Here is a 72,089-nt window from a genome sequence, read left to right on the forward strand (position 1 = left end):
ACTCTTCCAACTGGCATAAATCTCTCTGTAGACTTTGAAAATCTACTTCATTATCCACAACACCACCTATCTTAGTATCATCTGCATACTTACTAATCCAATTTACCACACCATCATCCAGATCATTGATGTACATGACAAACAACAGTGGACCCAACACAGATCCCTGTGGCACCCCACTAGTCACTGGCCTCCAACCTGACAAACAACCATCCACCATTACTCTCTGGCATCTCCCATTCAGCCACTGTTGAATCCATCTTGCTACTCCACCATTAATACCCAACCATTGAACCTTCTTAACCAACCTTCCATGAGGAACCTTGTCAAAGGCCTTACTGAAGTCCATATATACAACATCCACTGCTTTACCCTCATCAATTTCCCGAGTAACCTCTTCAAAAAATTCAAGAAGGTTAGTCAAACATGACCTTCCAGGCACAAATCCATGTTGACTGTTCCTAATCAGACCCTGTTTATCCAGATGCTTATATATATTATCTCTAAGTATCCTTTCCATTAATTTGCCCACCACTGACGTCAAACTAACAGGTCTATAATTGCTAGGTTTACTCTTAGACCCCTTTTTAAACAATGGAACAACATGCGCAGTACGCCAATCCTCCGGCACTATTCCCGTTTCTAATGACATTTGAAATATTTCTGTCATAGCCCCTGCTATTTCTACACTAACTTCCCTCAATGTCCTAGGGAATATCCTGTCCGGACCTGGAGACTTATCCACTTTTATATTTATCAAAAGTGTCAGTACTTCCTCTTCTTTGAATCTCATAGTTTCCATAGCTACTCTACTTGTTTCCCTTACCTCACATAATTCAATATCCTTCTCCTTGGTGAATACCGAAGAAAATAAATTGTTCAATATCTCCCCCATCTCTTTTGGCTCTGCAGATAGCTGTCCACTCTGACTCTCTAATGGACCAATTGTATCCCTCGTAATCCTTTTGCTATTAATATAGCTGTAGAAACCCTTTGGGTTTACTTTCACCTTACTTGCCAAAGCAACCTCATATCTTCTTTTAGCTTTTCTAATTTCTTTCTTAAGATTCTTTTTACATTCTTTATACTCCTCAAGCACCTCATTTACTCCATGCTGCCTATAATTATTGTAGATCTCCCTCTTTTTCCTAACCAAGTGTCCAATTTCCCTTGAAAACCATGGCTCTTTCCGATTTTTACTATTTCCTTTCAACCGAACAGGGACATAAAGATTCTGTACTCTTAAAATGTCACCTTTAAATGTACTCCATTTCTCTTCCACATCTTTCCCATAAAACAAAATGTCCCAATTTACTCCTTTTAAATCCTTTCGCATCTCCTCAAAGTTAGCCTTTCTCCAATCAAAAATCTCAACCCTAGGTCCTAGAACCCCTCTCCATAATTATATTGAAACTAATGGTATTGTGATAACTGGTCCCGAACTGTTCCCCAACGCATACCTCTGCCACCTGACCCGTCTCATTTCCTAACAGGAGGTCCAGCACCGCCCCTTCTCTAGTAGGTACTTCTATGTATTGCTGCAAAAAACTATCCTGCACACATTTTACAAACTCCAACCCATCCAGCCCATTTACAGAATGTGTTTCCCAGTCTATGTGTGGAAAATTGAAATCTCCCACAATCACTACCTTGTGCTTACTACTAATATCTGCAATCTCCTTACATATTTGCTCTTCCAATTCTCGCTCCCCGTTTGGCGGTCTATAATACACCCCTATAAGTGTTGCTACCCCTTTCCCATTTCTCAGTTCCACCCAAATAGCCTCCCTAGACGAGCCCTCTAATCTATCCTGCCAAAGCACTGCTGTAATATCTTCCCTGATGAGCAATGCAACACCTCCACCTCTTGCCCCTCCAATTCTATCACACCTGAAGCAACGAAATCCTGGAATATTTAGTTTCCAATCACAGCCCTCCTGCAACCATGTTTCACTGATCGCCAGAAATCTTATAGAAATATAAAATTCTTAAAGGATTGGACAGGCTGGATGCAGGAAAAATGTTCCCGATGTTGCAGGAGTCCAGATCCAGGGGTCACAGTTTAAGAATAAGGGGTATGCCATTTAAGATTGAGATGAGGAAAAACCTTTTCACCCAGAGTTGAGAATCTGTGGAATTCACCATCACAGAAGGCAGTGGAGGCCAATTCACTGGATGTATTCAAGAGTTAGATATAGCTCTTAGGGCTAATGGAATCAAGGGATATGGGGAGAAAGCAGGGTGGGGTACTGGTTTTGGAGGATCAGCACTGATCATATTGAATGACCGTGCTGGCTGGAAGGGCCAAATGGCCTACACCTGCACCTATTTTCTATGTTTAGAGATGCAGCGCGGAAACAGGCCTTTCGGCCCACAGAGTCAGCGCCGACCAGCGATCACCCCCACATTAACGCTATCGTACTCACACGAGGGACAATTTGCACATACACCAAGCCAATTAACCTACATACCTGTACATCTTTGACGTGTGGGCGGAAATCGAAGATCGCGGAAAAAAACGGTTACGGGGAGAACATACAGACTCCATACAGATAAGCACCAGTAGTCAGGATTGAACTCGGACCTCTGGAGCATCAAGTGCTGTAAGGCAGCAGATTTACCGTTGCGCCATAGTCCCACCATGTTTCTATGTTTCCAAAACACACTGGGGACAATTTAGTTTTATACCAAGCCAATTAACCTACAAACTGTACGTCTTTGGACTGTGGGAAGAAACCGGAGATCTCGGAGAAAACCCACGCAGGTCATGGGAGAACGTACAAACTCAGTACAAACAAGCACCCGCAGTCACGATCAAACCCGGGTCTCTGGATCTGTGAGGCAGCAACTACCACTGCGCCGGTGTGCCGCTCCTATTAAACAACAACTTTCACAAAACTTTGCTCACCTGGCCTTGTCTTTTCCCTCCATCAGCCAGATGTTGGCTCTCCTCCTCAGCTGTAAACTTGGCTTGCAATACCCACATCCTAAGAGAGGTGAAAGACAACAGAGAAATTATCATCAAACCAGTAGATAAGGGGAAGAACATAGTTGTCATGGACAAACAACAATACGTATTCGAGACACACAGACTATGACGTAAAACAGAGCACTACACTAAGTTGACAAAGCCCATCTATAAGGAACCATTAATGGAAATTGAAGACATTTTAAAATGCCTCAAAAAATCATGGCACATTTATATGTTTAGTTTAGAGATAGACAATAGACAATAGGTGGAGGAGTAGGCCATTCGGCCCTTCAAGCCAGCACCGCCATTCAATACGTTCATGGCCACCCTGCTTTGTGTCATCTGCAAAATTGCTAGTGTTACTTTTAAACCCTTCATCTAAATTAACCTATATTGTAAATAGCTGCGGTCCCAGCACAGAGCCTTGCGGTCCCCCACTAGTCACTGCCTGCCATTCTGAAAGGGAACCGTTTATACTGTCTTTGTTTCCTGTCTGCCAACGTATTTTCTATCTATGTCAGTACCCTATCCCCAATACCATGTATTTTGTCCACTATTCTCCTATGTGGGACCTTATCAAATGCTTTCTGAAAGTCCAGGTACTCCACATCCACTGACTCTCCCGTGTCCATTTTCAGAGTTACAAGATTAGTTAAGCATGATTTCCCCTTCGTAAATCCATGCTGACTCGGACTGATCCTGTTACTGCTATCCAAATGTGCCGCAATTTCATATTTTATAATTGACTCCAGCATCTTCCCCACCACCGATGTCACGCTAACTGCTCTATAATTCATTTTTTTCTCTCCCACCTTTCTTTAAAAAATGGGATGACATTAGCTACCCTCCAATCCACAGGAACTGATTCTGAATCTACAGAACATTGGAAAATGATCACCAATGTGTACACGATTTCTAGAGCCACTTCCTTAAGTACCCTGGGATGCAGACCATCAGGCCCTGGAGATTTATCAGCCTCTCAGTTTATTCAAAACCTTATGGTCACTACCTCCTAATGGCTCCTTTTCCTTGCATTTCCTTATCAAATCCAGTTCATTAAACAGTGCGAAACAGGCCAGTGCCGACCTGCGATCACTAACACTATCCTACACACACAAGGGACAATTAACATTTATACCAAGCCAATTAGCATGCAAACCTGTACGTTTTATAGTGTGGGAGGAAACCGGAACCTCCCGGAGTAAATCCACGCAGGTCACAGGGAGAATGTACAAATTCCACATTGTCAGAAACAATTAAAAGTACCTGAGAATACCTCACATATCACTGTACCTTAATTGGTACACGTGACAATAAAAGACCTTTGAAACCTTTGAACCACGGGTGAGAAAATTCTACATTCTCCCAAAATACCCAATCACCCGGACAGGTGGACAGAACCTGGGGAAATACGTCCAGGAAGGCCCATTGTGTCTGACTGTGGTAGTGAATCCTATCGGGTAGCAGAATATATCAACTCCTTTCTTAATCCACTGGCAGAGCAGCACATCCACTTCAGACCACGTCACACTCCATGACTGTGTCACCTGATGCCGTACACTTACATGGACATCGAAGGCCCGTTCACAAACAGAACAGACAGGAACATACAACAGTTAAACATGTCTCAGAGCAAAATGCTGACCCTGAAAGACTAGACGAGGCTTTGGTCTAGAAGTGGCCCAGGCGATCAATGTCTTTTCACAGAGAACTGGATGACATTTGGGAATGTCACATTCAGAAACAGAGTCAGAGGAATTCATTCGCATCTTTCACACACACCACCAAGGTTAAAACCACCACAAACAAACGAAAATATTGACTTTCTGGACACCACTGGTTTCAACTTTGCGTTAGAAAATGGTGGCCACAAAATAGCTCCCAAAGTCTTTTAAAGACCAACATTGTTGTGCACCACAGGCCACTGTCCAAACCACAATTTCAGTGATATTTAAAGTCATGTAGAAACTAGGAACTGCAGTCTATGCAATTAAACATCAACATAAACAGTGCCACACTTCATACTCTTCACCACACTTCATAACAGGCAGAAGCCTAATGGGGCTTTTTCACGGGGCGAGTTGACGCAAGATGTCACCAGAGTGAAGTGGTCGTGGTCCAGCACGAGTTTCGCACGATATAACGGGGGGTAGATAAAGAGTTCCCACGGTACTCGGCATTTCTGTTATTTGTGCGAGTGACTTGTCCGTCTCCCGAGCTTTCCCGTTAATCTTGAATGAACATCGTGAACTGTAGTGTTGTTAATCACGTGGCACAAATGATGTTACTTTGTTTTCACACACTATATTGTTTTTTTTCACACACTATATTCCTCCCTTGGTTGAATTGGCTCATTTGGAGACATGCCTATACTAAGTATTTTCGAGTACAGGGTGGTGGTTATTTTCATTGACGCGCTGTATGCAGCAGCCCACTATGTGCATCGAGAACGCTTGCGTGAAGGCAGAAGGGTGAGATTAATTAAAAAGAGAATTAAGAGGAAGTCTCACTGGGTGAAGCCCATCTTTCAACGGAGACCTCAATTTGGACAATATGATCAGCTGCTTAATGTGCTGTGCGAAGAGGATAAATGTGCATTCACAAACTTTGTCAGAATTTCACCCGAGCTCTTTAATGAGCTGGGGTTTTTTTTAGACAAATGTTGTTTGGTGTGATGCACCTTCTCTCAATATGTGCAAAGATGACTATCGACCAGTAGCACTAACGCCGGTGGTGATGAAGTGCTTTGAGAGGTTGATCATGGAGCAAATCAACTCCTACATCGACAAAAACCTGGACCCACTGCAGTTCGCGTACCGCCACAACAGATCAACGGTGGATGCGATCTCGCTGGCCCTCCACTCCGCACTGGACCACTTGGACAACAAAAACTCATATGTCAGGCTGTTATTCATTGATTACAGCTCGGCATTTAACACAATCATCCCCTCCAAACTGGTTACCAAACTCGCAGAACTGGGTCTCTGCGCATCCCTCTGCAACTGGATCCTCGACTTCCTCGTCCACAGACCACAGTCTGTTCGTATTGGTGGAAATGTGTCAGCCTCAATAACAATCAGCACGGGAGCACCTCAAGGCTGCGTGCTCAGCCCCCTGCTGTACTCACTCTATACCCATGACTGCGTAGCGAACCACAGTGCGAACTCCATCATCAAGTTCGCTGACGACACCACTATTGTGGGGCGTATCACTGATGGGGATGAGTCAGAGTACAGAAGAGAGATCGAGCAACTGTCCATATGGTGCCAGCGCAATAACCTGGCCCTCAACACCAGCAAAACCAAGGAACTGATTGTGGACTTTGGAAGGAGTAGGAGGGGGACCCACAGCCCCATTTATATCAACGGGTCGATGGTTGAAAGGGTCAAGAACTTCAAATTCCTGGGGGTGCACATCTCTGAAGATCTTTCCTGGTCCGAGAACACTAACGCAATTATCAAAAAGCTCATCAGCGCCTCTACTTCCTGAGAAGATTACGGAGAGTCGGATTGTCAAGGAAGACTCTCTCTAACTTCTACAGGTGCACAGTCGAGAGCATGCTGACCGGTTGCATCGTGGCTTGGTTCGGAAATTTGAGCGCCCTGGAGAGGAAAAGACTACAAAAAGTAGTAAACACTGCCCAGTCCATCATCGGCTCTGACCTTCCTTCCATCGAGGGGATTTATCGCAGTCGCTGCCTCAAAAAGGCTGGCAGTATCATCAAAGACCCACACCATCCTGGCCACACACTCATCTCCCTGCTAACTTCAGGTAGAAGGTACAGGAGCCTGAAGACTGCAACAACCAGGTTCAGGAATAGCTACTTCCCCTCAGCCATCAGGCTATTAAACCTGGCTCGGACAAAACTCTGATTATTAGCAACCACTTTCTGTTATTTGCACTACCAGTTTATTTATTCATGTGTGTATATATTTATATCATGGTATATGGACACATTTATCTGTTTTGTAGTAAATGCCTACTATTTTCTGTGTGCTTAAGCAAAGCAAGAATTTCATTGTCCTATACAGGGACACATGACAATAAACTCACTTGAACTTGAACTTGAAGTCGTCTTTTTATTTTGTCAAATAGGAATAAAGACTGTGTCTCACATTGACCGTGATGGTTGTCTTATTTTATTATCTACTGAGAGGTGAAACTTTCAAACGTTTAACCAGTCAGTAGACAGACAATAAATAGTAACAATCGAGCCATAAATGGTGTATACAAGGTGAAGGGAACAACGCTGTGTGCAAGATAATGTTTAAAATCATGCGAGGAATCGATCGGGTAGATGCACAGTCTCTTGCCCAGAGTAGGCGAATCGAGGACCAGATTACATAGGTTTAAGGTGAAGGGGAAATGATTTAATATGGATCTGATTAAATACTGTCAGTAGTAAACCCGATCAAAAACAACACCAGGACGTCTATTAAACACCAGAGATCCCAGTAAACACCCAGCCGAGACTTATTACAGGTCTAGTGGAAAGACACAAAGCGCTGGAGCAACTCAGCGGGTCAGGCAGCATCGCTAGACAACATGGATAGATGATGTTTCGGGTCGGGACTCTTCTTCAGCGCTGAGTTACTCCCGCATATTGTGTCTTTCCAATGCAGATTAGCGTCTGCGATTCTTTGCTCCTGCATTACGGGGTCTATCTCGATTCCCGATAAAGTCTAAAACCCATCCTCCAGAGTTCTCAGCCCAGGGCACCCATAAACAAGCCCTTAACTCCACACTGGGGACAGAGGCTGAGAGGTGTACAAAACCATGAGACGAGCAGGCAGGGAAATAGACAGAGTCCAGGGTAATATATGTCCTTTGCCCACAGAGGGGATTCGAGGGCCAGAGGGCATAGGTTCAAGGTGAGGGGGGAAGATCTAATAGGAATCTGAGTGAGGGGTAACATTTTCGCACAAAGGGTGGTGGGTGTATGGAACAAGCTGCCAGAGGAGGTAGTTGAGGCTGGGTCCATCCCTACATTTAAGAAACATTTAGACAGGTACATGGATAAGACAGATTGGGAGGGATATGGACCAGACGCAGGCAGATGGGACTAGTTTCGATGGGACATGTTGGCCGGTATGGGCAAGTTGAGCCGAAGGGCCGGTTTCCACACTGTAACTCGATAAAGCCAGTGAGTATACGATCTAAGATAGTCCGAGGGTCTCAAATGAGGTAGGTAGTAGTTCAGGAATGCTCTGTGGTTGGTGTTAGGATGGTTCAGTTACATAAGTGCTCAAATGTAGGCACCGTTTTCGCAGTGGAAGCTCCGAGACTGTGCAGCGGGCGATTGTCGTGTTGGCTGGGACTCCTGTTATCCATGCAGGGGGTTGACCTCAGTCTGAAGAAGGCTCTCGACCCGAAACGCCACCCGTTCCTTCTCTCCAGAGTTGCTGCCTGTCCGGCTGAGTTGCTCCAAGCAACTGGTGTCTATCTTCAAAGGACTGACCACCGGGCTGGATGTCGGGGCTGGCGTGTTGCGTTTCACAGACCAAACTGTCCAATTAATGGTAACAGATGGGCACTGAGGGAAGTCCCCCCCCCCTCTCTGTTTATCTGCCCTTTCTTTAACGTTTGTGCCTCTATGCAAGTATCTCGCGAGCCATCCCAGACTGCCCATTTCTGCTCCCCCTCGTCTTTAATAACCACATTTCCCTAACAATTACTATCTTTGTTAGTTATAGGAGCAAAATTAGGCCATTCGGTCCATTAAGTCCACTCCGCCATTCAATCGCGGCTGATCTATCTCTCCCTCTCAACCACATTCTCTTGCCTTCTCCCCATAACCTCCTGACAGCCGCACTAATCAGGAATGTATCTATCTCTGCCCCTATTCTTCACCCTTTTGACAGTAGTTTTGTTTTATTGGAGACGCGGGAGACAGCGGATGCTGGAATACTGAGCAAAACACGAAATGCTGGAGGAACTCGGTGCATTTGTGTTTAAGAAGGAACTGCAGATGCTGGAAAATCGAAGGTACACAATAATGCTGGAGAAACTCAGCGGGTGCAGCAGCATCTATGGAGCGAAGGAAGTAGGCAACGTTTCGGGCCGAAACGTTGCCTATTTCCTTCGTTCCATAGATGCTGCTGCACCCACTGAGTTTCTCCAGCATTTGTGTGTGTGGGTGGGAGTAGGGGGGAGGGGGGGGGGGGGGAGAGATAAGGCAGTCTGAAGAAAGGGTCGCCTGTCCATTTCCCTCCGTAGAATATATCAACTCCTTTCTTAATCCACTGGCAGAGCAGCACATCCACTTCAGACCACGTCACACTCCATGACTGTGCCACCTGATGCCGTACACTTACATGGACATCGAAGGCCCGTCCACAAACAGAACAGACTGGAACATACAACAGTTAAACATGTCTCAGAGTAAAATGCTGACCCTGAAAGACTAGACGAGGCTTTGGTCTAGAAGTGGCCCAGGCGATCAATGTCTTTTCACAGAGAACTGGATGACATTTGGCAATGTCACATTCAGAAACAGAGTCAGAGGAATTCATTCGCATCTTTCACACACACCACCAAGGTTAAAACCACCACAAACAAACAAAAATATTGACTTTCTGGACACCACTGGTTTCAACTTCGCGTTAGAAAATGGTGGCCACAAACTAGCTCCCAAAGTCTTTTTACAGACCAACATTATTGTGCACCACAGCCCACTGTCCAAAACACACTTTCAGTGATACTTAAAGTCACGTAGAAACTAGGAACTGCAGTCTATGCAATTAAACATCAACATAAACAGTGCCACACTTCATACTCTTCACCACACTTCATAACAGGCAGAAGCCTAAGAATACATGGACAGGATGCCAGAGTAATATTCCAGGGAAAAATCAATACAGACCTGTCAGCAAACACATCCTGCAGCATCAGACCCAGTCTCTCGTGACCTTGGGCTTGGAAACATACACGGACAGGTCACCCCTTCAGAGGAAGAGGAACCAGACTGAAGCATTGCGAACGTATGGGCAGGATCTTGAGGTGACCCTAAATTACAATGCAGAACTTTGACAGGATGATCTACAATCTCCAGTGAAAACCTATTTTTTGGGCACTAGCCTACATTTACAACCAGGTATGTAGGAAGGAACTGTAGATGCTGGTTTAAGACGAAGATAAACACAAAAAGTTGGAGTAATTCAGCGGGTCAGGCAGCATCTTTGGAGAAAAGGGATAGGTGAAGCTTCTTCAGTCCAGGTGCTGATTTCATCAACTCTCCCTCCCCCGACACACACAGCTCAAACATTGCCTTCCCGAGACAAACCCTGACATCTGAGAACAGACCTACCCCTTCCCCAAGCTCCAGCTCACTTCAGACCCCAGATCCATATCCACAGCCCCCATCATTTCACTCCCAGCTACTCACGATTCATTCTAACATCCCCGATATACCTGTTACTTATGGGCTCCAGCACTCTCCTGATCCCATCCCATCTCCAGTCCCACGCGGGCCTCCACCAGCGACTCCACCAACCCTCGCCTCTCCACAGCCCATCAACGGACCAGAGATGTCGCCTCACCTGAATTCCAGGCTCAGCACTGTGAATGGAAATCTTGAATCAACGCTGTAAGATTGCTCAGTAAAGGTAAAATGGTTGGCCAGGTCGACTGAAATAAAGAGCATAAGATGGCTGCTGACCAGGCTTGCTGGAACTTAGGCTGCAGGTTTCAGGAAGGGAATACACAATGTCTTGCAGTTACTGCATAGTCATGAATAGGGGATCACCCGCCCCATCTGACAAGATTGAGGAATACACAATCCCCCTCGCCAGGAAGACTAAGGAATGTACTGGTCTGAGATCTAGTGTGGTTCCTCTAACATCTCCTTATATGTACATACCTGTTTTCCTGTATTTTGCGTACGTGTCGGTTCTTTGATTGGGGAATGTGGGAGGTGCTAAACAGTGGCATTAACATATAAAAAGCATTGCAATTAAGGGCAGAGAGCTTGACTCTTTGCCGGGTTGTAACCTGTGTGAAGACTCCTGCTCAATAAACGTACGTTTAAAGCAACCCTGGTGCCTGGTCGATTATTGTCGAAACAACCGATGTGAGAGAAAAACGTGAATCAACAGCACCAGGCCCACAGCTTATATGCTGCAGACTCAAACACACCAAATGGTCGGACTCTCCTGGGTCCTACTGCTGCCCACCCCGCCCAAGGGGCACCTCAGTAATAATTCAACTGGGTCTTCCCCATCCCCTTCTTTTCACCAGGTTACTCCAACCACCTCCCACCCATACACTAGACCTCACGCCCCCCTCTCTTCACTGAACCCTCACCATCCCCCACAGCATCTCGCCTCTACCTTTGTACACTCCCCCGCCCTCCTCTAAACCGAACCCGCACCCTTATTGTGTCTTCACCATCCTCCCTGACATCCACCTTTCCGATAAAGAACGGTCTGCCCTCAACAGAGGTTACAGTGGTTATGAGGGATTTCAATATGCAGGTACACTGGGGAAATCAAGCTGGTACTGAATACCAAGAGACGGAATGTATCCAACGGCCACAACATGACTTCTTGGAGCAGCTCAGTCGAGCCCACTAGGGAAAAGGCAATTCTGGATTTTGTGTTGTGCAATGAACCAAATTTGATTACAGATACTTCCAGTAACAAAAAAACCCGCGAACGGAAGCGCGGACGCTTTTCTTCATCAGCTAGTGGCCCGAGGAAATCCCTCTCCGACAATCAATACAAACCTGCATTTTAATCCCGCCCCCACCCCCAAAGCCTCCGGAATCACCTGCACAGAGAGTGGCAGATCTACAGCGCCGCTGATGGTAGGTTGTGAAACGTCGCTAGTTAATTGGCCTCTATAGGGTGATTTCACGAAAGGTCACTGGATCATAGATCTTCACCCACGTGACCGCAAAATCCAACTGGGGTACAAGCGTTACTTCCAGTACATGTTATTGATGCTGAAAACGCGTACTTTCAAACCCGTTAAAAACCGCGGAAACGGCCCGTTTTTGTGCTGTAAATAACTGTGCCAGTCGGGGTGACCATGAGACACAGTTATTTTACTTTAGAGTCCAGAAGTTAAAGAAAAAGGAAGGTAAAGACAAGAGGGAGCTGAAGGGGCAACAACAGCCGAAGTGCTTAGCAAACATTGGCCGTGGAGATATAAAGATAGAAAATATCGGGAATTATCGCGTTTGCTCACTGCATTTCATCAAAAGTAAGGTATTATGTTTTATCTTTATTAATTTGTTATATAAAATGTTTTAAAAGTGAAAAATCCATCATTAAAATTGCAAAATCTTCCATGGTTCTCAGGTGGGTTTTAACATGCAAAAAGAAAATGCTTCTGAAGCTACATTTACCATTTAAATAATCGTAAACCATAAATGCGTTTTGAAATGAATTTTACTCAGATGCAAGCTAAGGAATGGGATAATTGTCAGCTGTTAATTGGACAAAATCAGGACATTTTATTATTATTATCCAATTAACAGCTGACAATCCATGTACCTGTCTAACTGTTTCTTAAATGTTGGGATAGTCAAATTTCCCATTCACCTTAAACCTATGGGATTAAGGAATAATCATCTTAATCTGGCAAATTTCCAAACAGGTGGTTTAAAGAATTAGTGAACATCATACTCAGCTATTTTCCCCATCTTTAGGAAATGGATTTCCACCTTCTCCACCTGTGGCATTCCTGAAACGGCTGTGAATAGCTGTGTCTAGTTCCAGTTTTTCATTCTTTGCTGGGACAACATGCTGGAGGGACTCTGCTCGACAGACACTGCATCTTATCCGTATCAATCTGTTGCTCCCTCCCTGCCTCTGTCCTGCTTTCTCTGAGCTATCTGCTTGTGGCGAGCAGTTGTGGTCACCGTGAGTGGAGGGGAAGGGGAGAGTGTTGAGGGGGAGAGGAAGAGGCAGTTCTGGTCATTGTTTTGAGGATGGAGGGAGGGGGAGATTGGCGAGGGTGTGGGCAGGGCAGGAACCACACGGCTGGGTAGCAAGCAGTTATGAAAGTGTAGTGAGGGGCGGGGGAAGCATAGTTCTTGGTCACCCTACTGTGTAGTAGAGGGGAGCAGAGGAGGGGATGAGGGACGGGAAGTGGGTGTGAGGTGAGGGGGGTAACTGTGGGCAGCCCGGGTACAGGGGCCGTTCCGGCGGGAAACGAAACGTCCGTCGATGATCCGCTCCCGCGCATCCCAAATATCGCGAGAAGTGACGTCGTGTCTCGTGGGAATGGCGCCGGTTCAAGTGTGAAGCCGGACTGGCCCCCGTCACGTGCCGGGGGAGCAGCTCGGCGTTTGGGGGGGGGGGGGGTGAGCCTGCACTGTCCGCACCTGGCTCGCTGCATCTCACACACACTGTCTGCGAGGCTGCTGCTGCCTCAGCTGTAATGTTGCACCAGTGCCTCTGGACAAGTGTTTGGGCAGCAAAACCCGTCCCTCACGCTTGCTTCAGAGGAACGGAGTTGTGGCTCCTCTCACTGTTTAAGGAGTGAGGTTCAAGCCAGTGATGGAAGTGCAGACACAGATACGCTCTGAGTGTGGGCTTGATGCTGCACAGAATGCAGCCGCTCTCAAACAGTCCCTGTAGCAACGTGAGGCCGATGGGCTTTGGTCAAATGTCAGTGGCCACATCCCAGTAGTTTAAAATCTTTGACCCAATTTTCATATGTGACCACTGCTCTGATTTATAAGTGGTCACTGTTGTGTGTGAAACTAATTTAATGCTGAATGGTTGAATCGGTAGACATCCGTCTCAGAGAATCCCCACAACACACAGCTGTTAGGCAAAACTACCTTCATTATTTAAAGTAAAAATCCATCTCTCAGTATCTTTAACCTTTCCAATGTTCCTGCTCCTCCTCAAATGAATCAAATATCCTTTTTGGAAAATAAAAACTTAACCACGTGGTATTGAGTTTCAAATACAGCTGAAGAAATGTAACTAATCAGCTACTGTTGTGACCTTTGAACCGTGTCACTCAGTGGCTGAAGCTGGTTGATGTAAAAGTCAAGAGAAACATTTTAATGAACACCCTCTCGGTAGAATCTCCCAACTCAAAGTACATTGAGTTTATATTGGCTTTAAACACAGAGGCAAGAATAAACAATGAACGGGATCCCACTACTGGCCACATCTTCCCATCTCCACCCCTTTCTGCTTTCCACAGAGACCGTTCCCTCTGAAACTCCCTGGTCAACTCATCCCTTCCCACCCAAACCACCCCTTCCCAGGTACTTTCCCCTGCAACTACAGGAGTTGCAACACCTGTCCCTTTACCTCCCCCCTCGACTCCATCCGAGGACCCAAACAGTCTTCCATTCCCAATCTGACCTTTCTGCCTTGGGCCTCCACAATTGTCAGAGTGAGGCCCAGTGCAAATTGGAGGAACGTCATATTTCGCTTGACTAGTTTACACCCCAACGGTATGAACATTGACTTCTCTAACTTCAGATAGCCCTTGCTGTCCCTCTCCATCCCCTCCCCTTCCCAGTTCTCCCACCACTTACTGTCTCCGAATACATCCTCTCTTTGTCCCGCCCTCTCCCCTGATATCAGTCTGAAGAAGTTCTCGACCCAAAACGTCACCTATTACCTCTCTCCAGAGATGCTGCCTGACCCGCTGAGTTACTCCAGCATTTTGTGTCTCCCTTCGATTTAACCCAGCATCTGCAGTTCTTTTCTACACAAGCAATGAATTATCGTTTCAAGTGCTAAAATGATCTACTGAGATTTAACGTTTTGAGTGCAGACAAGTAAACTTTGCAGAATCACAATGGGGACATACTGTAGATGCAAAGACACCTCTGATTAAGGATCTCGTCTGAAATGCCACCCTTTCCTTCCCTACAGAGATGCTGACTGTCCAGCTGAGTTACTCCAGCTTTTTGTGTCTATCCTTGGTTTAAAACAGCATCTGCAGTTCCTTCTTACAACATTACTGTTGTGAGGGCTGACACAGAGGGTTACTCAGAGTACACAAATACCCCAATTATTGACAGGCATACAAATATCCCCATGGCCATGTGTGTCGGAAGGAACTGCAGATGCTGGTTTATACCAATGATACCCTCGGGGTTCTGACCCGAGACGTCACCTATTCCTTTCCTCCAGAGTTGCTGCCTGACCTGCTGGGTTACTCCAGCATTTTGTTTCTAGCCCCATGACCATTCTTGATGTGCCAAGTGACAAATCAGTCTGGTCTGGATATTCCTTCATCTCTATTACAGCAGTGTAAAATATCTTCAGCTGAAGATTTGGGGTTTGTTGTAGGTCAATAAACACCCAATTGTCTCAGTAGACACCCTGCCTGTTTGCAAAGCTGTCCTTTAAATTCCAAAACGATTATAGTTTACAATGTACGTGAGCACAAAAATTCTGAATTTTGGTTCTTGTTTAGAATTAATGGCTGCTGCTCCAACATAAACTTACAACGTGTGAGGATTGGGATTAATGAATAGGGAGATATCATCCTGGGCTACAAACAACTGTTTAAGAAAGAACTGCAGATGCAGGAAAATTGAAGATCAACAAAAATGCTGGCGAAACACAGCGGGTGAGGCAACATCTATGGAGCGATGGAAATAGGCAACGTTTCAGGTCGAGATCCCTCTTCAGACTGATGTGAGGGTGTGGGGAGGGGCGGGAGGATGAAAGGAAGAGGCGGAGACAATTGGCTGAGGGAGAGCTGAGAAAGGGAGAAGAAAACTGACCTGAAAAAATAGAGAGAGTACAGAGGAGATTTACTAGAATGTTGCCTGGGTTTCAACAACTAAGTTACAGAGAAAGGTTGAATAAGTTAGGTCTTTATTCTCTGGAGCGCAGAAGGTTAAGGGGGGACTTGATAGAGGTCTTTAAAATGATGAGATGGATAGACACAGTTGACGTGGACAAGCTTTTCCCATTGAGAGTAGGGAAGATTCAAACAAGAGGACATGACTTCAGAATTAAGGGACAGAAGTTTAGGGGTAACATGAGGGGGAACTTCTTTACTCAGAGAGTGGTAGCTGTGTGGAATGAGCTTCCAGTGGAAGTGGTGGAGGCAGGTTCGTTGGTATAATTTAAAAATAAATTGGATAGGCATATGGATGAGAAGGGAATGGAGGGTTATGGTATGAGTGCAGGCAGGTGGGACTAAGGGAAAATAATTGTTCGGCACGGACTTGTAGGGCCGAGATGGCCTGTTTCCGTGCTGTAATTGTTATATGGTTATATGGTTATATGGTTAAAGCAGGGACTACCTAAAATTAGAGAAGTGAAGGTTCATACTGCTGTGGTGTAAACTACCCAAGCGGAATATGAGGTGCTGGCCGTGGAGGAGGCCCAGGCCAGAAAGGTCGGATTCGGAATGGGAGGGGGAGTTGAAGTGCTGAGCCACCGGGAGATCAAGTAGGTTAATGCGAAACGAGTGGAGGTGTTGGGCGAAGCGATCGCCAAGCCTATGCTTGGTTTCACCGATGCAGAGCAGCTGACATCTAGGGTAGCGGATGCAATAGATGAGGTTGGAGGAGGTGCAGGTGAACCTCTGCAGGTGAACCTCCGCTTTAACCTACCTGATCCACTGGAGGCTCAGCACTTCAACTCCCCCTCCCATTCCAAATCCAACCTTTCTGCCCTGGGCCTCCTTCATGGCCAGGGTGAGGACCACCGTAAATTGGAGGAGCCAGGGCCGGCCTTAGGAGGTGCGGGGCCCAATTGGGAACAATTTTAATATAAATATAAATATATAATTATAAATGAGTCATATTCAGGCGTGTGCCGTGAGTAATTACTCAGGATAGGCAGTCAGTCGGCGTTTAAAAAATCTTAAAACGCGCATGCACAGATTGTTCTCTCCGTAAAACTAAAAATAAAGAAAGTAACAATTCAATTTGCCCAAGGCTTCCAAATCGACTTCTTTCTGAATTATTGAATGGTGGGGGGTAGAGGGTGGCAGCAGGTGGAGAGTTGGTGGGAAAAACAGGAGCACACCGGGACAAGTTGAATCAGTTGTGATCATATTGAATGACAATACTAATTCAAAGGACCAATTGGAGGGAGAGTTCATTTCGCAGCATGTGGAGAGTCTGGCCAGGGGTAAAGTTGCGGAGAGGGAGCAGTGTTGAGAAGGAGGGGGTTGGGGATCATGCCAGTAACCCACTCACTCACCGCTGCCACGGGGCTCCGGGCGCGGAGCCTCCGCATTGTGGCCGGAGAGGGAAACAGCTCGGTGCTTATGAGCGGCCGCCAGGACCTCAGCCTCTTCTGCTGGCCCGCTCACGTCTGGCAGCGCTCTCCATCTGAACAGTGAGGGGACCAGCTCAAGCGCAAAGATCGTAGAGCGGAGTGGGTCAGTGGGTGATGGATACCAGGACAGTGGGCAGTGGAGCTTACTCCTGTGTCAGTGCGAACAAGCAGCAATTGAGGTTACTTGCACTGCCATATGGAGTAAGCTTCACCGCCTGCTGTCCTGTTATTCATCGCCCGCTGACCCGCTCTTGAGCTGGATGCTGGCATGATCCCCGACCCCCTTCTTCTCAATGCTCCTGCCCTCCCCGCAACTTTACCCCTGGCCAGACTCCCCACACGCTGTGAAAGGAACTCTAACCCCCAGCGGCGCTGTCCTTTCACAGCCGCTTCCCATCAGCTGCTAGCAATGAGGGATAGACTTGGCTATCCCTCAATACAGCAACATCGTTCTTGATCTATCTTTCTTGGCTAACAACCTAACCATTGGCCCCTTGTGGTAACTTTTATTTAACTCTGAAATTGAAGATAGACTGCTGGAGTAACTCAGCAGGACAGGCAGTGCAGCGACTCTGGAGAGAAGACCCTTCTTTAAACTGAACTGAACTCTCGTCGGTGAGAGTAGTTGTGATTGTCTGAAGCAGGGTCTGGACCAGAAATGCAATCCTCTCCCCAGAGCCGCTGCCCATCCCGCTGTGCCACCACAGCCTCCCGTGTCCACCTTCAACTCCAGAGCCAAACAAAAAACACAGAGTGCTGGAGGAACTCAGTGGGCCAGGCGACACCCGCGGAGGGAATAGAACAGGAGCCGCCATGGGCCAGGACTCCCCCCCCGAACAGAAAGGAACCGCAGATGCAGCCGTCACCGCAAAACGTCAAATGATTCTGGGACTGCAGGGGTGACAGGGTGAGAGAGAGGGAGTGAGAGAGTGAGAGAGAGATGAGTTGGGGAGCGGGAGCGAGAGAGAGCGCGCGAGAGAGAGAGAAGGAGGGAGAGAGCAAAAGACACAACGTGGGTCCGTAGGTGAATGAATTTACCTGCACACCAAGAAGAAGCCAGTGCTCGCGGTCCGGAGCCCTCAATCATGAAGTGAGTTTTCAGAAATTCTCAATGTGTCATCAATACATCGATCTACATTCCTCAGTAAATGTAATTGTGTTTTGACCAAGTATTAATGACGCCGCGTTCCTTTGAATAAAATTCACTGGAGTCAAGTAAATTTTATTGAGGAAAGTGGATCGATGCATTGATGACCCATTGTATAACTACGTGTTAACTACTGGCTGTTAACAAATGCGAACAGTGGCAGTTAACACATCGTTCTTGCCTGATGGCCGGTGCAGTGGTTTATCTTTATCTCTTGGTTCTGACTGTCTACCCTATCTATGAGTCTCATCATTTTATATACTTCTATCAAGTCTTCCCTCAACCTCTGACATTTCAGAGAAGACAATCCAAATCTATCCAACCTCTCCCTGTATGTGAAACCTTCTAATCCAGGCAGCATTCTGGTAAACCTGCTCTGTACCCTATCCAAAGCCTACATAGCTTTCCCATAATGGGACGACCAGAACTGCATGTAATACACCAAATGCGGCCTCACCCAAAACCTCCAGATCTGCGTCATGACGTCTAGACACTTATATTCAATGCCCCTTGTAATGAAGGCAAACAGACCATCTGTCTTCATTTACACCCAATTTTTTTGTGCTGCCACCTTCAGTGAGTTCTGATGCCTCCCAGGAGGCCACAGAGAAGCCTCGTGGGTCGGTGGAGCCTCACGGGTCGACCCGTTGTCGTTGGTCGTCGAGGGCACCGGTGGCCGAGGAATGGCCTCGGAGCTGGAGGATACTCCGCCGGAAACAAAGGAGGACCCGGCGTGGAGGAGCCGCCGTGAGGGGGGTGAGAGAACAAAAGAGGACCTTGCTCAGGATACTTTGCAACTTAGTCAGCGCCCAAATGTGTAGCGACTATTTGCATACTGTAAAGAGTTCTAGTCACACACCGTAGCTTTACTACTTCTTTATTCATACTACACACACAGACTGCTTCTCATAGCTGTTCGTGGTCTGTCACCGAAGCTAGAGAGAGAGAGAGAGAGAGGTGGGGAGGTTACAATTATACTAGTGATATGGGGAGTGGTTCAGTAGTGATGAAGTCATTATGTTAAAGGCACATGCACAACCCTCTACATCCTTCCCCTTGGAAACGAAACAAAACAGCGATGACAGGGCGACCACGACTCATGCGCTAGTGGCAATTTAACAACAGTGTTTAAGCATAGTCCCCATAACGGTCAGGGGGCCTGACCACGCGCCCGGAGCGGGTACGCAACTCGCCACTTTCCTTCTCCGCAGGAACAACAGGAGACGTGACTGGGGGGGGGAGTACGAACCGGAGATCCGGGGGGGGGAAGAGGAGGAGGAGACCGAGGGGGCGAAACGGGAGCAGCGGCAGGTGGACGAGGCTGCTGAATCGGGCTAGAGGCAGGAGGTGGAGGGTGATACAGCTGAGAAGGCAGGGTGTGAGGCATCCGAGAAGGGGCCGGAGGAGCCGAAGCCACGGGAGGTGCAAAAGGGGCAGAAGGTGGAGGAGGAGGCTCATTGACCAGACGAAGGTGCTGACGGGACCGGCGATAGACGGTGCCATCATGGTCAACCAGGTAGGAACGTGGCGAGCTAGCAGACTCGACAACCACGGCCAGACGAGAGTGGCCGGAGGGGGATTGCATACGTACCACCTGGCCAGGGAACAGGCGTGGGAGGGGGCGGCAGGACTTGTCGTAGGAGCGCTTCTGGACCTCGTGCTTGTGGGCAATGCGCTCCTGGACAGCCTTAGGCTGCTGGACAGTGGGCACGAGCGACCGCTGGGAAACCGGGATTGGAGGCCGTGTAGAGCGGGACATTAGCCGCTGTGCAGGCGAGCCCAGGGCAGGGTCACGGGAGATATTACGGAGATTGAGGAGGGCCAGGCAGAAATCGGAGCCGGATAGCCGGCAGTGTTCCAGCAAGTCTTTGGCGCTGCGGACAGCACGTTCGGCTAGGCCGTTGCTCTGCGGGTATTCGGGGCTGCTCGTGAAATGTCTGAAGTTCCAGGTGGCAGCAAAATCCCGAAACTCAGCGCTGGAAAATTGGCTGCCATTGTCAGATTGCAGACTCGCCGGGGAGCCAAAGGTGGCAAAGTGACGGCGCAGCCTGCTGATGACCGCGGCGGATGTCAGTGAATGCAGCTGGTCCACTTCGAACCAGCTGGAGTACGAGTCCACCAGAACCAGGAAATGTTTGCCACGCCACTCAAAAATATTGGTGGCCACCGCCGTCCAGGGCAGTGTGGGGGCCGGTTGCTGCAGGAGCAGCTGGCGTTGTTGATGTGGGGACCGACTATTGCAGGTAGAGCAGGCAGAGACCCTCTCCCTGATGTCGTTGGCCATGCCTGGCCAGTAGAATTGGCTCTGGGCCTGGGACAGAGTTGCTTCGGCCCCGGGGTGACCGCTGTGGGCTGCGTTGAAGTAGTGGTCCCGCAGCGCAGCAGGCACCACAACCTTGTGGCCCTTCACCACCACCCCGTCGTGCAGCACCAGTTCGTCGCGGACCAGGAAGTAGGGCACGGCGCCGGACGGCAGGGACGAGCGACGGTCAGGCCAGCCACCCCGGATGACGTTGGCAAGTTGTTGTAGGGCAGGATCCATGGCAGTGTGCTTGACCAGGGACTGCATCTGCTGTGAGGGTACAATATTGACATTAAGCACCATCAGGTCCGACGACTCATACGGGTGGCGGGTGGTGGAAGTCAGCGGCGCGCGGGACAGTGTGTCGGCCACAAACATTTCTTTGCCCTTGCGGTACACAATACGGAACGTGAAGCGCTGAAGCTGCAGCATCATTCGCTGCAGACGGGACGAGGCGACGTGGATGGGTTTGTTTAAGATAGTGACCGGAGGTTGGTGGTCGGTCTCGACCGTGAAGGTGTTGCCGAGAATGTAGTCTTTAAACTTGGAACAGGCAAACACCACGGCGAGCAACTCCTTTTCAATTTGAGCGTAACGCTGCTCAGCGGGGGTCATGGTGCGGGACGCGTAAGAAACGGGCAGCTGCTGGTCATCGTGGAGCTGCAGGCAAGCGGCACCAAGACCGAACTTGGAAGCGTCGCAGGTCAGGACAATAGGACGTTTCAGGTCGAAGAACTTGAGCGTAGGGGTACTGACCAGCCTGGACTTCAGGATTTCGAAAGCCCTCTGATGTTTGGGGAACCAAGCCCAGGCAATGTCTTTTTTGGTCAGCTCCCGCAGGGGCGCGCTCAGCTCGCTGATGTCGGGGATGAACTTCCCGAGATAATTGACCATGCCCAGGAAGCGCTGCAGGCTGGGCACGTCGGAGGGTGCAGACATCCCGGAGACCGCAGCCGTCTTCTGCGGGTCCGGCTTCAGCCCCGCAGCCGTGAAGATGTGGCCTACATTGGTGACCTCCGGGACACGGAAACGACACTTCTTCGGGTTGAGCTTCAGGTTGATCTCGCGGGCCCGATCCAGGACCTGGCAGAGGTGACGGTCGTGCTCGGAAATGCCCTTGCCGTAGACCAGAATGTCATCGACGATGATGGCACAAGGCAGACCGGCAAACAGCTGCTCCATCGTTCGCTGGATGACCTCGCTGGCAGAGTTGATCCCGAACGGCATGCGGGGGAACCGGAACCGGCCGAAGGGCGTGCTGAAGGTAGTCAGGAAGGAGGAACGTTCATCCAACGGTATCTGCCAGAAGGAGCTCTTGGCGTCGATCTGGTTCGAATCCCACTTCTGGCACCATGTAAAGAGTCTAGTCACACACCGTATCTTTACTACTTCTTTATTCATACTACACACACAGACTGCTTCTCATAGCTGTTCGTGGTCTGTCACCGAAGCTAGAGAGAGAGAGAGAGAGAGGTGGGGAGGTTACAATTATACTAGTGATATGGGGAGTGGTTCAGTAGTGATGAAGTCATTATGTTAAAGGCACATGCAAAAGCACAAAATGCACAAGCAAAGAATTTCACCGTGATTTGTCACATGTGACAAAGTATTCATTCATTTATTATGAACTAGGACTGCAAGTTCCCTCTGCACATCCATGCTGTTTAGGGTCTTCCCATTAACTGTATACCTTCCCCTTACATTCAACATCCCAAAGCACAACACCTGGATCAGGATCGAACCCGGGTCACTGGCGCTGTAAGCCAGTAGCTCTTCCTCTATGCCACCGTGCCGCTCATAAAATGCCACCCATGTAGCTCAACCAAATAACCCCTGTTCCCACACCTAGTCTAACAAAGGATATTTGCGTGTGGGTTGCGGAAGAGGTGTGAGATTATTGAGTGTGTGTGCACACTGTGAGTGTGCTGACGGGACCTCACCTTGGACCAGAAGTGTGGCAGCTTTTCCAGCTTATCCCCCAACTCTCTCTCCCAATGCTGAGGTGGCCCCCATTTAGTTTAGTTTGGAGATGTGGTTTAGAAACATCTTTGGCCCACCATGTCCTTGTTAATCATCCATTCACACTGGTTCTATGTTATCCCACTTCCTCAACAACTCCCTGCACTCTAAGGGCTATGTACAGAGGCCACTAAACAAAGAAACCCGCATATCTTTGGGATGTGGGGGGAAACTGGCGCACCTAGAAGAAACCCACTTGATCACAGTGAGAACATGCAAACTCCACACAGAGAGCACCCGAAGTCGGCATGATACCTGGGCCTCTGGCTCCACCAGCTACACCATTATGCCACCCATGCTTCTTACATCCGCAGAGCGACCAACCCTTCCCATTGTCCGTCCACCCTGGGACCCCGAATGTCTCAGTTCTGATTCTCCAATCATCTCTCGCCACCATTTCACCAAATCCTGCCCACCATCAGACCATCCAGTCCTGGGGACGTGCCTCTCTTGAGCTGGTGGAGGGCATCAGGCAGCTCCTCCAACATTAGGAGAGCATTTCGGTGTTCGGTTGACTGGCGGTAGGCCCTCACGCAGGACCAACCATGTACCCTCGCTGGACGCATCCGAACGTGATCACATGACAGGACCGGACTGAGGCACCGATTCTCTCCGTTACTGTGAGAGAGGAGCCATTGTCCACAAGCTGACTCTGGGCTCCATGGAACATAGAACAGAAAAGCACAGGAACAAGTCTGTGCCTTTGGTGATGCCAACACCAAATCTTACCTGCCTGTACATGATCCATATCCCTCCATTCCTTGCATATCCATGTGCCCATCCAAAAGTCCCTTAAATGCCACTAATGTGTCTGCCTCTTCCCCAGAGAGAAGAAGGGTGAAGCGTGGTCCCAATCATACAGCGTGTGGACTCAACAACCTCACTCAGTGACTCAGGACCACTCAGGCTGCAAGTCCCTCAGCGCTTCCTTCTGCTCTTTTTATTTTTACAAGATGAGGTTTATTACAACTATAACATTCGGGTTTTTTCCCAAAATTAAACTTTATTCAGAATAAAAATCCACAAACTACTACCACACCAACCTGCACATGGACCTGCTCCGAGGATCCAGGGTACTAATGTTTTGGGAAAAGTCTGCTTTGGTATACTGAGATTGATGGCGGGAGTGTGCAGTACTAAGAGGGAAAAGGTCCTGATTCCGATACCCATGCAGGTTGGGTGCTTAAAGCAGAATTCAAAACTGGCTTATTCACAGAAGATAGAGGGTTGTGGTGGAAAGAAGAAATTCTGACTGGAGGTCTGTGACCAGTGGAGTTCTGCAGGGATCTGTGCTGGGACCTCTGCTGTTTGATTCATATAAATGACGGACATAAATTTAGATGGGATGGTGAGTAAGTTTGCGGACAACACGGAAATTGGAGGAGTTGCAGAGAGTGAGGAAGGTTGTCAGAAGATGCAGTGGGATATAGATCAGTTGCAGAAATGGGCAGAGAAAAGGCAGATGGAGTTAAACCCGAGCAAGTGTGAGGTATTGTTCAACATCCACTTTGGGATGTTGAACGCTAAGGGATAGAATACAGTTAATGGCAAGATCCTTCATGGCAAAGATGTGCAGAGGGATCTTGGAGTCCAAGTTCATAACTCACTGAAGGTGACAGCACAAATAGATAGAGTGGTAAAGAAAGTAGATGGTCTTTTTGCCTTCATTACAAGAGTCATTGAATATGTGAGTTTGGAAGTCATGATCAATCAATCAATCAACCTTTATTGTCATCTTGCAAGCAACAGTTGTACAGTGCAAAATGAAAAGAAGTTTCCCAGGGAATACCGGAGCATCGCACATGAAATTTAAAACATTTCACACATAATAACACTAAAAACAATCCAGTCCCTGATGAAACAGTATATATAGTTAAAAGCAGGTAAAACAACAACGTTAAAATACAGTAAAACCAATCATAAAAATGTCCGGGGCAGCTGATTTGAGTGGCCAGTGCCAGTTATTAAAGTGGCCAGTGCCAGTTATTAAAGTGTCCGTGCCAAGCCGCAGAATCAGGTGACTGTGAGTACAGAGTGACTGTTTAGCAGCCTCACAGCCTGTGGCAGGAAGCTGTTTAGCAGTCTTGTAGTCCGGGCTTTGATGTTGCGATATCTCTTGCCGGATGGCAGGAGATCCAGGTGTGTGTGGAGGGGGTGCAGTTTGCCCTTAGCAATGCAGATATATATGTTTTTGGTGAGGCCACATTTGGAGTATTGTGTGCAGTTTTGGTCCCCCATTATGGGAAAGCTGTGTAGGGATTGGAGAGGGTGCAGAGGAGGTTTACCAGAATGCGTTGGAGGGCTTCTGCTACCGGGAGAGGTTGGATAGACTTGGATTGTCTTCTCTGAAAAGATAAGATAAACTTTTCATTCGAGACTAGCTCAGTGCTTGATTTAACCTGGTGTTTTCACCTATAAGAACAGCTAGGTTTATAAACGTATCTAACCTGTATGTATATTAGGGTAGAATCGCAGGCTTTTTGAAGATATATGTGCATGCTCGAATGAGCTGACAGGAACTTCAACTTCGGGAAGGGAGAAAGCGAGAGAGAGAGAGGGAGAGAGAGAGAGAGAGAGAGAGACTTCACTGAGGTCCGTGATGAACGCGTGTGCCAGGACCTTCGAGTTCTCCAGACCAGCCGTCGCGGACAGCAGACAATGATGTACAGAAGCGTGAGGGTTGTGCTTTTATTGGTGCTCTACTAGATTTTACTGTAGTAAAGATTGTTGTTTGTAACCCAGAATGTTATTTCCCTATTCATTAATCCCAATCCTCAAGACCTGTTTTTAATGCATCACAGGTTGTAAGTTTATGTTGGAGCAGTAGCCATTAATTCCAAACAAGAACCAAAATTCACAATTTTTGTTCTCATGTAGATTGGAAACCATAATTATTATTTTGGAATTTAAAGGACAACTTTGCAAACAGCAGCGTGTCTACTGAGATAATTGGGTGTTTATTGACCTACAGCAAACCAGAAATCTTCATCTGAAGATATTTCACACTGCTTTAATAGAGATTAAGGAATATCGAGACCAGACTGATTTGTCACATGGCAGATCAAGTGTATGGGTGGGAGGTGGTTGTAGTAACCTGGTGAAAAGAAGGGGATGGGAAAGACCCGGTGGAATCATTACTGAGGTGTCCCGTGGGAGGGGTGGGCAGCAGTAGGACCCAGGAGAGTCCGACCATTTGGTGTGTTTGAGTCTGCAGCATATAAGCTGAAAGTGTGTTTTGGACAGTGGCCTGTGGTGCACAACAATGTTGGTCTGTAAAAAGACTTTGGGAGCTAGTTTGTGGCTATCATTTTCTAACGCAAAGTTGAAACCAGTGGTGTCCAGAAAGTCAATATTTTTGTTTGTTTGTGGTGGTTTTAACCTTGGTGGTGTGTGTGAAAGATGCAAATGAATTCCTCTGACTCTGTTTCTGAATGTGACATTCCCAAATGTCATCCAGTTCTCTGTGAAAAGACATTGATCGCCTGGGCAACTTCTAGACCAAAGCCTCGTCTAGTCTTTCAGGGTCAGTATTTTACTCTGAGATATGTTTATCTGTTGTATGTTCCTGTCTGTTCTGTCTGTGGACGAGCCTTCGATGTCCATGTAAGTGTACGGCATCAGGTGGCACACTCAGGGAGTGTGACGTGTTCTGAAGTGGAGGTGCTGCTCTGCCAGTGGATTAAGAAAGGAGTTGATGTATTCTGCTACCCGATAGGATTCACTACCACAGTCAGACACAATGGGCCTTCCTGGACGTATTTCCCCAGGTTCTGCCCACCTGTCCGGGTGTTTGAGTATTTTGGGAGAATATAGAATTTTCACGCCCGTGGTTCAAAGGTTTCAAAGGTCTTTTATTGTCACGTGTACCAATTAAGGTACAGTGATATGTGAAGTATTCTCTGGTATTTAATTGTTTCTGACAATGTGGAGTTTGTACGTTCTCCCTGTGACCTGCGTGGATTTACTCCGGGAGGTTCCGGTTTCCTCCCACACTATAAAGACGTACAGGTTTGCATGCTAATTGGCTTGGTATAAATGTTAATTGTCCCTTGTGTGTGTAGGATAGTGTTAGTATGCGGGGATCGCAGGTCGGCACTGGCCTGTTTCGCACTGTATAATGAACTGGATTTGATAAGGAAACTCGAGGAAAAGGAGCCATTAGGAGGTAGTGACCATAATATGATAAGTTTTAATCTACAATTTGAGAGGGAGAAGGGAATATCGGAAATGTCAGGATTACAATAGAACAAAGGGAACTATGGAGTAGTGAGGGAGGAGCTGGCCAAAGTTGACTGGAAAGATACCCTAGCAGGGATGACAGTGGAACAACAATGGCTGGTATTTTGGGGACTAATACAGAAGGTGCAGGATCAATTAATTCTAAAGAGGAAGAAATATTCCAAGGGGAGTAAGGGGCGACCATAGCTGACAAGGTAGTCAGTGACAGTATAAAAATAAAAGAGAAATATAACATAGCAATGATGAGCAGGAAGCCAGAGGATTGAGAAACTTTTAAAGAGCAACAGAAGATAACTAAAAAGGCAATACGTGGAGAAAAGATGAGGTACGAAGGTAAGCTAGCCAAGAATATAAAGGAGGATAGTGAAAGTTTATTTGGGTATGTGAAGAGGAAAACATTAGTTAAGACTAAAGTTGGACCCTTGAAGACTGAAACAGGTGAATTTATATGGGGAATAAGGAAATGTCAGATGAGTTGAATAGGTACTTTGGATCCATCTTCACTAAGGAAGACACAAACAATCTCCTGATGTACTAGTGGCCAGAGGATCTAGGGTAACGGAGGAACTGAAGGAAATTCACATCAGGCAGGAAATAGTGTTGAATAAACTGAGAGGCTGATAGATCTCCAGGGCCTGATGGTCTGCATAACAGGGTACTTAAGGAAGTGGTTCTAGAAATCGTGTACACATTGGTGATCATTTTCCAATGTTCTATAGATTCAGGATCAGTTCCTGTGGACTGGAGGGTAGCTAATGTCAACCCATCCCGCATCCTGACATCCCGGGAGAGAGAAAACTGAATTTTAGAGCAGTTAGCGTGACATCGGTGGTGGGGAAGATGCTGGAGTCAATTATAAAAGATGAAATTGCGGCACATTTTGATAGCAGTAACAGGATCGGTCTGAGTCAGCATGGATTTATGAAGGGGAAATCATGCTTAACTAATCTTCTGGAATTTTTTTGAGGATGTAACTCTGAAAATCGACACGGGAGAGCCAGTGGATGTGGTGTACCTGGACTTTCAGAAATCATTGGGTAAGATCTCACATAGGAGAATAGTGGGTAACATTAGAGCTCATGGTATTGGGGGTAGGGTACTGACATAGATAGAAAATTGGTTGGCAGACAGGAAACAAAGACAGGATAAACGGTTCCCTTTCAGAATGGCAGGCAGTGACTAGTGGGGGACCGCAAGGCTCGGTGCTGGGACCGCAGCTATTTACAATATAGGTTAATGATTTAGATGAAGGGTTTAAAAGTGACACTAGCAAATTTGCAGATGACACAAAGCTGGGTGGCCATGAACGTATTGAATGGTGGTGCTGGCTTAAAGGGCCGAATGGCCTACTCCTGTACATATTGTCTATTGTCTATCCCTAAACTAAACATATAAATACGCCATGATTTTTTGAGGCATTTTAAAATGTCTTCAATTTCCATTAGTGTTTCCTTATAGATGGGCTTTGTCAACTTAGTGTAGTGCTCTGTTTTACTTCATAGTCTGTGTGTCTCGAATAAGTATTGTTGTTTGTCCAAGACAACTCTGTTCTTCCCCTTATCTGCTGGTTTGATGATAAGTTCTCTGTTGTCTTTCACCTCTCTTAGGATGTGGGTATTGCAAGCCAAGTTTACATCTGAGGAGGAGAGCCAATATCTGGTTGATGGAGGGAAAAGACAAGGCCAGGTGAGCAAAGTTTTGTGAAAGTTGTTGTTAAATAGGTGCGGCACACTGGCGCAGCGGTAGTTGCTGCCTCACAGAGCCAGAGACCCGGGTTTGATCCTGACTGCGGGTGCTTGTTTTTTACTGAGTTTGTATGTTCTCCAGTGACCTAATTCCGACAGCCGAGTAACCTCAATTGGTCCCTTGATGCATGGTGACGCATGGTCGGAATTTAAGGATTTGCGGGATGCGGCTGACATGAATTAGGCCAGGAGCGGGAGGAGAGAGGTTTTCAGACGGGGAGCACTGCCAGAGGTGAGCGGGGGCCGGCAGAAGGCACTGAGGTGGCGGCCGGTTCCGCTGTCCATTCCCGAGCAACTCCTCACCCCGGCCACAATTCAGTGGCTCCGTGCCCGGAGTGTCGCAAGTGGGTTACTGGCATGATCCCCGACCCTCACCTTCTCAACACTCCTGCCCTCCCCGCAACTTTACTCCTGGCCAGACTGCCCCACAGGCTGTCAAAGGAACTCCATTCTTCTCTCTTTGTTTCCTAAGATACTCTTAAGATAATGGCAATCCATATTTGAAAGACCCGCCAAGAAACGTGCGCTGCGCATGCGCAGTAGGCTCCTGCGCATGCGTATTACTGCAAAGGCAAAATTTCAGCTGCCTTCAGCCCCGCTTGTCATTGACGATTTGAAGCGGCGCCGACGGCACGTGGGCTGCACAGACCTTCGCGTGTTGCAAGTACTGTAGATGACAGGCAAGGAGAATTATGCCTACCGGAGAGATCGATTTCCTAGATTGGCATAATCCTCTCATGCATTTACTATTTATATTTAATAATTACCATTTTATAATTTTAGTCAGGGTAGGCAGTGCCAGCTTGCCTACCCTGACGGCACGTGCCTGTTGTGGACGAGGTTAGAGGTTACATGACTCATAAAGGCGGGCCGACTGCGTATGGGCGGCGCACGGCGTTGCATGTTTACGGACGCTGACACACAGTGACGTAACCATGCGTCACCACTTGATACAGCGTGCGACGCTAATGTTTCAGCGTGCATAGCCAATGCGTCTGTGTACGCGATACGTCACGAAGGTGGTGCGTGAAGATTTTGTTACACTACGAAATCCTGGAACGCCACGCGATACCATTCGCCAACGCATGCGATTCCACGCCTTACCATGCACAATGCGTGCGTCACCCACGCGTCACGACGCATCGACCTATTTTACATATGATGCTTAAATGAGGCGCAAATAACAGCCAAGTGGGACAGACCCCTAAATTCCAGTGAATATAAGCCAGGATAGCATTGGTGTGGGGGGGGATCGCTGGTCAGCGCAGACTTGGTAGGCCGAAGGGCCTGTTTCCGCGCTGTATCTCTAAACTAAGCTAAACAGGATGGCTAGTGGTCAGTTTACAAGTTGCTCTGAGAAGCCCCTCGCCTTACACATCCACAATAATTCATTGTAGGTTGATATTCATTGTTTGGCTTGCATTTCGCTGTAAACTGGAAGTGTACTTGCCACATTATGTGGTATTTCCATTTTATGTGACTTTCAAAATGTTGATAGAAATAAAGTCTTTAGAAAGAGAGAGAAAATAATCCAGTCACAAAGTACTCTGAAAACAACAATTGGTGTGCTTGCCAGCTTTTGTAGCTGAAGGATGAGGTGCAGCCATTCACACCTGTATTTGTGAGATGCAGGCTCTGTCTGCACAGTGCCTCAGATAGTCTGGGTTGGTGGGGGCGCTGCAAGCCGGCGCCTTGCCAGCAGCGTGTCAGTTTTTTTCAACTTTTTTATTTTGTTAGTGTGGGGGGTGGTGTGGGGGGGGGGGGGGGGGGTGGGGAAAACCGCTTTGGTCGCCTCCTCCACAGAGAGGCAACTTTTTCCAGGTCGCCTCCCCCGTGACCTAACAACAAGGATCGGTGCGGCCTTTCCTGGAGACGCGCCCGGGGCTTCAGCGGCGGGCGCAGCGTGGACTCTCGGCGTGGAGTGGGCGAGCCCTCGCTGGGGCTCGCCAGAGGGTAGCGCTCCGTTTTGCTGGACCGGGGCAGCCGGCAGCCTGAAGCCGCGGTCTGCACAGCTCCAGCTGGCGTGGCGTCTACAGCCCAGGATCTCACGTTGGGGACCCGGGAGAGGAAGAAGTTTCCACTCTTTGACTGCCGGCCCACGGCCTACTTTTACCGCGCGCGAGGCATGGACTTACCATCGGGAGCGGGGTTCCTCGCTGGGGATCCCTGGATGGGAGCTTCGACTTCGACTGCTGCCCTGCAGTCTGCGGTGCTTCTGGCTGCGGCGCAAACTCTAAATCACCGACCGCTGGCCTGCGGCCTACACCAATCTGAAGCCGCGGTCTCCGGTGGGGGAGGCACCGATTCAGGACTTACCTTGACTTTTATCATCTGGATGCCCGCAGCGGCGATTACGGAGGGTTGAGGTCCCGACCATGGGGGAAAATGGAGGAGGACTGGCCAAATTTTGTGCCTTCCACCACAGTGATGAATGCTGTGGTGGATGTTTGTGTTAAAATGTTATTGTGTTTTTGTGTGTTCTTTCTCATTGTACCGCTGCTGGCAAATTCATTTCACTTGCACTTTATGTGCAATGTGACGAATAAAACTGATTGATTGATTGATAGTTCATTCCCTTTGCACTCAATTTGTACTATTCTCTGAGTTTTATAGTTGATGCTGTTATCAGACGACACAATGGACTCTGCCAAGTTAAGGGTGCAATCCCATTCACCCAACCTATCTCATTGTAACTGATACAAATGAGTGTTGAATATTAGAGTTGTGTGTGTGTGCAATGGAGTTATAAATGGGTTTTCTTTCATTGATTTCAGCAATTGATATTTTAAATGAAAAGGGGGAGGTACAGCTTGCATTTCGAACCACAAATGCAACTGAAACTTGCAGGAATGAGAAATGTATAATAAACAAATCTTCAGCAAATTGTTCAAAATCACAATTACCGGCTCTGCGAATGAAGTCGCCACAATCGGGGTGATGTCGGTCGGTCAGAAGAGAGAGAGTGAGCTGCACGTGAACCACAGCGAGCACCACACCGCTGAGGTATGACTGACTGACTCTGACTGGGGCAGGGGTGAATTTAGCACCTTCACATGAGCAGCTCCAGGGAGTGATTGCTTCTTCAATGTGGACCTGCCCCCTGACAAAACTCTTGCCCACACGCTTTAGGACCGGGGGGGGGGGGGGGGGAGGTGGGGGTCCGCCGCATTGCACTGTTGGCTGTGTATTGGTAAGTCATCTGTCTCTCTGCGGGGGTGGGATGACTGGCTCTGAAGGGTGGGTGGACTTGCGCCATCGCGCCTGGAGAGGTCGGGAAGTAGGTGGGTGGCGCCAGAGGTAATGACAAGGCCGTCCGCTTTGGTGGATTTGTCACGAGCCAAGTTTACGGTTGAGAAGGAGAGGCAGCAAGCGGCTGGTTGGCTGGTGGAGGGGAAAGTCAAGGCCAGGTGAGCAACTTGTGACTTTGTGCATCTGAGTTTCAGCTTCAGCCGAGCGTGATGTTTTGCAGGTGCGACACACTCTACTTGGGTCTCTGTGAGGGCAAACACTGAGGGGGTGGGTGATGGCTCCTTGATCTCCAAACCCTCAGCCTGACCATCACCTGGTGCTTGCTCAGGGGAGATGTGCCTCAGTCAAAGGCTGTGATCACATTTCCAATGTTAATCGGCATAGCAGGATATTTATACACTAAGGTGATGACTTTTGATAATGTGAAGTAGATCAATGTGATGGTGGGAGGGATTATAAAACCCGGAAGTGTGGGTGTGGCTCATTCTCTGCAAGATTGGGGGGAAGAGGTCATAACTCTGTCTGAGCTGTGAATCAACTGAACACACTGAATGTCTACTGAACTGTGAGTGTGGTGTTTTATGGTGGTTTCACCTTGCTTGAAATGGTATGAAAATGCATTTCAATGCAGTCAATGGGCAGCGTCGTCGGGGGCGGGACATAGAAACTGACACAGACACAGACAGACGGCGTTGGAGGAGGTCGTGTCTAGTGTCTGCTCTGCTCAGCTCAGCTCTGCTCAGCTCAGCCATACTCTACCCTACCCCACCCTACCCTGCCCTCATCTACCATCATCTACGATTATCTACCATCATCTACGATCATCTACTATATTATACTATACTCTAGGTGCGGCGAGGACAGGCGGCGACCAGAAGGGGAGTGGTTGAAGTGGCCACGCTCCCGCTCCTTGTTCCAGGAGCCGCGCGGAAGCTTCTGCCGCTCGGACCCCGCAGGGACCATCACTCGGTGAGTCTGAATGTCTGTCATGTCGGTCCCTGGCCCCGCACAGGTGACCTCTCTTCCCGGTGCCGGGGTCCCTGCGGACGGGGGTGGCTCCCAGCCTCACCCCCTTGACTGCCTCCCCTAATCAGAGGGCGGTGGAGGCAGGTTCTCTGGATGCTTTCAAGAGAGAGCTAGATAGAGCTCATAAAAATAGCAAAGTCAGGGGATATGGGGAGAAGGCAGGAACGGGGTACTGATTGGCGATGATTAGCCATAATCACATTAAAGGGCCAAATGGCCTAGTCCTGCTCCTGTTGTCTAAACACTGACCCACGGCAGCGCTGTCAGAGCCCAGTGGTGCTTCACCCCTGAATTAACTAACCGCACACTTTAAAGAGGTATTGTACAAGAAGCGAATAATAGTCAGTATTTAAAGGATTAAGGTGTATTATCGCTGTGAGGATTTGCTGCTTCTTCTCTGGCACTTTAACTTTGGATCACTAGTTAACGTTTATTATTGTCAATATGATCCACCGCTGAGTTTGTGGATCATAGACTGCGTGTCCCGTTCAAGGAGAGGCTAACGGCTGCTGTTTTGGAAAACTGCAGTATGGAACCTTCACGCTCTATTGAAGGTCCTGTGTTAATCCCGGGCTTTAGCCTCTGTCTACCTTCTTTTTGTATCTGTGCGTTAACTGGTGCCGGTATCTCGGCCCTCCGTGACCATGATGAATTGATGAATTTGCAGTGTCGTGGCCCTGAAGCTGTAGAGGTTTTCAAACCATATCAATCCTGTGCTATGGTCGGCGTCTTGCTGCAAACCTCGTTATCTCTGATATCTATCTATTATAATATTACTCAAACTATCATTTTGTTTATTTGAATGCGTGCGCGCGTGATTCCAAAACTCCGCCAAAACGGTACACGATAGCGCTACAATTTTTGGTCCACCGTTGTCCGAGGGAGTCCGTTAGCCAAGTTTCGTTTAGATAGATGTTATTATTTACAATTTATTGACATGTGAAACTTTACAAAAACTACTTTTAAAGCACACTTTCTCTTGCCCTGTCAGTCAATGACATCACGATGGAATCCCAAATCTCATTTACTTAAAATTCAAAATAAAATCTGTTTTATTCAATTTCACCCCTTTTCATTCACAATAATATCACACAGGGAATCCGAATCTCATTTACATAAAAAATCATGGGGGGGGGGTGGTGGGATAGGGTGTAGGTCAGGAGTGGGGGTGCAGTGAGGGAGAGGGGTTATGGAGGGAGGAAGGGACAGAGAGAGGGAGAGGTGATTGAGGGAGGAGGAGGGGGAAAGAAGAGGGAAGGTGAAGATGCCTGGTTGGGGACGAGCCCTGGGGCTGTAGCCGGGCCCGGGCTTTGGGCGCTGGGAAGTTGACACAGACACAGACTGGGCCCTGAGTGCAGATGATGATGCCCATTTTTGATGATTGCCGCCCGCAAAATGTTCTGTCCATCATCAAATCCTAAGAGGCCAGGGCAATGGTGAGCTGGAAGGAATAGTGTTCTGAAACGAAGCTCTGCCGTGTGTATTTCTCTGAACGGTGGCGCAGTGGTAGAGTTGCTGCCTTACAGTACCAGAGACCCGGGTTCCATCCCGACTATGGGCGCTGTTCAGTATGGAGTTTGTGCGTTCTCCCCGTGACCGCGTGGATTTTCTCCGAGTATTTGATTTCCTCCCACATGCCAAAGTCGAGTAGGTTTGTAGGTTAATTGGCTTGGTATACATGTAAATTGACCCTAGCCTGTGTAGCCTGTGGCTTGTGTTGCCTGAGATGTTATCTGCTGTTTGGGCCCAGCCTGGCATGTTGAGTGGAGGCAGTGTTGGCCCTGCAGCAGGTGCTGACTGGTGCCAGGCGATTGAAAAGCAAAAACGTGCAGATACTGGAAGTCTAAAATGAAAATGGGAGAGGCGTTGTAGGCTTTGCAGGTCTGACCCCATTAATGTGTCAGGTCACTGACCCTTCATTGAAAGAGTCATAAAACAGAGAAACGGGCCCTTCAGCCCTACTCCTCATCCATGCCGACAAAGGAGCCTCCCTGGGCTGCTCCCATTTGCCTGTGGTTGGGCCATATCCCTCTAAACCTTTCCAATCCGTATCCCTCACCAAACGTCTTTTAAACACAGTAAATCACTTCCTCTGGCAGTTTGTTCCATGTCCCCTCCACTCTCTGTTGGAATGGTTGCCCCTCAGGTTGCCCTTAACATCATTCTCCGGTCACCTATGCCTCTGTTCCCTAGTTGTAGATTCCCCGACAATAGGTGCAGGAGTAGGCCATTCGGCCCTTCAAGCCAGCACTGCCATTCAACATGATCATAAGATAAGATAAGATAAGATAACCTTTATTGTCATTCAGACCGAAGTCTGAACGAAATTATAATATTACAATCAGTACCCAGTTCCTGCCTTCTCCCCATATTCCCTAACTCCGCTATCATCAAGAGTCCTATCTAGCTCTCTCTTGAAAGTATCCAGAGAACTGGCCTCCGCCGCCCTCGCAGGCAGAGAATTCCACAGACTCGCAACTCTGTGTGAAAAAGTGTTTCCTCATCTCTGTTCTAAATTGCTTAGCCCTTATTCTTAAACTGTGGCCCCTGGTCCCGACTCCCCGAATATCGGGAATATGTTTCCTTCCTCTAGTATGTCCAAACTAATAATAATCCTATATGTTTCCATAAAATGCCCTCTCATCCTTCTAAATCCCCGAGTATACAAGCCCACCCGCTCCATTCTCTCAGCATATGTGGACCTACGTTGCACTCCCTCAATAGTAAGAATGTCCTTCCTCAAATTTGGAGACCAAAACTGCACACAAGACTCCAGGTGTGGTCTCACTAGGGCCCTGTACATCTGCAGAAGGACCTCTTTGCTCCTATACTCAACTCTTCTTGTTATAAAGGTCAACATGCCATTCACTTTCTTCACTGCCTGCTGTACCTGCATTGACTGATGAACAAGGATTCCCAGATCCTGTTGTACTTCCCCTTTTCCAAACTTGACACCTATTAGATAATAATCTGCCTTCCTGTTTTTACTACCAGAGTGGATAACCTCACATTTATCCACATTAAACTGGATGTGCCATGCATCTGCCCACTCACGCATCCTCTCCAAGTCACCATGCATTCTCATAGCATCCTCCTCACAGTTCACACTGCCACCCAGCTTTGTGTCATCTGCAAATTTGCCAATGTTACGTAATCCCTTTATCTAAATCATTGATATATATTGTAAATAGCTGCGGTACCAGCACCGAGCCTTGCGGTAACCCCACTAGTCACAGCCTGCCATTCTGAAAGGGATCTGTTAATCCCTACTCTTTGTTTCCTATCTGCCAATCAATTTACTATCTATGTCAGCACACTATCCCCAATACCAGGGAGGGTGTGTAGGATGACAGCAATGTGTACCCCTCCCTCTCTGGGCCAGCGGGCAGGGTGCCAGTGCAGGGTTGCCCCTCACACTATCTTTCTCTCTGCACACAGTTAGAGCAGAAGACTCGCAGTGCCGTGTTCGGGCTGAGGTTCGGGGCTGTGGTGCTACGGTGAGGATGTACCGCCGCAGTCCCCATCTGGCCACCAATGGTTATTACCAGCACGACGACACCTCCGGCAGCAGCAGTGGCTCCGCCAAAACCGGCGCTCCCTCTTACAAGGAGACTCCTGTCAGGTACGTCTCTCTAACTCTCTCTTGTCTTGTTCCCCCCCCGCTCCCTCTCGTTCTTTCCTCTCGAAGCTATGCGCTTTTCTAACAGTAAAGATGCAGCCTCCAACCTAGTACCTCACTCGGGAAGCTATGTATCACAACTCCAACTCCCCCCCCCCTTTTCCTCTCCTCCCTCAGCACTGCCGCCCAACTCCCAATCCCCTGCATTAACTGAACATTTCCCTGCAGGAAAAAGTTCTGGACAAAAACTCAAGGAAAGTTCCAACAGCCTCTTCTTTCCTGCTTGGAATCTCAGGCGGAGGATGATAGGATGCGTATATCTTCCATAGGCCAAGGACAGGGTTGCCGTGCCAATAAGTTGTTGATGAAGCCATTCGGTTGATGGGCTCATGAGGGATGTTGGAGGGAACATGAACAGGGCTGCCTGACCCGTTGAGTTACTCCAGCACTTTGTGACATTTTTTATAAACAGCATCTGTAGTTCCATGAGGTGAGGAAGTGGGAGACAGAGAAAGTCAAGATATTCATTCCCCCTGTGAAACAAACTTCTTCCCCCCCCCCCCATTCCCAGCTCTGACAAACGATTCTCTCCATCCCTCCCCTACCCAAGTCGCACCAGCTTCTCATTCTCACTTAGCAAACGGCAAACAATGGCCTGTTTCCTTTATCATGGTTAAGTTTTTGCATAACTTTCATTCATTTGTTCCATATTTCACTACATCCCCGTCTCTATCTCTCATTTCCCTTTCCCCTGCCTCTCAGTCTGAAGTAGCGTCTCGACCCGAAACATCACCTGTTCATTCTCTCCAGAGATGCTGCCTGCCCCGCTAAGTTACAGCCGCTTTTTGTGTCTATCCCGTATAAACCTGTATCTGCAGTTCCTTCATACACCTACCTGTGAGATTTCTGCTGCCATCTTTTAGTTTAGTTTGTTGGTCACGTGTAGCGAGGTCCATAAAAAACATTTGTTGCGAGCTAACCAGTCTGCGGAAAGACTATATGCGAATACAATCGAGCCATTCACAGTGTACATGATAAGGTGAATAGCGTTCAGTGCCAGATAAAGCCAGTAGATTCCGATCAAAGATATTCCGATGGTCTCCAATAAGGTGGCTAGTAGTTCAGGACTGCTCTTTAGATATTAGTAGGATGGTTCAGTTGCCTGATGACAGCTGGGAAGAAACTATCCCTTGAATCTGGAGGTGTGCGTTTCCACACTTCTACACCTTTTGCCCAATGGGTAAGGGAAGAAGGAGGAGTGGCCATGGTGACAGGTGCTTGAATGTGCTGGTGGCCTTGCCAAGGCAGCATGGGGTGTAGCGTTGTCTCGGCAAGGCCACCACCATAATCAAGGACAAGTCACAACTTCTGTTTGTTATTGGGCCCAGGCAGCTGTTGTCAGTTTTAAGATGCCTGCTCTCGGCAGTTCATGGTGCAGTATTATGCTAATGGTGGACAAGTGTATTGTGCCCTGATTCCATCTTTCTATTCTATTCCATATTTCTCCATCGCCTTGATACCGTTGTCTCAGACTGGATCATCACCCAGGTTGATCCTTGGAATAAGTCTTAAGCAGAACATTTTTGATTCTAGTTTGGGGAATGGATTTAGGAAGGTAGCAGGATTGTCAGGAGGGAAAGGTGTTCAGTGGTGGTGAGAAGCGAATGCTAACTCCCTAATAACTGTCGGACAGAGTGAGACCCTGATTGGGTAGAAAGAAACTGCAGATGCTGGTCGATACTGAGATACAAAGTGCTGGAGTAACTCAGCGGGTCAGGCAGCATTTCTGGGGAATAAGGATGGAACCTGTCTTCAGACTGAAAGTAGGGGGGACGGAATGAGAGGTAGAAAAAACCAGAACAAGCTGGGGCCGGCAACAGATGACCAAGGAAGGGTGGAGCCCACAATGGCCCATTGTTGGCTGGGGAAGAGGTGATAACGACAGGGATACAAGGATGCGAACAGTGGAACAAGTAGGATGCCCAGTGTGGGGGAGAGAGTGAATGCAGGAGTTACTTGAAATTGGAGAAATCAATGTTCATACCACTGGGGGGGGGTAAGTTGCCCAAGTGAAATGTGAGGTGCTGTTCCTCCAATATGTGTGTGGCCTCACTCTGACAGTGGAGGAGGCCAAGGACAGAAAGGTCAGTGTGGGAATGGGAAGTGGAGATGCCATGACACGTGACTCCTGTATGGTCGTAAGTAGTCGCCCGAAAAGTCATACCTTTTTTTGGTCGCCGCTGGAATATCAACATGTTGAAAATTTTCAGCGACCTGCTGCGACAGTGACGGGTGCCGGCAGTTGCCAAAATTATCGCACATGTGGGACAAGCCCTTAAAGGGCCTGTCCCACTTGGGCGACCTAATTCGTGAGTTCTGGCGAGTTTGCCCTCGACTCACACTCGCGGCATGGTCGACACGAGGTTGTAGGAGGTCTTCGTAACTCTCCTTCATGCTCGAGAGTGATCTCCGCGCACTCGAGGCCTCAGCTAGGTCGCGGCGGTTTTTTCAATGTGTTAAAAAATGCCCGTGAGTAAAAAAAGGTCACCATGGAAATAAATCGATACTTTTCTTTCTCGTAGGTTTAGTAGTAGATCGTAGTAGGTCGGCATGCTAGTCATAGGTAATCGAGGATAGTCGAACGTAGTTGTAGATCATGTTTGACAAGGTCATGTTTGACTCATCTTTTTGATTTTTTTGAAGAGGTTACTAGGGAAATTGATGAGGGTAAAGCAGTGGATGTTGTCTACATGGACTTTAGTAAGGCCTTTGACAAGGTTCCTCATGGAAGGTTGGTTAAGAAGGTTCAATTGTTGGGTATAAATGCAGGAGTAGCAAGATGGATTCAACAGTGGCTGAATGGGAGATGCCAGAGAGTAATGGTGGATGGCTGTTTGTCAGGTTGGAGGCAGGTGACTAGTGGGGTGCCTCAGAGATCTGTGTTGGGGCCACTGTTGTTTGTCATGTACATCAATGATCTGGATGAAGGTGTGGTAAATTGGATTAATAAGTATGCAGATGATACTAAGATAGGTGGTGTTGTGGATAATGAAGTAGATTTCCAAAGTCTACAGAGAGATTTAAGCCATTTGGAAGAATGTGCTGAAAGATGGCAGATGGAGTTTAATGCTGATAAGTGTGAGGTGCTACATCTTGGCAGGACAAATCAAAATAGGACGTACATGGTAAATGGTAGCGAATTGAGGAATGCAGTTGAACAGAGGGATCTAGGAATAACTGTGCATAGGTCCCTGAAGGTGGAATCTCATGTAGATAGGGTGGTAAAGAAAGCTTTTGGTATGCTAGCCTTTATAAATCAGAGCATTGAGTATAGAAGTTGGGATGTAATGTTAAAATTGTACAAGGCATTGGTGAGACCAATTCTGGAGTATGGTGTACAATTTTGGTCGCCCAATTATAGGAAGGATGTCAACAAAATAGAGAGAGTGCAGAGGAGATTTACTAGAATGTTGCCTGGGTTTCAGCAACTAAGTTACAGAGAAAGGTTGAATAAGTTAGGTCTATATTCTCTGGAGCGCAGAAGGTTAAGGGGGGACTTGATAGAGGTCTTTAAAATGATGAGAGGAATAGACAGAGTTGACGTGGACAAGCTTTTCCCATTGAGAGTAGGGAAGATTCAAACAAGAGGACATGGCTTCAAAATTAAGGGACAGAAGTTTAGGGGTAACATAGAAACATAGAAATTAGGTGCAGGAGTAGGCCATTCGGCCCTTCGAGCCTGCACCGCCATTCAATATGATCATGGCTGATCATTCCAACTCAGTATCCCGTACCTGCCCTCTCTCCATACCCTCTGATCCCCTTAGCCACAAGGGCCACATCTAACTCCCTTTTAAATATAGCCAATGAACTGGCCTCGACTACCCTCTGTGGCAGAGAGTTCCAGAGATTCACCACTCTATGTGTGAAAAAAGTTCTTCTCGGTTTTAAAGGATTTCCCCCTTATCCTTAAGCTGTGACCCCTTGTCCTGGACTTCCCCAACATCGGGAGCAATCTTCCTGCATCTAGCCTGTCCAACCCCTTAAGAATTTTGTAAGTTTCTATAAGATCCCCTCTCAATCTCCTAAATTCTAGAGAGTATAAACCAAGTCTATCCAGTCTTTCTTCATAAGACAGTCCTGACATCCCAGGAATCAGTCTGGTGAACCTTCTCTGCACTCCCTCTATGGCAATAATGTCCTTCCTCAGATTTGGAGACCAAAACTGTACGCAATACCCCAGGTGTGGTCTCACCAAGACCCTGTACAACTGCAGTAGAACCTCCCTGCTCCTATACTCAAATCCTTTTGCTATGAAAGCTAACATACCATTCGCTTTCTTCACTGCCTGCTGCACCTGCATGCCTACTTTCAATGACTGGTGTACCATGACACCCAGGTCTCGCTGCATCTCCCATTTTCCTAGTCGGCCACCATTTAGATAATAGTCTGCTTTCCTGTTTTTGCCACCAAAATGGATAACCTCACATTTATCCACATTATACTGCATCAGCCAAACATTTGCCCTCACCCAGCCTATCCAAGTCACCTTGCAGTCTCCTAGCATCCTCCTCACAGCTAACCCTGCCCCCCAGCTTAGTGTCATCCGCAAACTTGGAGATATTGCCTTCAATTCCCTCATCCAGATCATTAATATATATTGTAAATAGCTGGGGTCCCAGCACTGAGCCTTGCGGTACCCCACTAGTCACTGCCTGCCATTGTGAAAAGGATCCGTTTACTCCTACTCTTTGCTTCCTGTTTGCCAGCCAGTTCTCTATCCACATCAATACTGAACCCCCAATGCCGTGTGCTTTAAGTTTGTATACTAATCTCTTATGTGGGACCTTGCCGAAAGCCTTCTGGAAGTCCAGATACACCACATCCACTGGTTCTCCCCTATCCACGTGACATGAGGGGGAACTTCTTTACTCCGAGAGTGGTAGCTGTGTGGAATGAGCTTCCAGTGGAAGTGGTGGAGGCAGGTTCGATTTTATCATTTAAAAATAAATTGGACAGGTATATGGATGGGAAAGGAATGGAGGGTTATGGTCTGAGTGCAGGTAGATGGGACTAGGGGAAAATAACTGTTCGGCATGGACTTGTAGGGCCGAGATGGCCTGTTTCCGTTCTGTAATTGTTATATGGTTATCTTTGGAGTGTGTGAGGAAACTGGAGCACCCGGAGAAAACCCATGCAGCCACAGGGAGAAGGTACAAACTCCGTAGAGACAGCACCCGTAGTCAGGATTGAACCCAGGTCTCTGATGCTGTGACGCAGCAACTCTACCGCTGCGCCACCGTGCCGACACAAAAGGTTGTCTGAGTGGATATGTGTACGATGAATTAATATTTAGTGATGTGGTCACAATGGACACAGGGGATGCTTCTGTGAAACTTCAACACGCTTGGCTGTGTATTGCGGTGTGTGATCTGCAGGGTGGCAGGTGGTCGGACAGGGTTGTTTTTACTTGACTGGCACAGATGGGCTGAATGGCCTCCTGTGTCATCGATGTTTAAAATCATCTTAACCATATAACAATATAACAATTACAGCACGGAAACAGGCCATCTCGGCCCTACAAGTCCGTGCCGAACAACTTTTTTCCCTTAGGGAGTAACTGCGGATGCTGGTTTACACCGCAGGTAGACACAAAATGCTGGAGGAACTCAGCGGGACAGGCAGCATCTCTGATAGAAACAATGGGTGACGTTTCAGGGTGAGACCTTCCGAATCTCGGTCTGAATCATAGAAAATCAGTGCAGGAGTAGGCCATTCGGCCCTTCAAGCCAGCACAGCCATTCAATATGATCATGACTGATCATCCAAAATCAGTACCCCATTCTGGTTTCCCCCCCCCATATCGCTTGATTCCCTTAGCACTAAGCTAAATCTAACTCTCTCTTGAAAACATCCAGTGAATTGGCCTCCAGTGCCTTCTGTGGCAGAGAATTCCATAGAATCACAACTCTTTGGCTGGAAAAGTTTTTCCTCATCTCAGTCCTAAATGATCTACCCCTTATTCGTAAACTGTGGCCCCAGGTTCTGGACTCCTCCAACATCGGGAACATTTTTTTTGTTACTGCCTTGACCAGTCCTCTAAAAAAATTATGTTTCAATATATATCCTCTCATCCTTATATAAACCAGTGAATACAAGTCCAGTCGACCCATTCTTTCATCATGTTGTCAGTTCCACCATCCCGGGAATTAAACTGCTGAACCTACACTGCAATCCCTCAATAGCAATAATGTCACAACTCACTAATGTGAGATGTCACTAATGTCACAAGAGTTGTGAATTTGTGGAATTCTCTACCACAGAAAGCAGTGGAGGCCGATTCATTCAAAAGAGAGTTAGATGGAGCTAGCGGAATCAAGGGATATGGGGTGAAAGCAGGAACGGGGGTACTGATCAGCCATGATCATATTGAATGAGGCTGGCTTGATGGGCCGAATGGCCTACACCTGCATCTATTTTCTATGCTTATAATCATTACCCACAATGTGTTTTGGATTGCTGTGCCAATTTCACAGAAGTTGCTGCTTCTCTTTCACAGTCCTGGTCTGTCTCCGCCCTAAATCGTTGCCCTTTATCATTTCAGGTTGCACAAGAAAAGGTCAAACAGCAAGGGGCCGGGACCTGTGCCTGGCGTTAAAGGTTCGCCGTCCAACAGTTCAGTCAACAGTCTGAGTAGCTACATCAGCAACGCCTCCAAGCACTCTCAGCACTCTCAGTACCTCGGCAGCAGCAGCGGCTGGCAGGAGCCCGTCAGCACGTGTCCGGGGAGGACAGCGCGGGGGTTGGAAGCAGGGCACCGGCGCATTTCTTTAGTCAGAGGGTGGTGAATCAGTGGAATTCATTGCCACTGAAATTTGTGGAGACAAAGTCAGTGGATATTTTTAAGGCAGAGATATATAGATTCTTGATTAATACAGAGGTTATGGGGAGAACACAGGAGAATAGGGTTAGGAGGGAGAGATAGTTCAGCCATGATGGAATGGCGGAGTAGACTTGATGGGACGAATGGCCTGATTCTTCTCCTATCACTCATGACCTTTTGACGGCAGTGTTCTTAAAGCGTTAACCCTTCCCTCCAACAGACTGGTTTAAAGTACCGCAATCATTGGTGCATGTCGGAGACTCGTGCTGCAGTATCTCAGTTTTAGTGGGAAACGAGCCCTTTGGCCCACCGAGTCCGCGCTGACCAGCGATCATCGCACAGCTGCAGTGAGACTTTGCCCATCCTGCTGTGTGTGGTAACACACACGGTTCAGTTACTGTGGGGAGCGCTGGGTCGGGGCCTGATGCCCCCTGGTGGTGGGTGGTGACCGACACCGTGCTGCAGTTACTGAGAGGCCAGGGATTATACCTTATTTTATACGAAGGGACTGCAGATGCTGGTTTACACTAAAGATGGACACAGAATGCTGAAGTAACTCAGCGAGACAGGCAGCATAAGGTCGTAAGTGATAGGAGCAGAATTAGTCCATGCAGAATACGTCCCATCAAGTCTACTCCGCCATTCAAACATGGCTATTCTATCTTTCCCTCCTAACCCCATTCTTCTGCCTCCTCCCCATAACCCCTGACACCCGTACTAATCAAGAATCGATCTATCTCAGCATTAAAAATATCCACTGACTTGGCCTCCAAGGCCTTCTGTGGCAAAGAATGCCACAGATTCATCACCCTCTGACTAAACACATACCTCCTTATCTCCTTCCTACAGGAGCGTTGGTTCATTTTAAGACTATGAACTCTAGACCTCGACTCTTCCACAAGTGGAAACATCCTCCACATCCACTCCATCCAAACCTTTCACTTTTCGGTAAGTTTCAATGAGGTCCCCCTTCATTCTTCTAAACTCCAGTGAGTACAAGCCCAGTGACGTCACATTTCTGGAGATGGAATGGGTGACGTTTCGGTCGAGATCCTTCTTCAGACTTAGTCAGGGAAGAGGGAGCTTTGGAAGTGTAAGGTGAGAAAACAAGAGATCAAAGGGGACGAAGATCTAAGAAAATGTAGAATAGATCATTGTTAGCTAGGGGAAGGTGACAACGAAGCATCCAAATATAAAATGTAATCAGGAGGACAGTTAAACTGGCCGGAGAACTAGAATGGTGGAGGGATGGAGAGAGAGAGGGAAAACAAGGGTTACTTGAAGTTAGAGAGGTCAACATCATATTGTTGGGTTGTAAGGTGTCCAAGTGAAATATGAGGCGCTGTAATATTTTCCTGTGATGACTTGTCTTGGTAACCTGTATCTCGCATCCAGCAGTCGGAGGGCCGTCCAGCTTTGAGGACAATGACAGCTACAAAGACAAAGTAAACAGAGCATCCGGCAGGATGGGGATACTGACAGCACCTTCCACTTCTTCCAACATCTACTTGTCATCGACATCTGGCTACTCCTCCGAGGATGAGCTGCAGGGTAAATGGAACGTTCATCATCTCACCCCCCACGTCCCTCATCCTGAACAGCTAACACACGGCACGTTGCACTATCGGGAGAGAGGACACATTGGCTGGGACTGGAACAGAGGCTTTAGGGATTTAATATTGAATGAAGTTGGGCAGTGGGGCAGCTGAGCGAGCACTTACTGCAGTGGGTGGATGAGTGGGTGGGAGGTGTTACTAAGGTGGGTGGGTGAGAGGAAGATGTTACTAGGTGTGGGTCAGGGTGGGTGGGAGGAGTTACTAGGTGTGGGTCAGGGTGGGTAGGAGATGTTACTAGGTGTGGGTCAGGGTGGGTGGGAGATGTTGCTAGGGTGGAGCAGATGGATGGGGGCAGTTACTAGGGCATGGACAAGGTGAGTTGGTGAGTGGAGGATGTAACCAGGGTGGGGACAAGGTGGGTGGGTGGTAGATGTTGGGCGTGGGCACTGGGTGAATTGGGGATGTTGCTAAAGTGTGGACATGGTGGGTGAGTGGAGGATGTTGGGGGTTTGTGGGTGAGTGGAGGATGTTGGGGGTTTGTGGGTGAGTGGAGGATGGTGGGGGTGGGGGTGAACATCCCATTGCTGGGGAAGGGTGAGGTTGAGTGTGCTATAACAAGGCGCGGGTGTCGGGACATGGAGTGGGTACATGTGCTGTTACTGGGAACGGGGTGAGGGACGTAAGCGGGCTGACGGTGGGGAGGATAAATGGAGCGGGTGGGGTGTGAGAGTCCGTCACTGGGGCAGGTGAGGGTCCTTGGTGATTTCCAGTTATCCCCCCCCCCCCTCACTCACTCCTTCCCCAAGTGACTGATCTCCCTCCCCGGAAATTGCACTACTGCTACTGTATATACATATATATATTTACTGTTCCATTATTCTGTGTTCCCACTTCTGGGTGAGATGCTAACTGCATTTTGTTGTCTCTGTACTTGTACACTGCACAATGACAATAACGTTTTTGAATCTTTGAATATGAATCTGAAACATTGGGCCACGTGGCCCTTTGAACATTGTAAACCTTGAGAGAGTAGTTTACTTTGTTGACATATTGCTCTTCTTTCCCACCCCTCAGGTTTGGCCTACTCTGAATCATTCTCTCCCCTTGCCAAGCTGTGTCTCCAGGTACCTGCATTACTAATCTTCCCTCTTCTGTGCTTCATGGCCCCAAAACTCTGCTCCAGTCAACCAGTGCCCTGCTGATACTGGACCCAGTGGTGAGGTAGAGCCCGCTGCCCCTTCCTTAAACTCCCAGGGTTTGCACAAGGCCTGGTCCCCAGTGCTGTTGTTCGTGCAGCCTAGGACCACAGTCAGTGCGGGAGGAAGCCACCTTCCAGCTTGGTTCTCTAGTGTGTTCCCTCAGCCTGACTGGGTCACTCACTGAGATAGGTGCTGAGTTGCTGAGAGGACCATAGAGTCAAGAGACGACTGACTGTCAATGCTCGGTTACTCGATCCCGACTGAAGTCATGTTGTAACACCTAAGGGAGGCCTGGTTTGTGCAGGCTCCTTCCCCCCCACCGCCGAGCTGCTCCCCCGGCACGTGACGGGGGCCAGTCCAGCTTCACACTTTAACCGGCGCCATTCCCACGAGACACGACGTCACTTCTCGCGATATTTGAGCAACGCGGGAGCGGGTCGTCGACGGACGTTTCCCGCCGGAACGGCCCCTGTACCCGGGCTGCCCACAGTTACCCCCCTCACCTCACACCCACTTCCCGTCCCTCATCCCCTCCTCCTCTCCCCTCTACTACACAGTAGGGTGACCGAGAACTATGCTCCCCCCCCCCCTCACCACACTTTCACAACTCTGCTTGCTACCCAGCCGTGTGGTTCCTGTCACGGAGTGACGCCAACTGCTCCCCCCCACACCACACCCTATGAAAAACTGGAACTAGACACAGCTATTCACAGCCGTTTCAGGAATGCCACAGGTGGAGAAGGTGGAAATCCATTTCCTAAAGATGGGGAAAATAGCTGAGTATGATGTTCACTAATTCTTTAAACCACCTGTTTGGAAATTTGCCAGATTAAGATGATTATTCCTTAATCCCATAGGTTTAAGGTGAATGGAAAATGATTTAATAGGAATCTGAGGGTAACTTTTTCACACAAAGGGTGGTGGGTGTATGGAAAAAGCTGCCAGAGGGGGTAGCTGAAACAGTGACTCCCAACATTTAAGAAACAGTTAGACAGGTAGGGCATGTTTAGAGGGATATGGACCAAATGCAGGGAGATGGGAGTAGTTGGGACATATTGGTCGATGTGGGCAAGTTGGGCCAAAGGGCCTGTTTCCACACTATCACTCTATGACTCGGCACACATAACCTGTGGGGTAAGACAGGTCGTGTGTGTAAGCAATGGTCGTGGGTGTAAGCAATGGTGTGGATAGCATCTCAGGCAATTAGATATTTCACAGTACCTGTATTAGATTGGCCAGATTTCCAGAATCTGCAATTTTTTTGCTTTACTTTATCCTGATTTGCAATAAATGATGGTTCACAGAATGATCCTGACCTGAAACGTTACCCATCCTTTTTCTCCAAAGATGCTTCCTGACCTGAGTTACTCCAGCACTTTGTGTCTATCTTTGGTATAAACCAGCATCTGCAGTTCCTTGTTTCTATTAATGATGGTTTGATTTTGGTGAACAATAGTGAGTTCACCATCAATGACTAATACAAATGAATGTTGAATATTAAGTTTGTGTGTTCTCACTAATAGGTCGGGTGTAGCCTCATTCTGTGGCCTGAAGTTTTTATTATACACTTCTACTTGTCTGATTTGATTTGTTTCAACTTCCTTCCTGAGTCACCCTCTGTTTAAGTGCAGTGAAGAGATGGTGATGGACTGGTTGAAGACCTGTGGTGCAAATGTGGTGAAAGTGAATCAGTTGTGTCTATACTGTCCCTCTGAATGTATGTTTTGAACGGTGGCTGGTGGTGTGCAAGAGGTTGTGGGTGTCTGTTTGTTTGTGGTCATTATTTTAGTTTAGAGATACAGATTAGAAACAGCCCTTTCGGCCCAACGTGTCCACGCTGACCATCTATCACCCGTTCACACTAGTTCTGTATTATCCCACTTTCTCATCCACTCCCTGCACACACGGGCAATTTACAGAGGCCAATTAACATGCAAACCTGCACGTGTTTGGAATGTGGCCGGAGAAAACGGTGCACCCGAAGAAAAACCCACTTGGCCACAGGGAGAGTGTGCAAACTCCACACACAGCATTGGAGGTCAGGATTGAACCCGGGTCACTGGCGCTGTGGGTCAGCAGCTTGACCAGCTACGCCTCTGTGCCCACCATTCTCTAATACCAATTCAATCCAGTGGTGTCCACGACTGGGCAACAACAATCTTCCAGTTTTGATTTGTCTACAGCTTCATCAGGGAAAGAGGTCCGGCAAGTTATGGAAGGTGCTTTAAAGGTTGGGCTGTTACGCCCCATGCTTCTGGCAGCTTCCACCCTCACGTCTTGTAGGCCGAGGTGCTTTTTTCGTTTAAATTTGTGACCTAAATCATGCAACTACCTAAATTTTTTATATATTGTGAAAAGTATTATAGAAATCATACCTGAAACTCGTCAAGAACAAAACCTGCACATATTTTAAAAATATGAGAAAAACATCCAAATGGTGCCCAGGTAGACCCAGTGTCGGCGAGGGTAGGTGTGAGCTGAAGACTGGTGTATGAGAGGCAGGTGCAGTGACGGGGATTAGAATGAAGCAGGAGGGTGGTCTGCGTCCATCCTGACCCCGGGCTGTGAACGGAGGTGCGGACGGTGGCTTCCACTGCCCAACAGGAGCAAGTCAGTTACACCCCAGGCCTCATTAGCACCAGCCCTGTCCCTTCCTCACAAGATCATGGAGTCACACTGCACGGAAACAGGCCTTTCGTCCCAACATGCCCATGCCCACCAAGATGCTCCATCAGCACAAATCCCACCAGCCCACGTTTGTCCCATGTCCCTCTATCCTTTCCTATCCACGTACCTACCCAAACGGCGTTTCAATGCAGTTTGTATCTGACCTCATCGACCTCCTCTAGTAGTTTGTTTCATATACCCACCACCTTCAATATGAAAAGTTACCCCTTGGGTTTCTAGTAAATCTTTCCCCTCTCAACTTAAACATAATTCCTGTGGTTCATGATTCCCCTAAAGGTTCTGGTAAAAATATTCTGTGCATTCACCCTAACTATTTCCCTCATGGTCCTATACACCTCTATCAGATTACCTCGCACTCCTGCGCTCCAAGCAATAAAGTCCTACCCTGCCCAACTTCTCTCTTTCGCTCGTGACCTTGAGTCCTGGCAACGTCCTCGTAAATGTTTCCTGCTCTCTTTCCAGCTATCTGTTCCGGCTTTGGCTGACGCAAGCCCTATTCACGGTTGTTAATATCTAACTGATCCCTCCCTAGTGTGAGATTAGTTGGAAGCGGCCGGGACATCTTCACATTGAGCACTTGCAGCCAAATAACATGAATTCCCGAGACGGCAGCGTGTGCAGTAGACACTCGCGATACTACAGGGGTTCAGCAGTTGCGCGAAAGGGAATGTGTTTTGAACCAGGAAGTGGCGGAGTTAAAATGGCTTCGAAAGACCAGGTCAAGAGTTTAACTGAGGGGGAAACATGTCCAATCTGCCTGGATTTCTTCACCGATCCGGTTATACTGGACTGCGGCACAACTTCTGCCGCCCCTGTATCACACAAATTTGTACAGGGAGGGAAAACTCCTGCCCCTCTGTCGCCCTCTCTCTCTCCCTGACTCTCTCTCCGCCTCTCTCCATCTCCCTCTCTCCGTCACTCTCTCTCTCGCTCTCCCTCTCCCTGTCACTGTCTCTCTCCCTCTCTCCCCCCTTCTCTCTCCCTCTCTCTCTTGCCCTCTCGCCCTCCATCTTTCTCCCCCTCTCTCTTTCCCTCCCTCCCTCTCCCTCTAACTATCTCACTCCCCCTAAAGCCCAAAAACCAATCAAATCTGCTTAACCTTATCCGCTGCCTCGAGTGTTGGATGGCCCAGAACTTCCTCCAACAAAACGAGAGTAAGTCTGAGGTGATCCTTCTCGGCCCCTCGGACTCAATCAAAATGATAGCAGGTAGCCTTGGAAGCCTTACCCCACTACTTAAACCTCACGGCAAAAACCTTGGCGTGATATTTGACTCAGCATTGAAATTTGATAAACAAGTCAATGCCGTGGTAAAAGCTAGCTTCTTTCAGCTTCGGACGATAGCTAAAATAAAACAATTCCTCCAGTTTGATGACCTCGAAAAGATCTTCCACACATTCATCTCCTCCCGCCTAGATTACTGCAACTCTCTATACACTGGCATCAGCCAATCTTCCCTGTCCCGCCTGCAACTGGTCCAAAACGCCGCAGCGAGACTCTTACCGGGCACCCGAAAAAGGGACCACATCACCCCGATCCTGGCCTCTCTCCACTGGCTCCCTGTGCGGTTCCAAATAAATTTCAAGATCCTCCTTTATGTCTACTTAATGGGCTTGCCCCCACCTACATCAAAAGTATGCTTACCCACTACACCACCTCTAGGTCCCTCAGATTGGCCAATTTGGGGTTACTGAACATCCCGCGGTCTAGGCATAAGCTCAGGGGTGACCGCACCTTTGCGGTTGCAGCTCCTAGACTAGTTAGTACCTCCACCAATGTAAAGCACTTTGGCCAATGAGAGTTGTTTTATAATGTGCTATATAAATAAAAGTGACTTGACTTGACTCCCTCTCGCCCCCCTCTCTCCCTCGCTCCCACTTTGTCGCCCTCCTTTTCTATTTTTCTATATTTCTACTTGTTCCATGCCGACCAAGATGCCCCATCTAAACTGGTCCTATGTGCCGCGTTTGACCCATCCCCCCCTCCTGTTCAAATCCATGCACCTGTCCAAATGTTTTTTATATGCTCTTACATGCCTCAAATAGCCGCCACGATGTAGCTGAGAAAGCGGCGAGGGAGGGATGTGGCTCCGACAGAAACAAGGAAGGTTACCCGCATTGTACAGAGAGGCAGACAATGCCCACTCGGAACACCACAATGTGTCGGCGGGCTTAGGACCCGGGGGAGCCCGGAGCTGTGGCGCGGCTGCTGCTGAACCTGCGGTCAATGGGCGCGAAACGGTCAATGAAAGGGGCGGGGCCCGGCAGAGGAGAGGCGCAGCTAAGCTCCGTCAATCACAGCCCTGACCAGGAAGTGGATGTCATTTGAAATCAGCTTCGGGTAAATTTCATTCCCTGAAATTAAATAAATCAGTGTTTCCTATCGTGAATTGTTCATGATGTTAGTCTGCACAATAACATCACTTCAATACCAGACACTGTAAATAAGAAGGGTCTAGACCCGAAACGTCACCCATTCCTTCTCTCCAGCGATGCTGCCTGTCCCGCTGAGTTACTCCACATTTTTGTGTCTATCTTCAATTTAAACCAGCACCTGCAGTTCCTTCCTATAGGCCCTAATTTTATTTAATAGTCTCATGTGTAAACTTGAATTCATGTACCTGTCTAAATGGTTCCTAAATGTCGTGATGGACGCCAGAGCAGGTAGTTGAGGCTGGGACTATCCCATCGTTAAAAAACAGTTAGATGGATAGGACAGGTTTGGAGGGACATGGACCAAGCGCAGGCAGGTGGGACTGGTGTAGCTGGGACATGTTGGCAAGTTGGACTGAAGGGCCTGTTTCTACACTGTATGACTAGACTGACACAACGTGATGGAGTAACTCAGCGAGTCGTAGAACCATAGAAAATAGGTGTGGGAGTAGGCCATTCGGCCCCTCGAGACAGCACCGCCATTCAATATGGTCATGGCTGACCATCTAAAATCAGTACCCCGTTCCTGCTGTCCCCCCCATATCTCTTGATTCCGTTAGCCCTAAGCTATATCTAACTCTCTTGAAAACATCCGATGAATTGGCTCTGGAGAAAAGGAATAGGTGAGGTTTCTCGTCTGAAGAAGGGTCTTGTCCCGAAACGTCACGGATGGGTTCTCCTGAGATGCTGCCTGACCCGCTGAGTTACTCCATCACTCTGTGAAACGTCACCTATCCATGTTCTCCACAGATGCTGCCTGACCCGCTGAGTTCCTCCAGCATTTTGTGTCTATCTTCAGTGCTAAAGACAGAGTACTGGAGTAACTCAGAGGGTCTATGGAGCGAAGGAAATAGGCAACGTTTCGGGTTGAAACCCTTCTTCAGACCCGGCCCGAAACGTTGGCTATTTCCTTCGCTCCATAGATGCTGCCTCACCCGCTGAGTTTCTCCAGCATTTTTGTCTTCCTTTGATTTTCTAGCATCTGCAGTTCCTTCTTAGACGTTTTGCGGTGATGGCTGCATCTGCGGTTCCTTTCTGTTGGGGGGGGGGGGGGGGGGAGTCCTGGCCCGTGGCAGCTCCTGATAAGTGATATGTTCCTTCCGCGGGTGCTGCCTTACCCGCTGAGTTCCTCCAGCACTCTGTGTTTTTTTGTTTGGCTCTGAAGTTGAAGGTGGACCCCCCTGTGTCTACCTTCAACTCCCTGTCTGTGGTGGCTCAGCGGGATGGGCAGGGGCTCTGGGGAGAGGGTTGCGTTTCTGGTCGAGACCCTTCTTCAGACAATCATAAGTACTCTCATTGACGAGAGTTCAGTTCAGTCTGAAGAAAGGTCTTCTCTCCAGAGTCACTGCGCTGCCTGTCCTGCTGAGCTACTCCAACTTTCGTCTATCTTCAATTTCAGATTTAGATAAAGTTCTCATGCAGGAGTTTATAGCGTCTACCCCCCCCCCCCTCCTTCCCAACCTCAGCCTCACGGACCTTAGCGTACCCCTAGTTCCTAAAACCCATTTCCATCACTGATTGCAATATATATGTAACACCACATTGCAGGCTCTACAGAGAATGTGATTATATTGAGTGGATGTTTCTAGAATAATTTATGGGAATTAAACATTAAATTCGTTCCATGTGGCACATAAATTCATGACAGTGAGATTTAAAAATAATGTTACATTGTGAATTCTTATGTGAATGGGATTTGTTTGTTAATTGGAAACAGGCTATTCTTAAAAATTATCCTTTTCTTAAGAAATTGAATCTACAGGACATAGGAAAGTAGTGGGCAGAAAGGCATGTCATGCGTGGTTTGAAGAGCAAAAACTCGTAGTTTACAATGCCAAAATGGAAAAGTTGAGGAAAAACAAGATGTACAGAGTTGTTTATAGGTTACAATCTGAGGAGTATGATGATACTACTGATTATGATATGCCAATGTACCAGCTAGCAACTGATCTTCTCCATAAAGACCTGGTCTATTGCTAGAAAGTGTAATTTATTTACCTATCTGTTACGTACTTACAGCATATACTACAATAATATTAAAGTTCTGATCTTGGGAATATCACATTTTTGAATTTTCAAGGCAGTCTGGGTGTTTATTACTATTTCCGTCACAAGGGTCAATTTTGGAATTAGCTACAATTAGGTAATTAACTAATTATATGCTTTCAGGTCATCCAAGTAAGATGTTTTATATTTGTTTCAGAATGCTTAAATCTATAATAACTGAAAATTTCATTCAGTTCTCTTAATTTTTAAGAAAGTTATGGGCTTTTGACTGTCCTCGATCACAGCTTTTGTGTTAAGTCAATGGAAAAGCAATAGGGAACAAGATGCTAATTTCCGAGTATGAAAAGTGCCATAACGTGTTTAATACAGAAGATATGAAAGTGAATTAGGTTTCAAATTAAACTTCTTTTTATGCTTTATCTGATGGGATAATTTGCAAACTTGATTTTTTAAATCTCAAAATGTTGTAACATTGATAGAAAATGTACCTGCATCTTGGAGGCCGAAGGTTAGGTTGTTAGCCAAGAAAGATAGACTTTGTTATTCCTCAGTACAGCAACATCAATAATTTGCTCTTGCGCTGGTCCCCTCACTGTTCAGATGGAGAGCACTGCCAGAGGTGAGCGAGCCAGCAGAAGTCGCTGAGATGGCAGTCGGTTCCGCTCTACAGTGATGGCGGCCGCTTGTAGCCACGCGAGCTGCTTCCCTCCCCGGCCACAATGCAGTTACTCCGCGCCCGGAGCGCCGCGGCAGCGGTGAGTGAGTGGGTTACTGGCATGAACCCGACCCCCTCCTTCACAACGCTCCCGCCCTTCCCACAACTTTACCCCTGGCTAGACTCCCCACACGCTGTGAAGGAATTCTCCGCCCAATTGGTCTCCCCCCAATTGAGTAATCTTCTGGAATTTTTTGAGGATGTGACAAGTAAAATGGATGAAGGGGAGCCAGTGGATGTAGTGTATCTAGACTTTCAGAAAGCTTTTGATAAGGTCCCGCACGGGAGACTGGTGACTAAAATTAGAGCACATGGTATTGGGGGTAGGGTGTTGACATGGATAGAAAATTGGTTGGCAGACCGGAAGCAAAGAGTAGGAACGGGTCCTTTTCAGAATGGCAGGCAGTGGCGAGCGGAGTGCCGCAAGGCTCGGTGTTGGGGCCGCAACTGTTTACCATATATATTAATGATTTGGAAGAGGGAATTAGGAGCAACACGAGCAGGTTTGCGGATGACACAAAGCTGGGTGGCAGTGTGAACTGCGAAGAGGATGTTAGGAGGTTGCAGGGTGACCTGGACAGGTTGAGTGAGTGGGCAGATGCGTGGCAGATGCAGTATAATATAGATAAATGTGAGGTAATCCACTTTGGCGGCAAAAACAAGGGGGCAGATTATTATCTCAATGGGGTTAGGTTAGGTAAGGGGGAGGTGCAGCGAGACCTGGGCGTCCTTGTACAATACAATACAATACAATTTATTGTCATTTGAGCCTCAATGAGGCTCAAACGAAATTCCGTTTGCACAGCCATACAAACAAACACAATTTCCTACAGACATACACACAATTTAATTCACACAAACATCCATCACCCACTGTGATGGAAGGCAAAGTCTTTTCTCTCCCCTGTTCTTCATTTCTCCCCCGATGTCCAAGCCCCAGGCGGGCGATGATAGGTCCCACGGCCATTTTCGGCCATGCCGGGTGATTTACGGCCCCGCTCCCGGTCTAAAAGTCACAGTGTTGGAGCCCCCGGCGGGCACTGGAATGTCCCACGGCCATGAAGCCGTGCCGGGCGATGTACGTCCCCGCTCCGGGTCGTTCCAACCCCGCGACACAGGCTGGAGAAGTTGCGCAGCGGTCTCTCCACCCGGACCCGCGAGCTCCCGATGTCCCGGTCCACCGGACCTGCGGCTGCGTTGCTGGAGCCTCCGAGCCCCAGGAGTTGAGTCGCAGCAGCGAGTCACCACCGCTCCCCACCCTCCGAAGCCGGCAAGCCCCACGATAGTGAGTAGTCCGCAGCTCCGCAGTCTCCCGAGCCCCCGGGTCATTCAGGTTGGAGGCCGCTCCACGGTGCTAGGCCCCAACGACAACGGAGACCCGACAGGGAAAAGGTCGGGTCTCCAGGACAGGGAAGAGATTTTAAAGTTTCCCTCTTCCCCCCCCCCCCCCGCCCCCCACATATACACATTTAAAACCAGTATTAAAAAAACACCAACACTACATTTAACTAGACAAAAAATAAAAAAAAGACAGACAGGCTGTAGGGGCCGCTGCAACGGGTGAGGTTCTTCTGCAGTTGTATGGGGCTCTGGTTAGACCACATCTGGAGTATTGTGTGCAGTTTTGGTCTCCTAATTTGAGGAAGGACATCCTTGTGATTGAGGCAGTGCAGCGTAGGTTCACGAGATTGATCCCTGGGAGGGCGGGACTGTCATATGAAGAAAGATTAAAAAGGCTAGGCTTGTATTCACTGGAGTTTAGAAGGATGAGGGGGTATCTCATAGAAACATATAAAATTATAAATGGACTGGACAAACAACATGCAGGAAAAATGTTCCCAATATTGGACGCGTCCAGAATTAGGGGGCAGAGTCTTAGAATAAAGGGGAGGTCATTTAAGACTGAGGTGAAAAAAAACGTTTTCACCCAGAGGCTTGTGAATTTATGGAATTCCCTGCCACAGAGGGCGGTGGAGGCCAAGTCACTGGATGAATTTAAGAGAGAGTTAGATAGAGCTCTAGGGGCTAGTGGAGTCAAGGGATATGGGAAGAAGGCAGGCACGGATTATTGATAGGAGACGATCAGCCATGATCACAATGAATGGCCTCCTCCTGCACATATTTTCTATGTTTCTATGGTCCCTTGAACTAGTACAGTCATTCAATAAGATGACAACTGATTCATGTTGATCCGGTGTGCTCCCATTTTTCCCCACCATCTTTCCACCTGCCGTCAGCCATTCAATAATTCAGAAAGAAGGAGATTTGGAAGCCTTGGGCAAATTGAATTGTTACTTTATTTATTTTTATTTTTACGAAGAGGAGAACAATCTGCACATGCGCGGTTTAAGATTTTTTTAAAGCCGACTGACTGTCATATTATTCATGACACGCGTCTCATTTATAATTATTTATTTATATCTATATGAAAATTGTTCCCAATTGGGCCCCGCACCTCCTAAGGCCGGCCCTAACACCAAGCGTTGCAGCACTCCACTCGCCACTTGCCTGCCATTCTGAAAAGGACCCGTTCACTCCTACGCTTTGCTTCCTGTCTGTCAACCAATTTTCTGTCCACGTCAGCACCCTACCCCCAATACCATGTGCTCTAATTTTAGTCACCAGTCTCCCGTGCGGGACCTTATCAAATGCTTTCTGAAAGTCTAGATACACTACATCCACTGGCTCCCCTTCATCCATTGTATTTGTCACATCATCAAAATATTCCAGAAGATTAGTCAAGCATGATTTCCCTATCATAAATCCATGTTGACTTGGACTAATCATTTCACTGCTATCCAAATGCCCCATTATTACCTCTTTAATAATTAACTCCAGCATGATTCCCACCACTAAAGTCAGCCTAACTGGTCTGTAATTCCCCGTTTTCTCTCACTCGCTCCTTTCTTGAAAAGTGGGATAACATTAGCTATCCTCCAATCCACAGGAACTGATCCTGAATCTATTGAACATTGGAAAATGATCACCAATGCGTCCACTATTTCTAGAGCCACCTCCCTGAGGACCCTGGGATGCAGTCCATCAGGCCCAGGGAATTTATCATCCTTCAGTCACATTAGCCTATCCAATACTATTTCTCGCCTAACAAAAATTTATTTCAGTTCCTCGACCCCCTTGGTTCCTCTGTCCTCCGGTAGTGAAGACAGATCCGAAGTACCTGTTCAACTCTTCGCCATTTCCTTGTTCCCCATAATAATTTCACCCGTGTCTGCCTTCAAGGGACCCACATTTGACTTTGCTATTATTTTTCCCTTAACATATCTAAAGAAGCGTTTACTGTCCTTCTCTACATTCCTAGCCAGCTTCCCCTCGTACTTCTGTTGTCCTATGAAAGTTTCCCAATCCTCTGGCTTCCGGGTACTCTTTGCTGTGATATACTTCTTCTCTTTTAGTTTTATTCTATCCCTAACTTCTCTTGTTAACCACGGTTGCCTCCTACTCCCCTTAGAATCTTTCTTCCTTTTTGGAATGAAATGATCCTGCGTCTTCCGGATTATGCCCAGAAATTCCTGCCATTGCTGTTCCACCATCATTTCTGCTAGGATCCCTTTCTGGTCTACCTTGAGCAGCTCCTCTCTCATGCCTTCATAGTCACCTTTGTTCAACTGCATCACTGACACTTCCAATTTAACCTTCTTCTCAAATTGCAGTTTAAAACTAATCATATTATGATCACTACCTCCAAGCGGTTACTTTACCTCGAGTTCTCTTATCAAATTTGGTTCATTGGACAACTCTAAATCCAGAATTGCCTTTTCTCTGGTCGGCTCCATTACAAGCTGCTCTAAGAATCCATTTCGGAGGCACTCTACAAACTCTCTTTCTTGAGGTCCTGAACCAACCTGATTTTCCCAGTCTACCTGCATATTGAAATGACCCATCACCACAGTGGCATTACTTTTGTTACATGCCAGTTTTAACTCTTGCTGCAACTTACACCCGACATCCGGGCTACTATTTGGGGGTCTGTAGATAACACCAATTAGTGTCTTCTTGCCTTTACAATTCCTCAACTCAACAACAGTGAATCTACCTCGTCAGTCCCGATGTCTTCCCACGCACGGGACTGAATTCCATCCCTCACCAGCAGAGCTACCCCCCCCCCCTCCTCTGCCCACCTGCCCGTCCTTTCTATAGGATGTATAACCCTGAATATTAAGTTCTCAGGCCCGATCCTCCTGCAGCCACGTCTCTGTAATCCCCACAATTTCATATCTACCAACCTCTATCTGAGCCTCAAGCTCATCTACTTTCATTCTTATACTTCGCGAATTCAAATACAATACAGTACTTTTAATTCCTGACGCATCTCACCATTCACATCAATCCCTATTACACTTGGCCATACTCTCCTATCCCTTTGTGAGCTTTCTTTCCCGTTAATTCTGGGGTCATTAACTATCCCTTTAGTCCCTTTCCCTTTAACTCAGTCCTTGACTATCCCATTTGACACCCTCCCCCCTTATTTTGTTTAAAACCACCTGTGTTGCAGTGGCAAACCTGCCTGCCAGAATGCCGGTCCCCCACCTGTTAAGGTGCAATCCGTCCCTTTTGTATAGTTCCCCCTTACGCCAAAACAGATCTCAGTGGTCTAAGAATCTAAATCCTTGCCCCCTGCACCAGTTCCCCAGCCACACATTCAGGTCCTGTATCTCCCTGTTCCTGCTCTCGCCAGCACGAGGAACTGGAAGCAAAACGGAGATAACCATCCTGGAGGTCCTGCTTTTCAGCACTTTTACAAGCTCTCTAAAGTCACACTTCAGAATATTCATCCCCTTCTTTCCGACATTGTTTGTGCCAACATGCACGACAACTTCTGGCTGCTCACCTTCGCCCTTGAGGATTTTCTGCACTCTGTTCATGACATCCTGGATCCTGGCACCCGGGAGGCAGCACACCATCCTCGAATCCGGTCTGTTGCCGCAGAAACCCCTGTCCGTACCTCTCACAATTGAGTCTCCAACCACCACTGCGTTGCCTGACGTCGGCCTCTTTGGTTTTGGCTCAACAGCGCTTTTTGCTTCGCAAGCCAGTGCGCTGCTCAGTGCGTCAACGTCTTCTGTCCCAAACCAGCTTCTAAGTGGGTGAACCTGTTAACAAGAGGTACAACACCCGGGGACCTGTGCATTCCATGTTTACTTCCCTTTCTCACTGTCCCCCACCTTCTCTCTTCCAGTACCTTAGTTGTAACAATCTTGCTGTAGGACTCGTCGAGGAACGATTCAGCCTCTCAGACGAACCCAAGGTCATCCACTTGCTTCTCCAGTTCCCCAACACGGTCCTTCAGGAGCTGTACCTGGATGCACTTCCCACACTTGTAGCAGTTAGAGGCACCAGCGATGTCCTTGACCTCCCACATACAGCAAGCATCGCACTGAATCAGCTTGCCTGACATCTTCTTTTGTCTCTCTCTCTCCAGCGTATTGCGTAGTCTCCTCCTCACTGAAGACTCTAGAGCCAAAGACTCACACTTTACTCACAAGGCCGCTCTCCTAAAGCAACCTTGCATACATTGACTGATAAATTGCCTAATTCACCAATTTACAAACCAAATTTCTCAGTTTTAAACAGTTTGTCCCCTGTGACTTACTCAACTCCCCCACGGGCTTGGGCCAATCAATGCTTCTTCCTGCTTCTCCTTGGTGCTGCTTCTTCAAAATCCACGTAAGCTCTGTGTTAAGTCTGTCTGCGTTTTTTCGCTCTTTTTCGATTGTTTTTGCGCTAATTTTAAAACTGCGCAAACTGCAAAGGACAAGATGAGAGGGCGGGCGGGCGGGCAGGCAGGCAAGCTTTGTTCTCATGGGCGGTCTAATGTAAAAGGTAACAAAGTTTAAAAATCTTAAAAACTGCATAAGCGCAGATCGATCTGCTCTCCTGCCAGTCAGCGCCACATGGATTAATCTTTTCTCCTGTCACTCAGCGGGACGGTCCGCCACTTCCTGCGCCATCGCATCTTTACTGGAGCTGAGGACGGCCGATCGGAACAAATCTTCCAATCTGACACAATTTTTGGATGGAACGGAAGCCCAGCCCGGCCAAAAGGAAAGCGGAGAATCAGATCCCCGCGGAGGAGAACGTCCAGTAACCAGCGCCCGCTGTGAGTTCCCATCGCACTGTCACTTCCATCTCCTTCTGCTCTGGTCGCCCTCGTTGGCTCCTGTCCCCCATGATACCCCTCTCCCTCACAACCCCGTCTTTTCACCGAGCTCTCTCCCTGCCCCAACCCCCCTCCCTCCATAACTCCCCCTCCCCCTACACATCCGCCCATACACCCCCCTTCCGCCACACACCCCCTGCCCGACCACACCCCTGCCCACAACCACTCCCCCTACCACACCCCATCTCCCCTGCTCACCCCACCCGTCTCCTCCCCCCACAACCTGCTGACAACACCCGCCCCCTCCCTCATCCCCCGCTCACTCAAGCCCCCTCCACCCACAACCGTCCCGCAACCCACACACCCCTCTACCCATACACCCCCAGCCCACTCACCTCCTCCCTTGCCCACCTGCCCCCGCACACCCCCCCCCTCCCCCTGCCCTCACACCCCCATCAACACACCACCCTCCCCTCCACCCACAACCCCCCAACGAAATGAAAAAAACTTTCAAATTAAGGATGTTTCATTCGAACTATATTTAATATAAAATAATTATAAATAATTAAAAAAAAACATTAACATTTATGTCAGAAATTGACATTGTTGTGGGAAATCAACGTGGAGCGCGGGTGGGGTAGAGGTTGGAGGGTTGTCGAGCGCGGGGTAGCCAACCTCCAGCATCACATCACTGGATCTCCATGGACGCGGAACCGGTAGAGGCAGGTGTATTCTGGATGACCCCAGTTGTTATTCACCCTCAGTTCAATTAGTTTAAATGCTGCAGCATCTTTATTCTACAAAGCAAAAAAAACATGACGACAGATCAGGGAACCTGTGCTTCAGCATGAAAGTACTGCAGGCAGGAGAGAAGATGGATTAGCTACAAAATTAGACTTAAAACATCCTGCTGATCATGGATTTCAGGACAGTCTATTCAATTACATACAACATTGATAACAAGCATTTTATCATGGAAAAGGTAGATGTTTTAGATTAGATTAGATATAATTTATTAGATATAATTTATTGCCACAGCCAGGCTGGTGGAAATTTGGGTTGTCTGCAGCGATACAATAATAAAGAACACACAACCACAATAAAACTGTAACACAAACATCCACCACAGCATTCATCACTGTGGTGGAAGGCACAACATTTGGCCAGTCCTCCTCCATTTCCCCCCCGTGTACAGGACCAGAGTCCAGTCAGTCCAGGATCGGCTCTTCCTCACCGGAGACCGCGGCTTTAAGTTGTTGTAGGCCGCAGGCCGGCGGTCGAGATTTAAAGACCCCGCCGCAGCCAGAAGCACCGTAGACTGCAGGGCCGGCGGTCGAAGCTCCCCTCCAGGGGTGATGGTAAGTCCATGCCGGCCCCGCTGTAGAAGTCGGCCGTGGGCCGGCAGTGATGGCTTCTTCTTCCCCCGGGTCCCCAACGTGAGATCCCGGGCTGTAGACGCCGCATCAGCTGGAGCTCTGCAGACCGCGGCTTCAGGCTGCGACTTCAGGCTGCCGGCTGCCCCGGGTCAGCGAAACGGAGCGCTCCCCTCCAGCGAGGGCTCACCCGCTCCACGCCGAGAGTCCATGCTGCGCCCGCCGCTGAAGCCCCGGGCGCGTCTCCGGGAAAGGCCGCGTCGATCCTTGATGTTAGGCCACGGGGGAGGCGACCTGGAAAAACTCGCCTCTCCGTGGAGGAGGCGACCGAAGCGGTTTCCCCCACACCACCCCCCACACAAAACACACAAAGAAACATTAAATACAGACTTTAAAACATACTAAAAAAATCAAAAAAGGTTGAAAAATTGATGAGCTGCATGACATGGCTGCTGCCAGAGCAGCGCCCCCTCCGAGAGGTATAAGAACATGGATCTCAAATTACAGCAGGAAATACTGGGAGCAACAGCTTTACTCCATGTAACATCGTGGATGGGGAGAGAACATGCTTATTTACACAGGCTTGCTTTGTGGCAACTGACAAATTGTGAATAAAGTGGCCATGAAAAATAAACTTCTACTGTTGAAAGATAAATGGCTGGAGTAACTCAGTGGGTCAGGCAGCATTCCTGGACCTGCCTGTCCTGCTGAGTTACTCCAACATTTTGCGTCTTTCCTTGGTAAACCAGCATCTGCTGGTTCTTAATTCTACAATCCGTAATCTGGATTGGTTCAGCAAGTTTGAAACTTGTAGATGCTTCAAGTAGATCAGCCACTGATCCAGCTCTCCTCCGTTTCCCTATCTCTGCACCTGAAAACATGTTTATCCTTGACCAGATTGCATGAATGGTCAATTTAAAAAAGTATCTCTGCACACCTGCTGCCTGACACAAGTATTTCTAGCATTGTGTTTTAGTCCTCCATCACCTGCAGATTTGCAATTTTGTATTTTTAACGTCATTTGTTCCAGTCAATATGATATTTGCGATAATACGAGTCTGAAGAAGGGTCTGGACCTGAAACGCCGCCCATTCATTCTCTCCAAAGATGCTGCCTGACCCACTGAGTTACTCCTTAATTTTGTGTTCATATTCGGTGTAAAGCAAGTGCACTAGCAGCATGTCCGTTACAGCACCGATTTCTGCCGTTTCCAGGTGAGTTGATTAAAGGTATAAATAATGTAGGTTAATCGGCTTCGTAAAGAAGTAAATTGTCCCTCGCGTGTGTCTTGTGAGTGTGGAATTCTCTGCCTCAGAGGAGGGTTCTCTGGAAACTTTCAAGAGAGAGCTAAATAGAGCTCTTGAAGATAGTGGAATCAGTCGATATGGGGAGAAGGCAGGAACGGGGTACTGATTGTGGATGATAATGGCCTACTTCTGCACCAATTGTCCAGTGATACTGTTAGTGTGCGGGGATCGCTGGTCGGTGCGGACTAAGGGCCTGTTTCAGCACTGAATCTTTAAGCTAAACTGAAACATGGGTGAAGTCAGCACCAAAACTCAGAATCACAGTTCAAACACCAGTGAGCTAACTGTCAAATATTGGCACATGCCAGATTTTGCTTAACAGTTACTACATCGCAAAGCCTATTTTTGTAAAAGAGAGATAGATATTTGAGGCACAGGAAAATAAAAGCTTGCAGGAAATGGCCAAGGTTATAGGATTGTTCCAGCAAAGAATTAATGATCCCTTCTGCACTTCCATACCTGCACCTCAAACGTCTGGATTGAATCCCCTTCCTCATTATACGTATACTGTCCCAACAGGACCCCTTCGGCTTGATTTTCATCATCCAAGCCCTGTGAACAAATAGAAATTAGTACACAGAAAATTACTCTCCAGTCACCCCAACAATTATACCAACCTGATGAAAGCAGGACTTTCATCCTTGCCTGGAAGAAAGCTTGGTTGAATATATAAAGTCATTTCATTTCAAACAGAACTAGTAGTTCCCTAAAAGTCAATTGGAAAAATGCCCTCACCTCATTTAGCACATGAAGTAAATCTGTACACAATCAAACAGAATGAAACGATGTCCTGCATACGTAGCATCAACTCTCATCTGTGGTAGAATCAGTGTGTCCCACCACAGGGGCCTCATCGGGCACCTCTATACCCACAGAACTAGAGTGGAAGCAGGTCATCCTCAATCCTGAGAGAATACCAGTGAAGAATTGTTCACCCCCACTCAAGAAAGCATTGGCATAAAAATTGTCCCTAGTATGTGTAGGGTTGTGTTAACTTTAATCTCATCTGTTGGTTGTAAAGTTGCTTAATCACTAAATGATGCTTTTGTGGTTAGCAGTGTTGAGGATTGTGCAATAAAGTGACAAAACTCAGTGAAGACAGTGAAAACCCAGAATCACAGATCAAACATCATTATGAGCAATTTGGGTAGCATGGAAGTTTGAAGATTATATTAGAGGGCCTTTTGAGGGATTATTGTTCTGGACTGTGAAATGGAATTTGCTCATTTTTAACGGAACTTGTTAATACTATTGACGCGGATTGAGACCATTCGAGACCCTGGACATGGAATCCAATGTCCAAGAAAGCCTTGCCATGTTCAGCAGCATGCTCCAGACAGACACTCACATAAACAGAGAAGTCTTGAGGGGCACTCCTAATTGATCCATGCGGAGAAATGGATTTTGGAATGTGCTCCAAGGTAAAGGCTGTAGGCCTGATCCAGACAGCAAGCTCGATGACAACAAAGCCTTGGGAGCCTTTAAATGGCCAACAGTTCCCAGGATGAAACTCCGGCTGATAGAGAGAACATAAACAAAAAAATTAGGAAAGGTTCTCAGTTTAGTTAAAAAATACAGTGCGGAAACACAAAATATTAACACTATCCTCGACACACTCGGGATAATTTTTTTAACATTTACCAAGCCAATTAACCTACAAACCTGTACGTCTTTGGAGAATGGGAGGAAACCGAAGGTCCAGGAGCAAATCCACGCAGGTCACGGGGAGAACGTACGAACTCCGTACAGAGAGCACCTATAGTTGGGATCGAACTGGGTTCTCTGGCTCTGCAAGCGCTGTAAGGCAACAACTCTACCACTGTGCCTCCCACAATTCTCTACCCACAATTATCCCCCTTTCTTTCAACAGAACACTGATTCTTCCTAAAGGGACAGCAAAGATTTAGATTTTTGGACACAATCCACGTGAGGATACGAGGTTACTTACAGAATAATGGAAGGCATAGAGTGGATGTGGAAAGGACATTTCCACTGGAGGGAGAATCTAGGACCAGAGGTCATAGCCTCAGAATTAAACGCTGCGCCTTTAGAAAGGAGGTGAGGAGGAACTACATTGCCACAGAGGGCTGTGGAGTTCAAGTCAGTGGATACTTTCAGGGCTGCCAACTCTCACGCTTTGAGCGTGAGACTCACGCATTTCGACAAATTCTCACGCTGATCACAAATTTCTCACCCCCTGTCGTGAAAAATTCGGTGATCAACAAGAATTTAAACTGCATGGGCCGCGGGTGGAGAGACGGGGCGGAGGGAGGGATGATAGCAGCAGCAGGGGCAGTGTGATCAATTGCAACCCAAAATATGCTTTCTCCGATTTCCTCTAAATCTTTCTTTGCTTAAAAACTTATACCCTCTGGATTTAGGCTCCTCTGTAAACTACAGGCAAAAGCTGGCAAATGGGATTAGTTGTACGGGTATTTGATGGCTGACGTGGACGTGTTGGCCACAAAGGGTCTGTTTCTCTGCTATATGACTCCATAAGTGAAATTTAAAAATCTAAACTCAATTGAAGATTTGACAAACACACTGACAATCTACATTCAGGTGAGAGCAATGGGGAGCATAAAGCATTGTAGTTTGGTTAAAGCAGATGGAAGGAGGCCACTTTTCCTTCAGGAAGGATATTTTTGCTATGGAGGGATCACATCAAAAGTGCAGCAGATTAACTGTAGGGATGGCAGGGCTGACGTCTGAAGAGCAAGCTGGTCAATATTCACTGGGGTTTGGAAAGAATGATAATCTTATAGAAACCTACACAATTTAGAAGTTCCAACAGGACTGGAAAGATTAGAGGTAAGATGTTCCTGATGCTGGGGAGTTTCAGGACCAGTTTCACAGTGCAAGGATAAGGCGAGGTCATGTAGAACTCAGAGGGGGCGAAATCTCTTCATCCAGAGTAGTGAACTACCACCTCCAGTTTAAATTCCATTTGGAATATTTTGGAGGACCAAGAAACCAAGAACCAAGAATTCTCTATCATGGAATACAATTGAAATCAGATCGTTCAATATACTCATTTGTTAAATATTGTTTTTGTAGCTAGAGGGACCAAGAGGTATGGGGAGAAAGGTATGGGGAGTCCCCCAATTGAGGATCAATTTGGATGATCAGCCATGATCACACTGAGGGGTTGAGTGGGCTTGAAGGGCCACATTGCTTACTCCTGTTCATAATTTCCATGTTTCTATTCCATATCCCAGAACTGTGGTACTGAACAAGCACGCATGATGGGCCAATACATTACTTTTTTTGACATATATATCAATACCTTGCATTCTTCTGACTGGGAAGAACTGTTATGCAGACAGAGAATGTTTCACATAAACCTGGGGAAAGCAGAAGACACACACTAGTTGTGGTGCCCCCAACAGCAAATCTTGAAGTTGTGGACCTATAGCGTCTCTGTACCTTTCTGCCTCCAGGAGAGGATTCGAAAGTCACTGCTTTCTAGACGGAAGGGAGCAGCAGTAAAAGGATTATATACCTGAATGACAGCTCTGGGTGAGTGAGATTGGTACCACAGTGGAATGCCAAACAGACTATGAATAGTCTTGGTCTCTAACGTCTCTGTGCAGCGCGTGTGGATCACAGTGCCACCTAACAAGTGAAAAAATAATCAGAATCATATCACTGAATGGACAAAGTTAATCATGAATCCTTCAAGAAATATGCAGGTTTGCAGAGAACTGGTTCTGGACTCGTCCAACATTGGGAACATATTTCCTGCTTCTAGCTTCGCCAGTCCCTTTATAATTTTATATGTTTCTATAAGATCTCCCCTCATCCTTCTTAACTCCAGTGAATACAAGCCTAGTCTTTTCAATCTTTCCTGATATGACAGTCCCGCCATCCCAGGGATCAATCTTGTGAACCTACGCTGCACTGCCTCAATCACAAGGGTGTCCTTCCTCAAATTAGGAGATCAAAACTGTACACAATACTCCAGAGCCCTATACAACTGCTAGGATCCCATTCCAGTCTACCCTGGCTAGCTCCTCTCTCATGCCTTCATAGTCCCCTTTGTTCAACTACATCACTGGCAGTTCCGATTTAACCTTCTCCTTCTCAAATTGCAGATTAAAACTAATCATATTATGATCACTACCTCCAAGCGGTTCCTTTACCTCGAGTTCGCTTATCAAATTTGGTTCATTGGACAACTCTAAATCCAGAATTGCCTTCTCTCTGGTCGGCTCCATTACAAGCTGCTCTAAGAATCCATCTCGGAGTCACTCTCCAAACTCTCTTTCTTGGGGTCCTGAACCAACCTGATTTTCCCAGTCTACCTGCATATTGAAATCCTCCATCACAACAGTGGCATTACTTTTGTTACACGCCAGTTTTAACACCTGCTGCAACTTTCACCCTACATCCGGGCTACTATTTGGGGTCTGTAGATAACACCAATTAGTGTCTTCTTGCCTTTACAGTTCCTCAACTCAATCCACAGTGACTACCTCATCAGTCCCTATGTCTTCCCTCATAAGGGACTGAATTCCATCCCTCACCAGCAGAGCTACCCCACCCCCCGCCCACTTACATGTCCTTTCTATAGGATGTATAACCCTGAATATTAGGTTCCCAGGCCCGATCCTCCTGCAGCCACCTCAGTAATCCCCACAATGATCTTGACTATCCCATTTTACACCCCCCCCCCTTATTCAGTTTAAAACCGCCCTGTAGCAGTGGCAAACTTGCCTGCCAGAATGCTGGTCCCCCACTAGTTAAGAACTTTCCAATTTGTCCAAGAACTCAACACATCCAGCAAAACTGCAGAAATAGTTTAATGTTATAAATGCAACCGGAGGTTGCAGGTTGTGGAAGGTACCTGCAACCTCCGGCAACCACCTTCAACTAGCATCGCAACCGGCTTAGACTAAAAAATGACCGATTTTTAAAACGGCAACCTATTTTTAGTCGCGGCCGGTTTTAAATTTTTTGAAATAATCACCGGAAGATAGATGCGGAAACCACTTTCGACCATTAAGAAGACTGACAAAAACCTCCGGGAACCGCACGGAAACCTTGGGTGGGGCTCAAAGTCTCCAGAGGTTTCCATTCTGTTTTCCTAAGTGGGACAGGGGCATTACTCATCCCATCTGACTGGACATGGTCTGCATCCCTCTACTCCCTGTCTGTACATGTATCTGTCCAAATGCCTTTTAAAGATTACTATTATATCTGCTTCCACCACCTCCCCCGACAGCAAACCTACACCTGTGCAAGAAAAACTTGCCTCACACATCTCCTTTAAACATCTCCCCCTCTCACCTTAACTCGATGCCCTCGCGTATTTGACATTTCCACCCTGGGGAAAAGACTGACTACTACATCTATACATCTCTCATAATTTTATACACTTCTATCAGGTCTCGTCTCAGCCTCTGACGCTCCAGCAAAAAAAATTCCGTTTGTCCAACCTCCCCTTATAGCTAATATTCTATTCTAGCATTTTGTCTAATCCAGGCAGTATCCTGGTCATTCTGCAGATGGCAGAAACCTAAAGCAGATCTTCAGTTTTCTACACAATTCCAATTAAATCCAATGTTAGCTTGAGAAGACCCAAGCTTCTATCCACATTTCAAACCATGAGCTTGTCTTCTTTTCTTGCACTTCTACAGGTGTTTAAGATTTCATTCGTCTGCCACTAGTTGCATCTCCACCGATCCAGCTGGTATCGACGTTCATCTCAAATGTCTCCTGGTCTCCAGTCTATCTATTTTGTTCTCACTTTCTCTGCAACTTAAACTTTGCTTCAAGGAATAAAACTGGCTAACCAACAGAAGAGCACAGCACAGGGCAGCACAGTGACGGATCGGTAGATCTCCTGCCTGACAACACCAGAGATTTGAGTTTGATCCTGACTACGGGTGCGGTCTGTACGCAGTTTGTACATTCTCCCTGTGACCGCATGTGTTTTCTCCCATTTCCTCCCACACTCCAAAGATGTACAGGCTTGTAGGTTAATTGTAAGTTGTAAAATTGGCCAGAGGGTAGAATAAGATCTACCTTTTCTTCATACGCATTAAATGACTTTGAATTAAAGATTTGCAGATGATACTGTGAGCTGGGGATATTAATGGAATTCGAAGCAAGAACAGAATAGGGTTTGAACAGGCTGGTTACAGCTCGAATTCAAATGTGAAATATTTCATTTTGGGAGGAGGAATAAGGCAATGTAAACTAGAGGGCACAATTCTAAAAGGAGTGAAGAAACAACAGTGTCTCTGGAATGGGTGACGCTTCGGGTTGAGACGCTTCATCAGACCTTCACATCCTTCTTACACACGTGGGTGATATATGTGCCTAGTTTACTGAAAGAAGGAAGTTTAGGATGTTGTTTAAAAACTCCTGTACTTTATAAATAACGGCTCAGGGTACAAGAGCAAAGAAGTGATGGGGGAACTTTAAAACACAGGCTTTGCCACAGCTGGTGTAGTGCATCTAGTCCTTGCTGCCTTGCCCTCAGAAAGACACAAAGCTTCGGAGAGAGAGCACAAGAGATTAACCAATGTGCTTGCAGGGATGGTGGAGCAGTGGACAGAATGAAGATGGCCGATTGTGCCCCAGGGCATTGTCATCCAACCGATGGCTCAGCCTTTAAATGAGTTGTGGCTGGCGCAACATCAAGCAGTTACAAGTTAAATTAACATTCAGCAGTGTGTACCTCAGCAGCTCTGGGGAAACGTGTACTGTGAACATAGATTTGTACTTGCCTATTCAGGACATATCGCCCAGTGTGAAAAGCACCCTATTCCTTGGGAGCAAGTCAAACATGACTAAAGTGCCAGCCCACACAACAGTCTGTTACATTCACAGTTTTACTTGGCCCGGGCTTTTGGCTGATACTTACCAGCAGATTCCAGTGCATAATCCACCAATCCAACCCTGTCAGCGCTGTACAGTTTCAGGGCTTGCTCCACAATGCTTTCCACTTCCTATCAAAGGAAAAGATAACAATAATCTGGGATAAGAAGGGGGCAATAGAGTGCGGAGCCCACACACATACGGAAACCAGACGTGCAATGCTCCCTTCAACAGTTCCCACAAAATGTTCACTCTTATCCATTCCCATAATCTGGAATTAGCAAGGTCTAATAAAAGTGTGCAATGGAGAGCCCAAGTATACTGCATAGAAGGCGGGAGGATCATGTGATTAGGTCAATAATTATTAAAGTACATTGACATGGATAGGACAGGTTTGGAGGGATATGGGTCAAACGCAGGCAGGTGGGACTAGTGTAGTTGTTGGCTGATGTAGATTTATACAATGTTCCATTCAGTTTGACATTGCCTTACTACTTGTCCTTCACAGAAAGGTTCCTGAAAAAAACTACCTTTGACCACAAGTGATCAACGTAGAACGAGCTACAGGCACCGTGGTAGAAGGACTCGATGGATCCCATCAGATGGCTTCCCAATCAGACAGAGGAACTCGCCAACAGTAGTGTGAGGAACCTTCCCAGTCAGACCCTGCCTGCTCGGTCAGAAATGTACCCCACTGCACGCTGCCATTGAGATGGTTGTGGTGTGGACAACATTTGAAAAAGTTACTTTTATAACTACTAAACCAGGTTCGCTTCTTAATAAACAGACACCACACAAACTGTTTGGTAGACCAGTTCAAAACTTTACTTAATATCGGCCGATGGAAGGGAGCGAGAATTCCAGCTAAGTGACCAATGTAGACACTGTCCTCGATCCACTTCTCTGAACAACACAATTACCTTGCATTAAATAGGTTTTTTTTTGTCCCCTTAGCACATTCCAGACATTAGTCATGGTCAGAGGTACAGGAAAAGGTTTCCACAGGATGCATCACATCAAAGGCATTTTGTTTACATGGTACAAGATATACTAAAAACATTGGCCATTTTATCTTCAAAGAGATCACCCTAGCTCTTTCGCTGCTTCCTCTCTGTCACTTGGTCCCTCATAAACATAGGACACTTGGTTTACGGCATCTTATCTTTCTACTTCCCTGGTTCCTCTCTGTCACTTGGTCCCTCATAAACATTGGCCATTTGGTTTACGACATCTTACATCAAAGAGATCACCCTAGCTCTTTTTCTGCTTGACACATGGGAAACAATGTTATAGGATTTATTATCTCACACACCCGCAACCTAAGGCAAGCCTAATTTAAGACTAAATATAAGCTGTAAACTAGCCCAGAAGCCAATTTAATATCTTCTTATATTTTTTTACCAAAATTCGGCTTCATCACGTTCACCTCCTTATGCACTGGGTGTTTGATAGGAATGTCAGAAGAAGAATGCAAGGGCTCTTGTCATGGTTCATCCTGAGCAGTTCTGCATCAGTGATCTAGGAGCTGTTCACAGGGACGCACAACAAGATAAATGTCAACTGCTGCTGGAAGATCATTATCTCAGCGGAAGACTCACTTTGGTCTGCCCAAAAATTGATCTTCCTGCACAAGATGTCGGTAAATGAATTGCTGCCGACTGGCACATCCCAGGGTGCGAGAGTATGTGGTGTGTGGGACACACTGAAGGTCAGTGCAGTCACCGCAGAGGCTGTGGGGAAGTAGCCTTGGTCTAAGGTCCAGCCATCACTAGACACTGAGGGACTCTCAGACACTTCATGGGAGCACTGTTTAAGGATGTGGTGTTGATTGAAACATTGCAAGCAAAAGTGCTGAATTAATGGAACATAGAAGCAAGACATGCCCCAATTTCATTAACTATATATTATGAATAAATTACTTTTCTGAAATACAATAGTCTGTTCCAGAGTTAGAGCCACTGGTTGCTTGCATGCTTGTACCTTAATAATCCCTGCTCTGACAGCTGCCTCCATTGCCAGACCAGGATATAGTGAAGCATCAGAGCGGATCTTCTTCTCCAAGCCAGCAAGGAGGGCCTCGAGTTCCAGGCGATGGACCAGTTGTGCTGGCAGAGGTTCCCCGGTGCTGTCTTGTGAGGAACCAAACAGCAGTTTGTTGACAAGTGGAAGCAACGCCTTCTCGTTCTAAACATACAAGAGCTGGATAGTCAGTGCTCCTCCTTGTAAACATTGAAGTCAATGCACAGCAGTATCTTTGTCATCGTAAAAAAACATTATTTTACAAATGTTGATCCTTTAGTGAGGGAGACAAGGCAAGGGAATACATTATAGCTGAAAGGATACTGAACTGTGGTGGGGAACAGAAATATCTTGGAGAGCTTGTCGTGTAGGAAGGAAATGCAGATGCCGGTTTACACTGAAGATAGACACAAAATGCTGGAGTTATTCAGC

The 72,089-nt window shown here is 47.5% G+C and overlaps 1 protein-coding gene and 1 long non-coding RNA gene across 2 annotated transcripts in view; one reads left to right on the forward strand and one right to left on the reverse strand.

Moving 5' to 3' along the window:
- The first annotated feature begins 13,299 nt into the window (after nt 1-13,299).
- Nucleotides 13,300-32,533, forward strand: LOC116966440. Its single transcript, XR_004410020.1, has 4 exons — nt 13,300-13,428; nt 17,945-17,959; nt 24,741-24,747; nt 32,523-32,533. It is a non-coding gene; the product is annotated as an uncharacterized LOC116966440 (long non-coding RNA).
- Nucleotides 32,534-60,794: 28,261 nt separating this feature from the next.
- Nucleotides 60,795-72,089, reverse strand: part of LOC116966383 (SUN domain-containing protein 2-like) — an 11,455-nt gene continuing 160 nt past the window's right edge. Inside the window, exons 2-7 of the mRNA XM_033012585.1 lie at nt 71,619-71,822; nt 69,685-69,769; nt 66,316-66,428; nt 64,162-64,329; nt 63,273-63,365; nt 60,795-60,930 (exon numbers count right to left, since the gene is read on the reverse strand). Of these exons, the coding sequence (XP_032868476.1) occupies nt 60,817-60,930; nt 63,273-63,365; nt 64,162-64,329; nt 66,316-66,428; nt 69,685-69,769; nt 71,619-71,822 (777 nt within the window). The 3' untranslated portion in view covers nt 60,795-60,816. The remainder of the gene's footprint in view (nt 60,931-63,272; nt 63,366-64,161; nt 64,330-66,315; nt 66,429-69,684; nt 69,770-71,618; nt 71,823-72,089) is intronic.

This window comes from Amblyraja radiata, chromosome 37 (genome assembly GCF_010909765.2).
Source record: "Amblyraja radiata isolate CabotCenter1 chromosome 37, sAmbRad1.1.pri, whole genome shotgun sequence".
NCBI classification, from domain to species: domain Eukaryota; kingdom Metazoa; phylum Chordata; class Chondrichthyes; order Rajiformes; family Rajidae; genus Amblyraja; species Amblyraja radiata.